The sequence below is a fragment of the Conger conger genome, chromosome 16 (assembly GCF_963514075.1).
Source record: "Conger conger chromosome 16, fConCon1.1, whole genome shotgun sequence".
Taxonomy (NCBI): domain Eukaryota; kingdom Metazoa; phylum Chordata; class Actinopteri; order Anguilliformes; family Congridae; genus Conger; species Conger conger.
This window is the reverse complement of record NC_083775.1, coordinates 28,854,880-28,926,968: the sequence shown is the minus strand read 5'-3', so window position 1 is coordinate 28,926,968 and position 72,089 is coordinate 28,854,880. Positions and strand designations below refer to the sequence as shown.

The 72,089-nt window shown below is 42.1% G+C and overlaps 2 protein-coding genes across 2 annotated transcripts in view; one reads left to right on the top strand and one right to left on the bottom strand.

Annotated features, from left to right (window-relative positions):
• The window catches only part of LOC133114890 (cleavage and polyadenylation specificity factor subunit 4-like), a 4,316-nt gene extending 3,023 nt beyond the window's left edge, over positions 1 to 1,293 (bottom strand). Inside the window, exons 1-2 of the mRNA XM_061224581.1 lie at positions 1,006 to 1,293; positions 439 to 489 (exon numbers count right to left, since the gene is read on the bottom strand). Coding sequence (XP_061080565.1) covers positions 439 to 489; positions 1,006 to 1,108 — 154 coding nt within the window. The 5' untranslated portion in view covers positions 1,109 to 1,293. The remainder of the gene's footprint in view (positions 1 to 438; positions 490 to 1,005) is intronic.
• A 25,187-nt stretch (positions 1,294 to 26,480) lies between these two features.
• On the top strand, positions 26,481 to 67,461 carry LOC133114827 (rhomboid-related protein 1-like). The gene is made up of 7 exons (XM_061224497.1): positions 26,481 to 26,571; positions 38,361 to 38,585; positions 39,995 to 40,143; positions 42,125 to 42,237; positions 60,106 to 60,206; positions 62,317 to 62,377; positions 63,800 to 67,461. Exons 1-7 carry the CDS (start codon positions 26,506 to 26,508, stop codon positions 64,069 to 64,071), a joined length of 987 nt encoding a protein of 328 aa, XP_061080481.1. The 5' UTR covers positions 26,481 to 26,505; the 3' UTR covers positions 64,072 to 67,461.
• The last annotated feature ends 4,628 nt before the right edge of the window (positions 67,462 to 72,089 follow it).

Below are 72,089 nucleotides of genomic sequence, written 5' to 3'. Positions count from 1 at the left end.
TTACTGCCAGAGCCATGTCGTCCCAGTAGGGTGACAGTGGCAAGGGAAAAACTCCCTGACTAACAGGAAGAAACCTTGAGCAGAACCGAGCTCAGAGGGGGAGTCCATCTGTTTCTGGCCAGCACTGGGCAAACTGTGAGTTTAACAGTAGTGTTTATATGTAATATATCAATACACTACATTAAATTAATAAATTCAATGAATAATTATACAAACAATAAATTATACAAATAATCATTGTGCAGGTGATAAATATAGATGACTATCCGGGAAGGTCCGGTTCTTCACACAACTGGACTTCACTGATCAAAAAATAATGAAATAAGAAATAAATGTAATTAACATAAATAGCATATTAGCAGTTAAATCACACACAAACTTAATCATAAAAAATGACAATAATTACATATTCAATACAGTAAAAACGTTAATACCTACCTTTTAAACACGCAGCTTTCAGGAAATACTCGCACACTGCCGCTCCTGATTCTAAAGAAAACCATTTAAGATTGTTAAGTAATATCCATATTGCGAAATGGCATCTGGCAAGATCAAGTGCAAATAAGCAAGCAACAAGAAGCAGCCTCTCAGTCTCAGAAAAGTGATTACACGAAGTAGCAGCTAGCAAGTAATAGCAGCAAGCACACATTTTTATTCGCCATCAACTAGCACCACAATTAATGTAAACGTAACGTTTGGCTAGATTACCTTGCTAGCTACGGTATAATATTGCTGTCACACAAAATAGGGTAAAACAACCACCGCGTTAGCATCTTGAAAGTTAGATCGGCAACTATTCCAACTTACATTAAGTTACATCAAATGCGACTAGCGGACACTGACTGCACCTGTTGCTGACGAGGTAGCTAGCTACATAACATTGAGCAAAGTTAAGACCAGCTAGAGCCAGTGTTGACGTTGATGTAGCTAAGGTTTGTGAATGTATTACATATTAGCTAACTTACCAACGTGTTATCCGATAAGAAGCTAGAGATTTATACTTACTGTCCATTCCAGGGAATGGCAGAGGCTGGGCTCCCAACTGCTGTTCTACAGCAATCTCCAGATCAAATTTAATATGATCCACTGTAGAGATCAATTCCTGCATTTTGGACCAGTAATGTCAGCTAACTAATCAGACAGAAATCAAAGGACATATGCGTAGCTATTAAATGTAAAGATATGAAGCTACGAAAACAACCAAAAACCAGCGAGTTTGCTTGCTACCTTCCGCTCAGTCCCTTGCAGAGCACTTCCGATTCGAACTCTGGCCTCTGAACTTCCACCTTCTACGAAGACGGAAAGCCCGCCCATATAGCTCTCGGGCCCAAAAAGATCAAAGCCGGCCATGTGGAATCACCACACTTGCCTACTATTGAGTATACAGTTACTGCTGCAGGAAAGTGACTTCCGGTAGGCATGATAGCGGTAAAATTCACAATAAAAGTAGGGTTTTAAGCTTTCTTTTAGGCAGAAAGATATTAATTCAGTGCAGACAGGTAGTCACTCACTCAGAGATGCTGTAGCATAGGCTGTTGTAACACACGTAACACACGTTACTTACAAGCAACTGTTATGCAGGTAGGCTGCAGCCTACATTGCAAAATGGATTTACAACACCCATTGTTTCTTCTCATCTACCTTATATGGACTTAATAACTAATAACATGTAAAAGACATTGATTGTGGCCTAATCACTATGGGGGCATATGTAACTTGTCTTTTACTTCTTTAGATAATGTTGAAGCACATTTCCACAATACAAAACAGAGACATTCCTATACTCACTCTTACTGGAAGGAAATATTAAAAAAATGTATCACACAGAATACATAGTAATCTTTTATAATGCGAAATTTTCTTCTGTTAAGGACACTTAGGTTTGAAACCAAGCAAACTTATGATCACGGTACATTATCATTGTGATTATAGAATTTAAATTGTGTTGCGAGTGTAAATGTTAATATTGTAATGTATTTTTTATTTTATTTAGACAGTTTATAATGTGTATTTCTATGGGACTTGCATTATAATGGGTAACAGCATTCACTTCTCTCAAAAAAAGTGAAATAGAAATGTTAGCGTCTGAGGTGGTCAAAAATACTGTAGATGCTTGAAAGCTACTGAGTACATATTATATCTTATTTCTTAACATTACATTACATTATTGGCATTTGGCAGATGCTCTTATCCAGAGCAACGTACAGTTGATTAGACTAAGCAGGAGACAATCCTCCCCTGGAGCAATGCAGAGTTAAGGGCCTTGCTCAAGGGCCCAACGGCTGTGCGGATCTTATTGTGGCTACACCGGGATTAGAACCACCAACCTTGCGTGTCCCAGTCATTTACCTTAACCACTGTGCTACAGGCCTCCCTATTAACCTAGAATCAAGGAAAATTTCATTCTATTAAGGAAAATGATGTTTCAGGAAGTCAAAGTAAAAGCATTCTTTCTGCCGATGAGGATTTATATTTTCCTGGATGTACTGAAGGCAATTACAGGATGACATGAATATTGCGGTTCAAGTAAGTTTTACATTTCAATTGGAGTTAGCTGGCTACGTAATTCACGTTATGCACAAGCAGGTGCTTTTCAAGCAATGCACTGCGTATTTCTGCTTGTTTTTGTAGCATTGAACACAAAAAATACACTGCGCATACACTCAGTGAGCACTTTATTCGGTATTTATTAGACTTATTTTTGAGACTTATTCAGTCTTCTGTTGCTGTAGCCTATCCACTTAGAGGTTTGACCTGTTGTGTGTTCAGATATGCTCTTCTGCATACCACTTTTATAATGTGATTGGTTATTTGCATTGCCGTCACCTTCCTGTCAGCTTTGACCAATCTAATCCTTTTCCGTTGACCTCTCTCATCAACAGAGAGGTCAACGGAAAAGGACTCCCGCTCACTGGATGATTTTTGTTTTTCGCACCATTTTACATAACCTCTAGAGTCTGTTGTGTGTGTAAATACCAGGAGATCAGAAGATACTCTGTCTGGCACCAACAATAATTCCATGGTCAAAGTCACTTAGATCACATTTCTTCCCCATTCTGATATTTGGTCTGAAAAACAGCAGAACTTTTTGACCATGTCTGCATGATTTTATGCTTTTAGTTGCTGCCACATGATTGGCTGATTCAATATTTGCATTAACAAGCTGGTGTACAGGTCTACCTAATAAAGTGCTCAGTGAGCGTATAATGGACAAGCAACAATAACAAAAAACAGGCAACTTGCCAACATCAGATTCAACAGCAATATTAAAAGAAACGTATCAACTACAAACAAAATAACTACATTCTTGGGACAGATCCACCAAGAAAAATAGCCTTTTGCCTTCGTCAGATCGATAGACCTCCTGACTTGTGGACTAGTCATTCCTTTGAGAGTCTTCCTGGCAGGCCCATTGTCTCAGAATATAGATGTGAGTCATACCACAGTGCAAGGTTTATTGATTACTACTTTAATCCACCATCTTAAAAACAGCCTCTTTCCATCAAAGACACCAACCATTCTTTGATCAGATTCACTCTGCTGCAATTTTTACCTTTTCGAAATAGAGGCTTATTTATAAAATATTTAAGGACTGAGGACAGGTGAAAGCATATTTCATAGACAACCTGAACACAGACGGATTTCTCCCTATGTCAATGAATTTAAGAGAATTTAATACAATTCTTTCATATTGAGTCATCGTACCCCCTGTTGGTGAAATACAGGTGAATCTACCCCAAGGCTGATGTTGGAAGTCAAGGTGAATTTATGAATTGTGTGAATTAAATAATAAAAAAAGAATGTTTTCTCTATCTGTATGTCAAGAGAATAAATTATGTGGCTGACTACTTTCTCTGTGTCCACTTTTTATTTTCTCTTTTCACTGGAATCCATAATATAGTGATGCATGGTTTATCTTTCTCCCCCAACTTTAGAATACATTTCTGCTTTCCAATTATTCTCTCTATATAGGACAACATATATATTTATTATTTAATAAAGAAGATTCAAATATCTATGTCTATGTATTTATGCAATTGCCTTTTTGAATTTATTTGATTGTTGCAAAGCTGATTCTTGGGATTTCTAAAGCATTTTCTATAAATATATGCTGTATGCTTGCCACTGGGGGTCATGCTTTGCACGCAATCCTCTTCCCAAACATTGGTATTCTGGATAAATCTTTACATCCGCTGATTGGCCTGCAGCCGTGCATTGAATTTGGGAACCGAATCTCAGTAAATCATAGTAAAATATGCTGTTTGGGAGGAGGAAACGGGGTGAATATGCAGTAAAGTGTGATTAAAACCATGGTAAATATACGGCTTTGGAACAATGCTCTATTCAAATATGCAGTGTGGAATGATAATAATGGTTCATATAATAGAAATAGAATAATGGTTAATCATGACAAATAACCCAATTGCGAACAGAATTATGATACCTACAAATCCTGTGTATGGAGTGTCATGGGATGTAAAGAGTATAGGATTATAATTTTGGTATGCAATAATTTCGGTTTTTTGTCTTGGTAAATCATGGTGAAACATGTGGGTATTGAATCATGGTTAGTGTACTGTTTGCAGTCCGGCTGCAGGATATGTCACCGGGGTCAGGCACACAGAGCCTAGATCTAGAGAGCCACAGCAGAGTAGCTTGCCTCCATATTTACCAGCAGAGGGTGATGGAGATCCTATGTGTAAAAATAATCTCAGAGATATTTTGAGGCTGGCATTCAAACTCTCAGCATTCATGAAGGAGGGCACCTGGATTGATGGATGTGCTGAAGCTCTTCGGGAGAAACCAAGCCAGGCAGGCAAAAGGAAGAAAGCTGGACATAAGGGTTACAGCTTTAGCCAAACCCACATTTTTGTTAATATCTTCTGTGTTCGATGATACAGTTCCTTGGCTGACTAACTAATCCCCCGGGATCATAACAGACAATGAAGCAATCCCTGCACTGTATTTACACAGCACAGCAACGAACATTTATCATAAAACATGTTAAAAACAAAAGGGTATAGAGGTGTCACTGTGGGCTTCTAATAGATGGAATACCTTACCTACACCATAAGATCATTAGAAATGCACAGGCAAATATTTTATTTAGTTTCTCTTTTTACCTGATATAGCTATAAATCCCCTCAAATTAAAGTGGACAGTCTGCACCAGGGCTGTCAAATCCTGTTCCTGTAGGTTTTCATTCCAGCCCTAACAAAGCACACCTCATTCAACAGCTAGAAATCTCACTGAGCTGCTAATTAGTAGAATTAGCTGTGCCAAATTAGGGTTGAAATGAAAACCAAGATGGGAGATCTCCAGGAACCGGATTAGGCAGCCCTAGTCTGCACTTTAACCTCATATTTATTGTTTATTTAATATCCAACACGGTGGGGTACAGTGCCAGCTCAACAGAAACTGTCCAAATCCTTATGCACTGCACTGTACGCACACTGTGCATTTGCACACGGTCTCCATAATCTTCAGTGAATGAGTTTCCTCTCTGTTTAAATCCACCACACATTTGATTTATTATGTTGTTTATGCGATCTGAGATGTTGTAGAGGCCAGAGAGCCTTATTCACTGTAGAGGACAGAAAACCTATGGGGGATGAAAACACCGTTGATGGCAGTATTAATACTTTCCCTGGTGTCTCCTGCAAACACATACCCCTCCTTAGCAGCAGCTGCCTTTGTTGGTATCTGTTATAGGTGATAAGTGTGTCAGGCTATGTGTCAGATAAGTATGTTGTGAGAGAAATTTACTGTGACAGTTGCCTAGGAGTCAGACACACGTTGCGCTGATGTAACTTGTTTTCCAAATGGTTGCTAAATTTTGGTTAACCTGTCTTGTGTCTTTCTCATTGGTTGGACTTTGAGTTTGTTACTTTGTTTTAAAACCTGCCTGCATTTTTAATTAATGTCTGGGTCTGGGGTTTCAGTTTGGGGTTTTTGTTGGCCATGTAGAGAGTTGGAGAGCGGACTGGTGGCAGTGCAGACTGCAGATACAGAACCAGTGGATGAGTTCACAGCTGAATTTGGAGGAGAAAAAATCCTGTTCAGATTTTCTACAGTCGGTGAGTTCGCAGCTGAAGTGTTTCTAGAACGGGAAGGGTTTGAGACTGTACAGCGAGTGAGTACACCGCTGATTGTCTACCATTTTTCAAGGAAGAGGAAGTTCAGCCATACACACTGAGCTTGAAACCAGGAGATAATCTTGGCCGACACAGGAAAAGCATATTTTGGGACATTTTCTTTTATGTATTAAAGAGATTATTCTTGGTTTCACCAACTGTGTTTGTGTTCTGTTCATTTATGTGTATGGGGGCTCGTCTATTGTTTTGGTATCCCCAGGTTTACTTACCTGAAGAGTAGCTGGCTAACAGCTTATTTCACCATCTACATGGGCCTGCTGGCCCAGGTCCCTAGATTTGAGTTATAAATAGAGTACAGATGTCACTGACAGTTTGCTATCCGGGCAAGAATTACATTTAATACTAGTTAAAATTTAACTTTTGGAGTCCCATCGAGACAGGTGTTACACTAACAAGTACCTACTCAATACAAAACAGTTATCAGCAAAACTGATAATAGATCCCATAGATGTGGAAATGGAGTATGGTTTCCTTTAGGAAATGATCCATGGAGTACTAGTCATGTCTGACTTTCTCTCGGCATGTCATCCCTTTTGTATCTGTGTCTTGAGATAATTATTTGTAGCCTCAGTTTGCTATAACAGATGCTTTTATCCAGCACCATCTACAGTACATCGGGAAAATTTAACATTTACACCCTGGAAAGTTCAATGTGTCAAAATCTAATGACATTTATACTGCATGTGTGTCCAGTGTGTGTCCATGGGTGTTTGTTTAAGCACCTATGTGTGTCAGGCACCCCAACAGGGTTTAGAATTACTGACTACAGCTACTGATTACAGCTTCTAACTGCAAATCTAACAGATTTACACAGAACAATAACAGTAAAATGAGCCTAGAATGTACATAGTATTTCCTCATCACTGGATTTTTACTAACCATTTCTGACTTAATTACATTAGTGTGTGCATATTATTTACAGCTTATACCTTTCTCAGGAGAGTTTGGGAACGAAGCCCTGTCAACATAAGTGTATTTGCGGGCTGATTAACATGCTGTGCACAGAACTGCAATGAGCAACGGGTCTCACAGACAGCTCACAAAATCTACGTAATAATAATCAAATTGTACCTGTGTGGATATTCTTCAACTTCCGAAAGTGCCGGGCTGACAGCCCATCCTAATGTTATGCAGTGTTAACACAAGTATCGGATGCATTGCAGTAAGTGTTTGTAACAAAAGGCTAATTTCCAATACATGTACCCAGGTGTACTAATAAAACACATCCACTTTACAGAGCAAAATATCAAGCAGTGTGCGAAACTAGGCTGCAGTGAAACAGCACAATGTGCGTATGGGCAGCATTTGTCCTGTGCTAATTCACTGTGAACCGTTCTTCCCTGCTGAGTACCAGAATTTCTCTCACCTTCGGGTCTTTATGCTGACAGCTGCGGGATTCTCATTACCGCCCGAGAGACTTAGAGCACTTAATGTCCTTTGTCAACTATCTATTAACCTTATTAAACAATCAATCATAGAGAATTAGCCTTTCCATAGACACACACTCTCCTCCCCAGTGCTTGGGGCTGGAGTATAAATGTTATGATTAGTAATTACTGATCATTGTGCTTTTGCTAGCTCAAGAGTCCTCTTCACGTGATCCCTCTTCTCTCTCTCGCCTTCCCTCTTTTCTCCCGTGGCGAAGGTGTGGACTGTGAGTATTCATGTTTGGTGAGGCCTGTCTTTGATTTAGCTAGTTGATAGCTTATTTAACATTTTCACCTTGCTATTTACGCAGCTTACTGCATGTCCTTGCTGTGTTCGATCAACAGGTCAGCCTGGCATTTGCTGGCTCTTAGACCATAGCAATGTTCAATCAACTGTAACCAGATTTGTACAAAGAGATGTCAGAAAGATTCTGTACTGGAAGGCATGGAAAATTAGGAAACGTACCAGGCCTGGACACCAAAAAGCCAGAAAGTGAGGTTTCAAAAATACCCGCCAGTCAGAAGTAAACCTGAGAGGAACCCAACAAACAAGGAGCCCATTCTGCACCCGCTGGTTGTGTGTTAGGTTGGTTAGGTTAACGGGTAATAGAGAGGCTTAAACTGAGCAAATAATCATAATGGCTGGGCAGATTGTAGCCTGGAGTATTTCATTTTATTTTGAATTTTATTTGTATAGAACTTTTTACAGAAGACTGTCAGAAAGACACTTTAGAGAGTAACAAAGTAACAGAAGGGTAAACACCATGCCAGTACTAGTTTTAGATTAGCCTGTACAAAAATAAAGTATGCGCAAACGTGTATATTTTTAGACATGTCAGAAGAGCAGGGCATTGCATGTAGACCTCCTGTTATGTTCCTGTGTTCTGTCCTGTGTTAGTTTATCATTGTTCATTTTCATTATTCCAATCTTGCATTCCTTACGTCCTGCTTTCTCTCCATTTCATGTTTGTACATAGCACTAATATACTAATCCCAACTAACATAGAATTTGTACAGTACTAATTATACTAACACACTAATATGTTTGTCAAACTAACAAACTAACATTCACTAGTTTTGGGTATTTGTAATTTAAATCACTTAACTAACTTACTAACGCATCTCCAGTTTAAATTCTGTTCTGTAACTCCGCCTCCCTATTCTATCACTGATTACTTGCTTAGTTTCAGCGAAGTATTCGCACCTGTCTCTCCTTTTCTCTGCATCTCCTGATTCTCTGCAATTGTCTACTCTCTAGACCGGAGCCGTTTGTATTACATGTGTGTCTTTGTGAATCCAGTCCGCATTTTCGTTTCCCCCCCGTTATTGTCCTATTACCCTTTCATGTGTCTCACCTGATGTTTATTTGTTAGACCGCCCTCACTCCCATGCCCTGCCTAGTTTGTCCCATTTCCCTGTGTATTTATACCTGTCCTTTTCAGTTGCACGCTGCTAGTTTGTCTTATCCTGTTTTTTGTTCCCGAGCCCTTTATTCCTTTCCCCAGTTCTAGCCCCCTTGTTCCTGAGTTCTTGCCCTTGTTTGTCTGGATTTCCGGTCTTGACCCCTGCCTGCTTCCCTGGATTATTCTTTGCTTGTTTTGGATATTGGTACCTCTGCCTTGTTGGACTGACCCCCTGGGTTTTGACCTTGGTTTGTTTTTTGACTCCACTCTGTCTGCCCCTTCACCTGCTAGTAAACTTGCCATTTTCCACACCGCTGTGTCTGCTTTTGGTTCCTCTGTTCCCCCCGGCATAACACCTCCACCAGGAGACATGGAACGGAGACTTGAGCAGTCTGTGAACCCGGGTGATAGTGATCTGTGAGGCTGAGCCAAAGGCACAGATGTCCCAGGGAAGAGAAGAGAAAAGGAGATAGATTAGCAACTAGATAAACAGTATGTTATGCATGGCACACATAGTATAGGCCTAAGCATGATATGGAAAGGGCCCAGTGTGCTATGCTATGGGAGCATGTCTATTAGATGAGAAGAAAGAGGTGTATAATATCCTGAGGGGCCTGGAATGATAGCACCTCCAGATAGCACAGAACAACTAGAGTGAAAGAATCAGCGGATTATAACATAAGAGAGGAACTCTGTACGAGACGGTTCTGCCACCCATAGGGCTTTTAGTTTGAACTTTCAGCTTGTGAATGGAGCACTCATGGTGGAGAGCAAAGTAGTTTACAAAGATGTTCCCGGGAGAAGACCACGTGATTCTTTAAGGTATTCGACAAATTAGTCTCAAAACATTTCTAAAAATGTTGTTAATTCTACATCAGAAGATCAATGAAGAGATGCAATGCTGGACTGATATGTTACCCTTTCTTAGACCTTGAAAGTTCCTCCGCAGTTGCATTCTGCTACATTTAGAACCGTTTCAAGGGAGATTTGGTGAACCAGATAGCGAGGAATTGCAGTAGTCCTCACGAGAGGTCATACTGTAAATTCATGAACAATTTTTTTTTCATCATCATTCAGGGAAAGATCTTCCTCAATTTAGATATATTCCTAAGGTGAAATAAGGACACGATTATAAAATTATTCATGTGGGCCTGGAAGAAGAGATATGAGTCAATTGTCACATTAAGGTTTTTAACAACCCAGTGTGCTATGACAGTAAAGCCATCTAAATTTAATGACAATTTTGAGAACTCATGTTTCAGAGACTGCGGGCCAACTGCCAATATCTATTTTAACCAAATTCAATATAAGAGCATTTCAGGTCATCAAAGCCTTTATATCTTTAATACAGGCCTCTATATTTTTTGGTAGCTGGATGTTTAACTGATTAACATGGAATGATTCCATGTTGAACTAAAGTTGCGTGTCATCTGTGTAACAGGGGCAGTATACTTTCAGCATTGAGTTTGGTATAGATGTAATCTACAATCTAATTTGTTCTGCATTTTTATTGTTCTTGATTAACATAATTATTTTTGCACTAGTGACAGTGTGATGGTATGCGAATGTTGTAGGTTTTGCACCGTTGTGTTCTCTGGATAAGTGTCCGCTAAATGAACATAAGTAATGCTTTTCTAATGTCGAAAATCATCTGTGATTGAACGAGTCTCATAGTCTCAGACCGAATCTGGACTGCGCCAGGGCTGACAGCGGCCAGTTGCTCCATCGGGTAATGTACATTTTGCGATTCCATTGCCCAGAGTCTCAGGTGGTTCTGTCGGTTAGAGGTCTGTGTATCATTCCCTAACACCATTCCAAATTAGGGTGGGAATTGAATATGTACTGCCTGACATTGGGTGCAAAATTTATTTTTAAAAAATCGTCTATGAGCTGATGTGGAAGAGTGTGAATGTGAGAAATGTCATACTTGGTTTAATTTGTTACTTGGAACGAAGCAGCATGGTGGATAAATTGAATTCCCTGAAATCCCAGCGAGGCTGCTGCAATCTGGGCCGATTTCAACTCCGCGAAGCCTCTGTGTCTCATTGTATTTCAGAGAACAGCTAGAAAATCCACACCATGGCTGGATTTCCACCGAATAAAGTACTAGTGAATCTGTGTGAAAATTCATTTTTTTCAGGGCCCCAGCTGCTGGTGCATCCTTGCCTTTCTAGTGGAGAATGCACTGCATCAAGCGTGGAAATTTTGCATCTCATATTTCTTTCTGCTAGAGAACAATGCCTAAATGCTAATGCATTTCAGAATCAAATCAATAATAGTAAAATATGAACTTCAGAGTTAGTCTCTGACTGGCTAACCCAATGCGTATGAAACTGTAAATGGCTTTCGCAATTATGCTGAATCGACATCAAGCTCTTTGCTTTCACGTATGCAAAATGGTAAGCTTTAAACCAAGTCACATTTACCATTTATGGAAAAGAAATGGAAAAATGACTGACAAAATGAACCAAATGGACATGTCTTAACACCTGACATGTGCACAGAGAGACACGAAAGTATGCAGAAGCGTACACCCCCTGCCCTGGCCCCTGAGGCATAAAAGGTGCCCTTTTGGCTGCACGTCTGTCTGAGTAGTAGTGTGTCTCAGTATCACTAGACTTGTGTTCGCTAGGATGGTTTTATTGCTATGTTTATTGTTGTTCCCACAGAAGTGTACATCATTCTTTCATGTTGTGTTGTATAACAATGGTTTTATAGACATAATCCATTGTCAGGTTAATCTACTAGGCCCAAGTCCTTATCTTTGTTGTATTCTTAGCACTTGAAACTGTACTTCCCTAAAGGGTCTTTCAACGCACTTTGTTGTACATTGTTCTGGATAAGAGCGCCTGCCAAATGTCTATAATGTAATGTAATGTAATGTAATGTAATGTAATGCAGTGTAATGTAATGTAATGTAAAGTAATGTAAAGTAATGTAATGTAATGTAATGTAATGTAAAGTAATGTAATGTAATGTAAAGTAATGTAATGTAATGTAAAGTAATGTAATGTAATGTAATGTAATGCAGTGATTTGTTTTAAGCAGCACACCACTGCTGGATGGCACATTTGGTTAAGGCCACAGATGAGTCTTGTGGGGCTTGATTACAGAGCATGTTGACCATGGCTGGTTCAGTAGCTCCATAGGGCAGATAATTTTAAATTACTACAAGGTGGGAATATATGCAGCTGTGTGATTGGCGCCAAATTCTAAAAAAAGAACCAGCTTACCACAGGGGCCTTTTTTATTTTGAGTATATACCCCCAAAAAGGTCTGTACACGACGCTGCGTAGCCCAATTACTAATAAGAACACAATGTTGGAAAATCAACATGGCTGGTAGCCACAACATGGCTAATAGTCATGGCTGTCCTCGTTAATAAAAGAAGCCAAGGAGAGCAGCTCACTGAACAGGTGTATCTTTGGAAAAAAATCATGAATGTCCTACCCAGGTCCAATCACAAATCTGATGGTTAGATTTTTAAATTAGTTTAAACTATGTTTTGTAGCGAGAAAATTATTCAGGCTAAGAATGAGCCAGTATAATGCTAGAATGACTCCAGGCAGTATGTCTTCTGTCTCAAACCCTCCTGTGGAGATTTTGATATGTTTTCTCATCTTGTTTTTCATTTTGGAAAGAATTTAACCTACACATGAAGAATAAATAACCCTTTCTCGAAAGTGTCAGACTTTTCATTCAGTTTTTCAACTTAGAAGCAGAGCTTATATTAAATATTAAATTCTGTTGCGCATTATTAAAGTCTGTTTATCTTGAAGTTCAAAGTTCGGCAAGCCTTTGCTTGCCAAAATACTTCAAAAACGATTATGCTCTGATGACTTTCCCATGTGGATCATTCGGCCGTGAGCTGCAAGTTCTGGGCAGCTTCACAGCACCAGATCCAGAATTGATTATCTTCTCTTAGGTGGAAAATTACCTCTCTTTGCAGTTCCTTTGTCCTGACACAATGACACAGTTAATAGTGATGATTGAAATCACCCCATTGTTAATTTATGTCCTTCCTGACAAACATTTTAAAAGGTTTGTATGGAGCATAATGTTTAAATTACTGTCTGTGGCTGGTAGTAAATTGCATACTCCCAAAGCCCTCTTTAATTGGTTTCTGATTGGTTTATATGCCACTACATCACACTCAACCATAATCTCTGCACAAAGTATCTCTTCCTGTTCAGGTGCATTGCATGCCATTTGTCCAGGTTACACCTGTCCCAGTGCCTCATAATGTGCATCCGTATTTCCTACACCTGGTTGTAGCCTTGCATTAAACCTACACATAACACGTAGCTTCACTAGCTAGCATGTGATACCTGCAGAACCCCCAAGCAGATCATGAAGGTTATTATCCTATTCATTGCTGCGACTGTAATTCCACAAATGTATCCTGCAGAACCTCAAGTCTCCCTTTACTGGCATCCTTGGCTCCAACATAGACCATAGGCAGAATATCCACCATCACTCTCGTCTATATGTATAAGACTCCTTCATGTCTGCGGTTACACCTCAAATAACAGAGCTGCCCACTGTGGCTAACTCCTTTCTCTTGGAGCATGTGGCTGCCTGGTTTCCCTGGGGGCCATCAGTCCTCTCACTCTCATAGGGTCATAGGCCAAATCCAATTCCTGTAAGGGCTGGTATCGGCTGGACCCCACAATCTCTGTGGAGATTCCATCCCTGTTTGGTATGCAAGCCGTTTTTCCTGCATATGACCTACCATCACCTCACTCTCCATACCTGTCCTGCAGTCTCCCCCCTGCCTACCTCATGAAGAGACGTGCTAATCAGCTCCTGGAGCTCTACCAATCCAGAACTGCAGTTCCAGCGCATTTATCATCACGATCAAGAATCTCGAGACGCTTAATGAGGCAACTGTTGTAAATGACTTCATCCTGGACATCCTCATTCTGAAATGCTCTCTTCTGGAACTCACACTGCCCTAGCCAAATATTTTTTTTATCCATAATATATTTTTAACAAACTCTGAGCTTGTTTACTTTACTGCCGAGGCAAATAAAACACATTGGCTGTGCAAACTGTACCAACGTGGCTCCGAACAGCCAGAGCCGGAAATAAACATGAAAGCCTTGCATAAAACTAATCAGGAATCCTTCTACTTAAAATACATGCAGCACCAAATTAAATTACACTGATGTTCACATAAGGATAATCAATATTGTCTTTATATTTCCAATTTAAGAAAGACCAATTAAGATGAATATTTCTCTAATCTATGATTTGCTCCTGGGAAAGCATCACAGAAAATCACAAAAACCACAAAAAACCTTGTCAGCTATTCCAACATGCCAAATTTGCTAGATTAATTGGCAAGCTACTGTAGCTGACTAGCCAAATGCAGAAAACACCACTGTCCACAAATAACAGCAGCAGCTTTCATTTTAAGAGTAAATGAGGCTTAAATTCATATACACGTATGTCTCAGCTAAAATATCCAAAGTAATGTTAATTTAGCATTACAAACACATAGAACACAGATTAATTAAAAAAACAGCAAACAGAATATCAGGGTGAACCCATTAGTCAGATCACAGTGATGGATGATTTTACATTGTAATAATTTGAAATGTGACAAATCTTTTATCTTTTAAAAATAAAGACTAAAAACAAAGACTTTAGACAAAGACTAATTTTCTTATCTTTCTATGCAATGGCTCATGCAGTGGGCATGGACAGGTATATTGGAGAATTACTGTATACTGGACTGTACAGTGCAAAAGTCTTGCACAGTAAATGTAAAAAAGAAATCCACAAAGCGAAGATGCTTTCAAAAATAATGAAATTAAAAGTTTCTATAAAAAAATTGAATATAAAGAGCAGTCAAGAGAAAAATAAATCGAATCAATATTTGTTGTAACCAACATTCTCCCTGAAAAACATTAATTCTCAGGTGCGCGGCCCTGCAGGGTTATCAGAAAATCGGCTGGTAGGTATGAATACATATTGGAGTTCTTCTGCAGTCTTTTGCTGCCTCGCTTGCCTCTGGCTCTCCAGGTAATCCCAGACAGCCTTGATCAAGTTTTTATATTAAAAGTGGTCTATTACTTTACACGGTACTTTATTTAATGAAATGCCCAAATAACGTAAGATTTTTTTGAAAAAAAGAATTTGCTTAAATTTGCTCTTTACTACTGACAAAAAGTAAACATCAAAGACAACATTTTTATCTTAAAAAATCTAGGGTGCCAAGACATTTGCACAGTACAGTATATGGCACAGGTGGGGGTACTACTGCTTCCGTTTAATTTTTTCACCGTAAATCACTGAATATTTATAGTGTTTTCATTTGTGCAAATGAAGGCCTTTCAATTCCCAGAGCAGTTGCACTAATGGATGTCTCATCAATTTTATTTTTTATTTTAGACAATTACTGTACACCCTCCATTACATTCACCCTCTACACTTCTATTAGCCTCCTGCTACACGTCCAGTTACACTCATTACACCCCTATTACACCCATATTATACACCACACCCTATATTAACCCCATATATTAACACCCTCTGTTATTTCCTATTTCGTTCCTACTTTCATTCCGCTTCCTTAGTGCAGATATAAGTAAGCTTTCAGTATCTAGGCTTGATTCTAGGCTTTTGATTGCCTTTGGAATTTGTTAAACTGTTCTTCTTCCTAACAGTTTATTTAGGTAAGGTTATTGTTTGGCCTGTGTGTCTGACAGTTTTTTTTTTTATCATAGCTTCCTTGACTGTCATTTGTACAAGAATCAAGACTAGATACTACTCTTATACCTGCACTAAGCACACGTTTGAATACACCTGACTAATCAGAAACAGTGGAGAAGCCAACTGTCCAATTGCCTCTGGTCCCTGAAAATGGGGGACTATATATAATGAAAACGGATGTAATTCCTACACGGATCTCCTGATATGGATGTAAATCACCTGAGATTAAAGGTGATGGGCTGCACCTCATATTCATTGTTTCAGTTCAAATGCAATGTGAAAAGAACAGAAATTGCCACTGCCCAAATACTTGATGTGATGTGCATGCATATGTGTATGCATGTGTGAGTGTGTGTGTGTGTGTATATATGTGTGTGTGTGGGTGCGTATGCATGCATGTGTGTGTGTTTGTGTGTATGTGTGTGTTTGTGTATATGTGTGTGTTTGGGTGTGTGTGCGTGTGTGTATGTGTGTGTGCATGCGTATGTGTGTATAGGTGTGTGGGCGCATGTGTATATGTGTATGTGTGTGTGTGTGTGGGGGGGGGGGTGCATGTGAAGGTGTGTGTGTGTTTGTGTGTATTTGCATGTGTGTATGTGTTTGTGTGTGCATGCATATGTGTGTATGCATTTGTGTGTGTGCATGCGTATGTGTTTGTGTGTGTGCATGCGTATGTGTGTATGTGTTTGTGTGTGTGTGTGGGGGTGCATGTGTAGGTGTGTGTGTGTGTTTGTGTGTATGTGTGTCTGTGTGTATATGTGCGTATGTGTGTATGTGTTTGTGTGTGTGCATGCGTATGTGTATGTGTTTGTGTGTGTGCATGTGTATGTGTGTATGTGTTTGTATGTGTGTGTGGGGGTGCACGTGTAGGTGTGTGTGTGTGTTTGTGTGTATGTGTGTCTCTGTGTGTGTGTGCGTATGTGTGTATGTGTGTATGTGTGTGTGTGTGTGTGTGTGCATGCGTATGTGTGTATTGGTGTGTGGGCGCGGGTGCATGTGCACGCGCATGTGTGCGGGTGTGTGCTTGCAAGCGTGCGGTTGACACACAAAGCCACAGAAAGATTAGTATCTCCTCTAATTGGGAGCCAGCGTGGAAGCTGCAGTCTGCCGTTCTCTCCCCCTTTCCCCCCCGAACCACGCTCTCCATCCGTCCCCGTGCGGAGAGGAGAGCTGCAGCCTGCGGGGCCACGCCCCCCTCCGCCTCCCATTGGCCGCGGACAGGCCGCCTCCCTCCCCCGCCTCATTGGCATGCAGGCAGCGCAGTGTGTGTGGAGGGCAGAGGAGATCGCGAGTGCTTCAGCAGCAGCCTCCTCGCACTGCCGCTGTTACCGCTACCACCGCCGCCGCTCCTCCGCAGTTCTGCTGCACTCCGAGAGAGAATGAGGGGACGCCTCTGACCCGCCAGCCCGCCGTCGGCCTCGCCCCGTCCCCGTCTCGCCCCGCGTGCCCGGCCGCCGAAGGGAGCCTCCGCTTTTTGTTTTTCGGCCGCGCACCCCCTCGCCTGACCCCCCCCCCCCCTCTCGGTGGACCCTCTGAAATCCCTGGCCGGTATATGGATAGGAGCTCTTTGTTTCAGCTCATACAGGAGCAGGTAAGCGGCGGCTGTTTGTTTCTATGGTTACCGTCTCGGCGCTCTGCCTTCCCGGAGTTAATTTGGGGCGTGAGAGCAGAGAGCGGCTGGGGGCAGGGCTGAGGGCGCGGAACGCTCAGCAGGTTGACTGAGGGGTTGGCGAACTCCGGTCGAGCCGAAGTTGGGAGATTGAGCGCTGTAGGGTGAAATATTGAAGCCCTCAGAGCTTAAGGATGCTCGCCTTGTACGCTGCCCCTGTCTCAGGAGCCGTGTGCCTCCGCGGTCACGCGTTGGACTTCCTGTTTGGCTGGCGATGATGCTCGAACGACCGTGGAGTTGGCTAACCAGTTGGACAAATGTCTCATTTGTCATCGCTCTACTACTACGTAGCTGTGGTGTGGTGTGGCTGTTTGTAGCGAGAGGGCCAGCAGTTTTATATGTATTCTTGTCGATTTTTTGCACTTCAGATTTGGTCATTATTTTCTGTTACTTCTCTCTGGCCCCATATCTATTGCTTTCAGGGCTGCAGAGCTGCTTTGAAGAGCGGTAACGGCGGCCCCTTGCTGGTTTGTGATTACAGCCCAGACTCCTGGTAATCCTTCAGTGGTGTAAACCTCTTTAGCTGCACACAGGCTTCCGAGACCAGACGCAGTTCTTCACTAAAGCTTCTGCCCTGAGGCTGAGGAACTGAGAATTAAACGCCCTCCTGGGAAACCTGAATATTTAGTGCCTTTGCTTCCTATTTACGGCTGGGACTGTGTTACTTAGTGCTGCCTGTGCTTAGACTGTCTGGCCTGACCCTGGAGTCACCCTGCCCCCCTCCAGGTCATTCCAAATGGCACCAATTGTCCGTCTTTATGGGACTTGTCATTAAAAAGAGACAGAGGCGGTAATGGCCTTGTGATAGATTGTGTGTGTGTGTGTGTGTGTGTATTTGTGTGTGTGCGTGTCCGTGTCCGTGTGTGTGCATATGAATGCATGCTTGTGTACATACGTGTGTGTGCATGTATGTGCATGTTTGTATGTTTGTGTGTGTGTACGTGTGTGCATATGTGCGTGCATTTGTGTGCGCATGTGTGTGTTTAGGGAGGGGGGGGGGAATCTGCCCGTTCATGAATATGCTTCCTCACACATAACAGAAAGAGCTCTAATTACCTTTCCATGCTGCTCTTTAACTTATGTTGAATAAAATAATAATGCACAATCACATGCATTATGCATTATTATCATAGGGAGATGTGGGTATCAAGAGAGATAAGCACATATAGAGAGCCAAAGGGATGAGAGTTAGCTTATACAGAAACAGAGAGATGTAAGTGTATACAGAGAGATGGAGAAATTTCTGCAGAACGCATACATTTGTTTTTCAGATATCATCAGTCTGCTCGAAACATTCCTATCACAGCGGCCAAACTGCTCTAGCACAATGATTAGCCAATTGATGGGTAGAAGGGACTATCTCTCGATAGACAGAAAGGAATTGATTACCTGCAATTCGACCCAAGAGTCATACAGGGGGGCTAGTGGAACCATCGAGAGGGAAACAGCATTATTTGCAAAAACAATCATTTATATAGAAGTTTATTTTCAATGAATTATTTCTAGATGTGATTTACCGAAATTATTTATTTTTCGAGTAGCTTAGTAAATCAGGAAAAACACAATGTAAGGATACAGTATACTATGGTTACCCTATACATGAAGACTGTATAAGTAAAAAAAAAAAAAAAACAAACAAACAAAACAAATTGGCCAGAGACTCTTGTCGATGTCACACGATGTCAGTACGTTCTGTCTGTTCTCTCTAGTGAAGCAAAGGGGAGATATATGCCGGAATGATATATACCCGGAATGACAGTTTGGTATATGACTGGTTTGGCTGGTAAGCCTCTTCACATCTGCCTAGCGACAAGGCACAGGCTCACCTTGCAAAGCGTCTGCCACCATACTGCAAAAAAAAACTTCTCAATATGATTGAGAAATATGGGAGTGGAGTGGAAGGTATGGAATGGAAGTCCTTCACTGAACCCGTTGCAGTCCGAGCTTATGTTGTCCCAAATGATAGCGCACACTAGCCACTCCGCGTGGCCCGGCTCTCTCCGCACTGGTGGGGTGACAGCGCTGGGGAGCGTCTGCAGGAATGTAGGGCTGAGTCATGTAGCGGTATTTCCCCTGTGTGAAACAGGAATATCTGTGATGGCACGCTGGGATCATTCCAATCGTTTATTATTTTCTTTCTATTTCTTAATTTTTCTTTAACTTGCTCCTGACCCCGAAATAGTTTGAGGTCAACCAACTTTAAGGACATTCCAACCCCTTGAATGTTCCATCTAGGAGCTATAAGTAGAAGTTAGGAACTCGTTGGAGCCAGAAAACATCAGCGCATCCTGTTTTTTTGGAAAGCCTGATGTATAAATGATAGACCTGTGGATCCACCTCTCCCCATCTGTAACCGACAAAGCTTCGAGCTGACGTTTGAAGGAGCAAGGACATTCCATTTGCCTAATTCAGTGACCAGCGAGCTTCAATATGTTACCTTTCATCTGTGCTAATGCTCTGATTACAGATTGAACAATTTAGGCAAGTAGTGTTAGCACCTGTTTAGTGTGGTAAATTGATCATTGAAGTTCAGCATTTTGAATCACAGTGAATGCAGTGCTTTTGATTGATAAAAAATTAATTGAAGAGAATGGGCATGTGTTTAGCGTTTTGTAACAGGGTAATTTTGAGAATAAAATTTCAGTGAAAACAAGTACAATGTGCATATAGGTGTGCAGAATGTGTGCTTTATTATTGATACACAAGCTTTGCGCTTTGACAACTGTGTCCATGTTGTGTGTTTGTGCACGAATGGCTGAGAACATTTTTAACTTAATGCTAAACTTTACTGACGTGGCTGTCCTGCCTCTCAATGAACTGATGCAAAAGGGACACTTCAGACACTGTCTCTATATGGAAGACAGGATTGGGCTGAATTCCATTTCAGCTGGCTCAGTTTTGGAAATGTATTTTTCAAAGAACTTATTAAAATTCATTTTTCTATTTTCTGCCTAAACTGCCTAAATTTAAATGGAATTGGACACAACTCTGGCTGTAGGCAGTGCCTTTTCAACTCGGTGGAATGCTGATAGACGATTTCATCCAGATATTTGGCTGACCCGTGCAAATTGTCAAGCTTCCAGAAAAAGGCAATTTTTAGACAAAGCTCAGAGTCATATTGGTGCCTCTTCAGTACAGGTGGCAGTTCCACGACTCTTTTCAAATCTTTGCAAATTCACTCTATGAAGTAGGTATACTATATCTGTCATTTATTTGGATGGCCAGGCTTCTTTGCGGCCTTGGTTTCTCAATTGATTTGCACATCGGATGCTGTCTTGCGCATTACATAACATTACAGGCATTTAGCAGACGCTCTCATCCAGAGCGATGTACAACAAAGTGCAGATCGAGCACAGGGACAAGTGTGATGAGGACCCTAGAGGACAGTACGGTTCCAAGTCCTAGCGTGACCATATAGGTGCAATTGGAACCCTTGAAGAACACATCAACTTATGAATTAGCATACCACGACCAGCAGCTAGAATTCCCAGAGTACAACAATAATCAGACAGACATCACCTTCAGAAACAGAAGTCTCCCAGCATACTGTAGATCAGAACTATTCAACTTCTGGTCCTGGGGGGCCGCAGTGTCTGCAGGTATTTACTCCAACCGTGCACTACATCACCTGATTTCTCTCATTATTTTACCTGCTTGGTTCAGGAAGAGAGGTAAAGAGTGAAATCAAGATGGTAGTGCATGACACTGCGGCCACACTGTGGACCCCAGGACCGGGAGTTGAGTAGCGTGGCTGGAGATGTTTCCGGTCCGTAGGCTAAGAATATCCCCTGATTTCACACGTATATCCCTATCTTCTTTAAGGGCCCTAGACTCTGGAAGGGGTGTGTTTGGAGGCAGGAGGACCCGTAAATTACCCTTAGTAATCAAATTATGATAATATTCCTTTAACAGATGCTGTTACATTATCAAGGCTTTGAGTTAGGTTCCTTATCATAATGGGTTTGAGATGTCATCGTGAAGGATAAGATTACGTGCTAGGGTTATGTTCCTTGTCAAAAAGGTCCCATCATGCTCAACACTGCACAGTATAACACCACCCCATACTCCGTACTCTGTACAGTTTATGTTTTGCAGGGTTGGCATGGTAACATTTCCAACTTATCACTGGTTCATGAGAGCTGACACTTGCTCATCAATGGCCTTGAAAGCGGGTTTTGGTGCAGTAGGAAGATCATTTCAAGCTCCTGTTTCACCTGTTTTAATGTCTCCTTAACTGACCTACTATTGAAAACTTGTCCGCAACACAAAGAAATATCTCGTAAAATAAAATAACGACCAGAGAGAGAGTTAGCTCCGTAGGATGGTTTATTGGCCTTTGTGAGAGTACCTCAGCAAATATATTAATCTTTGTGTGCAGGAGGGCACAGTGTTAAGCTCAGTTTATTCCTGGTACATTGCTGAACACTCACACATGGAGCCTTTTCACTTACACACACATTGGGGAAGTGTATGCCATGACAGTTATGCTGCATTGCCAAGGTTCATGCTGCAATGGATTAGCGCAGCATACTTAGCAATACTGCACAGTTGTTGTTAATGGCTACAATTCTGCGTGGGAAGGGGACCATCTGCACACACTAAACTGTTGTGGCAGAATCCATCTTGCAGTGCTATGCTCCTCCAGATACAGATTAATACAATCATTTCCTGGGATTCCGTAAGCCAGAAAGCTTAACTATTGTGTCTTTAGGTTTGAAAATACCGGCTAAAACCACTATTAATGTGAAAATCATCATGAATCAGTTGTTTGTTTGGTGTGGGCTATGATACAGTATATCCACATTGTCTCTGGGCTTCCAGAGTTTATCCGCTTTGTGTCTCCTTTGTGTTGAGTCTTCCACTATTGGCCCATTCACCTTGGCTGTCCTCAGAATGTATGGGTGAAGTAAGGGAAGGCTGCATATGCACAAGGCCACAAAATGGTGGCAAAACAGCAAGATATGTGGCGTAACCTGGAAGGTAGCCAATTCAGAAGTACTGTATGAATCCTTCCTTCTGCTTGGTCCTCCATGGCACTTTCTGAGGTTTGGGCCTTCTCTCTCAACTCTGTCTGCTCCAGCAGTGCCTCTCCCTCCTGGCTGCTTCAGCAGTGACTATCTGTCTGCTACAGCCGTGCCTATCTCTCCTGTCTGCCTCAGCAGCGTCTCTCTCCTGCCTGCTTCAGCAGTGCATCTCTCTCCTGTCTGCTTCAGCAGTGCCTATATCTCCTGTCTGCTTCAGCAGTGCATCTCTCTCCTGTCTGCTTCAGCAGTGCCTATATCTCCTGTCTGCTTCAGCCGTGCCTATCTCTCCTGTCTGCTTCAGCAGTGCCTCTATCTTCTGTATGCTTCAGCAGTGCATCTCTCTCCTGTCTGCTTCAGCCGTGCCTATCTCTCCTGTCTGCTTCAGCAGTGCCTATCTCTCCTGTCTGCTTCAGCAGTGCCTTTCTTTGACGTGGAGGTAGCCACGATGTATCCATGGCAACCAGTAGGGCTTGGCTAAGCAGCGTGCTGGCTGTGTCACGCTGTGCCCACTGTCTTCACTGTTCCATCTTTCCAGTTCATATGGTCATACAACACACATTTAACCATTGCCCCACCTGCTGCTGTCCTCCTTATGCATGGCTAGAGTACACTTCCTTATGTGGGTGTAGAGTATACCTCTTTATATGGGGTTAGGGTAGACCTCTTCGTATGGGGTTATAGTATACCTCTTTATATGGGTTAGACTATACCTCCTTATATGGAGTTAGAGTATACCCCTTTATACAGAGTGAGACCTCAGAATTATAAGGTTCTACCTTTTAATGACATTTGGCTAAAATGAGTTGCATCATAAAAATGTTGTTTATAGGGCAATTTGATAGGATTTTGATATTGTACTTTTAGGGTGCCTGTCACTTTGATCTATGAAGAACTGCCCTGCATTTCAGTTTTGCTGTGTTAGCATGTGAAAGCTTTGAAGCTCAATATCTCAAAACTACTCAGAACGCAGATAGAACCGTATAATTCCAAGGTCACAGGGGTTAGAGTACAGTTTCTTATACAGTCAGAGTGTGCCTCACCAATACAGAGTTAGAGCAACAGGATTAGAGTATAGTGCTATGCTTGTTGTTGCAATGTGATGTATTCTAATATCCCTTATGATAATATTTCAAGTGTGTATTTTCATGTGTCAGACAGGACAAATCATAGTGTATCATCCACTTGCAGAACGTATCTCTGGCACACACATAGCATCTGATTCATACTTTGTGCATCTGACTCACGTACACACTAGCTCCACAGTATGACCTCACAGGAGCCCCATTGTAAAGATTTACTCTATTTATCATTCATCCCGTATCAACGTCTCCAGGGAAGGTGCCTCAGGACTGCTATCACATTTAAATCTGTGCAATTATTGAATGAAAAAAGATCTGACCTTACCTGGGTTCAAAACTCATAGCCCAGTATGTATGTATAGAATGTTTAGAAATATCTGTAGAATATATTTATTTCCCATTGGTTATTTGTCATTTTGCTGTGTTGCAATCTCAAATAAGCAAGTGTTCACCCCTTTTTTATTAGCAACCAAAGGGCCAGGTGTACTCCATTTTCTGAGAGACATTAAATATGATAATGAGGTCCATCTGTGTTGATTTTGAGTACAGCTTTGTTCACTTGTATGACCGCAGAATAAATATTACCAACTGTGTAACGTCTCATAACTGAAACTGCCAATCAGATTAGCCATGCTGTCATGAAGACCAACTGAATGTCAATGTTGAGCTGAAGCAAAAAGCACTAGAAGGCTATACAAACATTGACAAAGCTTTTGACCTTCCTATGAGCACTGTTACATTTGAACAAAATGTAAAAATATGGCACAACCAAGATTAACCAAGATTAGGTTGTGGGAGGGAACAGGCCTACATTGTAATAAGAACTGTAGCCTACATCTCTATATTATATAGAATATATTTGTGTTATTAAATGTATTTTATGCATGAGGAAAGTTTAATCTTTTTTATTTTTTGGTGAAGCTGAATGTAAAGTTTTAAGGCGTGACCAGAGAAAAAGTGAAAAGTTCAAATAGGGTGAATGCTTCCTGAAGGCACTTTAGAGCTTTGCATCTACATTTGGAGCCAGGCACCGGCTTCTGGTTTCTGCTTGTTGTGGGTCTCTTGCTCTGTCCCTAAGTAAAGGGCTAAATCTGGCACACATTCACTGATGCCCTCTAAGTGGTCTGTCTATTCACATCCAGGCATCTGATGGCTCAATTAGCCAGTCCGCACCTGTAAACAGATCCCTCCAACATTCACCGTCAAGCACGGTGTGAGGCAGCTCGCGTTTCCCCAATCCTCTACCACAGCACTAAAGCGAACATGTGTCACGAATAAATAAACCAGCGTGGAAAGACCGTAAGTGGATTAGCCAGAAAGAGATCAAAGCGCGGTAATGCTTCTCCTCATTTTCATACAAAATAGCTTCCGGTCTTCGGCGCAAGCCCACACCGGCTGAGTGAACGAGGACGCCGCGGATGTTAGCTTCTCTAGCGCAGCACTGGGGAAAACGCCAGCGCGTTAGCCCTGCGTTAGTGCCGGGGAAGCAACTGTGATGGACCTGTGTCATCGCTAGCCAAGCGCTTCATTTCCCACAACCTCGTTATTTCTCCCGCGAGACTCTCGTCTTTCAGCGTTGATGTATTCCGCAGCTCCGTGTGAAGGAGATGCATGTTACCTTTCTGTCTTTCTATGTCTTTTAGCATCATTTGACAGAACTTTGAGTCAGTGTGTAAAAGAGAATGAGAGAATGGACCCACACTTGGTTGCCTCTTGCAAAATTGATCTTTTGTCAAATTATTCAACAGGTTCACATTGCACCGATGCAGTCGAGGTCAGGCCTTGAATGCTAATATGCTGTAACACCTTGACTAGATTTCACAGCGAGTCAATATGTTACAGTTAGAGGTTATGCTAGTCCAGTGATAATGGCTTTACAGTATGAAGGACACCTGCCTACAGTACTTCAGTGAAATGCCTGCAAAAGAAATAGACTTATTGAGGTTTATACACCCAGTATCCAGACCTGGGTCAAATACGTAATTGTTTTGGATTCAATGCTTTTTCTATGCTTTACTGTGTCTGGTGTATTGGAACCTATTAAATACTTTGAAAAAGTGCAAACCTCCCCTTCTGGTCCTCTTGGTTGGCTCAATATTTGTGTGCCTATTTATCAAGGTTGCCAATAATTCTGGACCTGACTGTATGTGCTTTAAAGGATAGAGACACAAGTAATGTGCCCTTATGTGCCATAGAGGACAGAGACACAGCTAAAATGTTCATATTACTACTCTGGGGGGCAGGTACAGAGGTAAGATGCTCATATGTGCTGTAGAGGATAGTGACATGCTCATCCGTTAAAATGTTCATATTACTGCTGTGGGTGACATGAATGATAACTAAATATCAGCCCACTGCTGCTACTGTATTCCAGTAGATACTTGGATTAAGAAGTAAGCAGACAGATAAATAACTAATGAGGAGACCTGGGGAGTTGGAGAAGAAGATTAAACTAGCATTAAGAAGCCGCTTGTTCTCAATTAAACAGATTTAAATGCATCTGTAGAGTGCCGCAGAAAACACAGAGCAGCTTTACTATACCACGGAGACGGATCTGCTTCTCTCTCTCTCTCTCTCTCTCTCTCTCTCACTCTCTGTCTCTTTCTCTCTCTCTCTCTCTCTCTCTCTCTCTCTCTCACAGTCTGTGCCTAATATTCTGTCAATACAGTATATACAATTTTGAATTTTTCAGAAGGTATTTCAGTCATTTATTATTAACTTGTATCCTTGTATTGGCTGTGATTCAACCAGCATTTGTCCTCAATTTTGAGTTCACTACGAATTCAAAGTTAAAGAAAAATGTTGATTCAATTGAGGCCATTGACTTAACCTCACTTATCTGTGGGACCATCTCTGGGACCATGTCTGTGCGCCTGCGTTCCGTCCTGTGTTACCGCCGGTGTGCTGAGGCTGCTGTGTTGCTGTGCTTTTTCGGCAGCTGGACCCAGAGCACACCGGTTTCATTCCAGTGGAGAACTTCACCAGCCTGGTGGAGCACCATGAGCTGCGGCTGGACCCCTCCAAGCTGGAGATGCTGTTCGCACTGGTCCACAGCAACGAGGAGGGGCAGGTGTGCTACCGGGAGCTCATCGAGCTGGTGAGATCCTACAGCGGGGCTGGCTGGGGTAGGGTGGAGGGGAGGGGAGGGTGAGGACAGGTCGGGGCAGGCTGGGGCGTGTAAGTGTGGGGCAGAGTTGGGCAGCCCAATGTCGGTGAGGCTGTGTTGGGGTGTCATATGCTAACCAGAGTGAGGCTACATTCAATAGAGGACCCACTTTTCTGCAGTGTTTTAATGCTTAAGTGCTGCTGAATGGAACATCCAGTTGCATACCTACCTGCTCAACTGCCTAACCACAAATAATAATGATTTGTGTCCCATAAATGCTAAATGTTTATATTTGCATTACATTTATTGGTATTTATTTCTTTCAATGTGCACATTCAAAACATTATTAAAATGTAATTGGCATGTAACCACCATAAGGTTTCTCATTAATAGCATCAGGGTTTTTTTGGCAGTATGTTTGTGAGACCTGGAGGCTGTGCCGTATATATGACTTTGATGGACTTTGTAACAATACATGTCTTCAATAACTTTTTGGGGAACGTCCATTGTCTGACAAGAAAATGTGAAACTAACCGGAATATTTCCCAACACCTTAAAATATTTTGTTTCTGCTTTCATGTCCTCCTTACAAAAATATCACATTTGATATGCCACTGAGATGCCGGATATAAAAGCTAAACATCTTCACCAGGTGGTCATACTCACAAATCAGACATACCTTTGAAGTCTAGCGGTAAAAATTGAAAAATGTTTTGAGTGAACTTCTTATTCAAGAGCAAACCTCCCTGAAGTGTTGCAGCTTTTGAATGTGCACCCTGGTCTCGGGTGAGGGAGCGGAAAGGGTCCTTGATCACAAAGGACTGCATCTGTAATGAAGGTGCCATGATAAAGACTGAGAGAAAGTCCTAGAATGTTTTTATGATTGACTCATTTTTCACAACAGAGTTCCAATTTGCGAAACTTCACGCAAAATGCTACACTGCTCATTTTGAGCCCAGAATCCAAAATTGGATGCAAAAATGAAACTTACTTTCAAATAAGATAGATCTATCATGCAAGTTCACTATTCACAGCATTGCAGTTATTTCCAGTATATTGAAATACAGTTATTTTACAGTCAAAGTGTAATCATTGGTTGATTTTAAAATACAATAATAATCATCAAATTATGCAGTCGGACACAATTCACGCTAATCAAAACAGATAATTAAGGTGTCAGTTGTCATATTTCGATTATTCAAGTTTCAGTGAACCTGTCCAAGATGTGTTTCTGCCTTTCACCCAGTGCATGCTAATTCATGTAAGTTCTTTACATTAAGAGTTTTACATTGAGGAAATTTGTAGTAAAAATAAGTCAAATACAGTGTAAAAACAATAATATTCTTAATTATAACTTAATTAGTATATACAGTACATGTTATGTGCATACAAATGAGGTAATAGATAAAACTTGACAAACTTTAGACAAAAGTGGGACATTCACATTAATCTTATAACCATTGACAGTTGCTTATGTACGCCTGTAGCGTAGTGGTTAAGGTACATGACAGGGACCCGCAAGGTTGGTCCCCATCCCGGTTTAGCCAAAATGAGATCCGCACAACTGTTGTGCCCTTGAGCACACGTTGTTCTAATCAACTGTAAGTCACTTTGAATTAAAAGTGCCAGCCGAATAACTTGTACTGTTATGTGTCTAGTATTTGCTTATGTGAAATGACAGTGTTCTGAAGATCATTATATTAATTTTATTCGGAGATAACCTTACCCAGGGCACCACACTGGCTGTTACATGGACCAAAGTGCAGAGAAGCAAATGCAGGAACCACTCCACTCTTTTCCTTTCCTTGCTCCTGACCCAGAAATGGATCATGGCCCTTAAATGTTCATTTTTGGAGCTATAAGTAGAAGTTAGAAACTCCCAATCTTTCCTTTGAGCAAAACATCTGTGCATCCTTTGCGGAAGTATTTTTGAGGAAAACCTGACTTATAAATGATCAACCTGTGGACCCACTTCTCACCATCTGCTACACGTCTAGCCTCTAACTGATGTGGCCTCAAACTGACATCTGAAGGAGCAAGGACATCCTTTTCCATAATTCACGTTTTCTCGACCTCCCCGTCTTCATTTATTTTTTTGAGGAGAAAAATAGGCGATTGGAATGAGCCCCAAGAATGAGCGACAATGGAAGGACCAAGGGCAACTGAAACACAATGACAAACGAGAAACAGGTGACAACAATAATTACAATCGATGAGTTCGTAATCAGTTCACGATAACGCCTGTGCTGCCCTCTGGTGACAAGCAGGGACCATGACCCTGTCTGCATTTTGAACGTCATAAACCTAAAGCTGAATATTTATTAAGTTCGTCTTTGGCTGGAAGCCTTGTTCAAGCCCCCGACAGCAGTGCCGCGGCTATGGTTTAAAAGTTTGACCTTGTGGTTAGGAGTGTGGTATATTAGTCCTCATTGCCACCTACTGTGCATAAGGTAATTGGCTTTTTTATTGTGCGGCGACAGGCAGTATGTAAAGCACAGACTGATGGCTTCATCCTTGCGCTGGGGGAAGTCCTGCAGTGACCCGCTCCAACTGCAGCCATTAGAAGGCCGGAGTTTTGCTACTGCACCACGGTCATTACGTTACATTGCATTGCACAGTCGTATATTATGTGGCTGGCGCTTTTATCCAAAGCGACTTGCAGTTGATTAGACTAAGTGGGAGACAATCCCCCCCCCCAGAGCAATGCAGTGTTAAGGGCCTTGCTCAAGGGGATTGAACCACCAACCAGTCATGTACCTTAACTCCTACGCTACAGGCTGTCAGAACATGCTCGCTCAACATCAGGGTCAGGAGGCAGACCTTTAAGCCTGCAAGTGGGTGTTTTGCATATAAGCAATGGTTTTTTCCCATGTTTATGGAGTTAAGGAGACGATTTTATATTACATCATTCTTTACAGTGCTATGTTTTGAAGTGTTTTGTGTAGGCAGATTCTGTTTAGGAATAAAGAATTATAACCAGAGTTATGAGTCACCCGCTCTCTTGACAGCGACATTTCCGCCGCTAGTTGTAGTAAACTATTTATAATTCAGTTTGGCAGCATAACTCAGATATGCCCTGCATTTCATTAATACAGGCAGCTATCTAAGATGATTTAAAAGCCCTATTTTTATGTGATTTATAAGTTTTGCACTGAATCTGTGTATGCTGGACTTGGTAGCCTGAATGGATAGAGATATACTGCCCTTGGTGAAATGAAATGCACTCTTCAAATTCTTCTGATAACACCACATCCATGTAATCACCAGGAGCCTAGTACTGTAGTCCAGGGAAGAGATTGTGTGTGTGTGTGTGTGTGTTTGTCTGTGACCATGTGCCTGTGTGTGTGACTGTGTGTCAGAGTCTACAGGGCAATGATGCACACAGTGGGTTTAACTGAGCTGTTAGCCCGCAGGATCTGAAAAGGGATTTGACATATTCTACTTTGTTACTCAAGCTTGATCCCAGCCAGAGAGTTCCACCAGCCTTGCCTTCTGGCGTGAATAATAAACGTCAGCCAGATTCATGCGCCGACATAGCCAGTGAAGTTTACGCTGTAATGTTTAATAACAGCACCACAGCGGAATAAAATAAACAGTGTTTGTGTACGATCAAAGCGGTTTTTGACAGCTAGTAGGCAGGCTGGGCTGTTTGCGATTTTTAAGGACACGCACACTGCAAGCCTGAGAGTGAACCAACGATACTCTGAAAAAGCCTGCGATTTATTTCATGAAGTAACTTGAATGAATCATGCCAAAGACATAAATTATTTAATGCTTGAGCGGAACTGAAGGCAGCTCTGTGGAACTAGAAACAATGGGCCAAAAGCAGTAAAGGCTCAATTTGGTTTATGCCTTAAATTTGGCAACAGTACGATAGTCATTTTTAACTGCATAACCTCTGCTAGCCCCTTTTCTGGAGCAACTTTCTGTGCAGCCATCTGTAGACGGATGAAGTCCGGATACAATAAACCTTTTTCCGCAATTCTGGCTCAAAATCAACCAAATTTTTCATCCTTCAGAAACAGATTTTGTTCATCAATAGGCCAACCAATGTGCAAAGAAAAAAATATGCTTGCCATATTTCAAACTCAGCACCCATTGAATCCAAACCAGCATCTATACTGTAACCCAAGCAAGCCTGTATAGAATGCTGTGACCAGCGCTAACACACACAGCTGACTAGCGCTAACACACACAGCTAACCAGTGCTAACACACACAGCTGACCAACGCTAACCCACACAGCTAACCAGCGCTAACACACTGAGCTGACCAGCGCTAACACACCGAGATGACCAGCGCTAACACACACAGCTAACCAGCACTAACACACACAGCTAACCAGTGCTAACACGCACAGCTGACCATTGCTAACCCACTCAGCTAACCAGTGCTAACACGCGCAGCTGACCAGCGCTAACCCACGCAGCTAACCAGCTCTAACACACACAGCTGACCAATGCTAACCCACACAGCTAAACAGCGCTAACACACACAGCTGACCAGCGCTAACCCACACAGCTAACCAGCGCTAATCCACACAGCTGACCAACACTAACACACACAGCTGACCAATGCTAACCCGCACATCTGCCCAGTGCTAACATACACAGATGATAGCGCTAACACACTGAGCTGACCAGGGCTGACATACACAGCTAACCAGCGCTAACACACACAGCTAACCAGCGCTAACCCACCGAGCTGACCAGGGCTCACCCACATGCATGACTGACCAGTGCCAGCTGATGGGGGGGTGGAGGTTGTCACAGTGCCAGTTAGCACAGTTAAAATCAATATTGCAGTGCACCACAGGGGTTGAATGAGGGTTATAATTATCCATCCATCCATCCATTATCTGAACCCGCTTATCCTGAACAGGGTCGCAGGGGGGCTGGAGCCTATCCCAGCATACATTGGGCGAAAGGCAGGAATACACCCTGGACAGGTCGCCAGTCCATCGCAGGGCACACTCACCATTCACTCACACACTCATACCTACGGGCAATTTAGTCTCTCCAATCAGCCTAACATGCATGTCTTTGGACTGTGGGAGGAAACCGGAGTACCCGGAGGAAACCCACACAGACACGGGGAGAACATGCAAACTCCACACAGAGAGGCCCCGGCCGACGGGGATTCGAACCCAGGACCTCCTTGCTGTGAGGCAGGGTTATAATTATGCAGTATTATTATTCTATTAATTAAATAAAAGATAATTAATCTGGGTGACAGGCACACTCTGTCCTGGACTGGATCCCCGTTCTTCATCCCCAGTATGCATGATAGCCTGTAGTTGTTCCTAAGAAAGTATTTCTTATGAAGATAGTAATGCAGCATCAGAATCCTAACTGCTTTAAAAGACCTTGTGGCTAACAGAGCACTGGTCAGCACTACTCAGTGAGGGTACAAACTTCATTACAGATATGCTAAATTTAATAGGCATGTGCAAAATGGGGCGGCATGGATGGCGCAGTGGGTAGCACTGCCGCCTCACAGCAAGGAGGTCCTGGGTTTGAATCCCCGTCGGCCGGGGCCTCTCTGTGTGGAGTTTGCATATTCTCCCTGTGTCTGCGTGGGTTTCCTCCCACAGTCCAAAGATATGCAGGTTAGGCTGATTGAAGAGTCTAAATTGCCCATAGGTATGAGTGTGTGAGTGAATGGTGTGTGTGCGCCCTGCGATGGACTGGCGACCTGTCCAGGGTGTATTCCTGCCTTTCGCCCAATGTATGCTGGGATAGGCTCCAGCCCCCCTGCGACCCTGTTCAGGATAAGCGGGTTAAGATAATGGATGGATGGATGGATGGATGGATGTGCAAAACGGGCGATTCTGATGTGCCTATGTGTGGACCCAGGCTCGTCCTTTCTTCTCCTGTCCTCCTGCGGGGAGTCCAGGCCCCCAGTGCGTCTGTAGACGGGATCCACAGCTTCTTTGGACCCCTGAGCAGCCAGTCATAAAAAAAGACAACCCTAGGCCAGCCCTATAGGGTTTCTGTGGCCTAAAACAAGAATGAATGGGCCCAACCGTACAATTAAAATGTGTTCCAAAGAAAGACCCAAGAAACCAGGTGAGGTGAGATGACTGTGTAATCAGCTGCTTTAATTGATCAACTAAGTGCCAAGTAGCAACAAAAACCAGCCGCCATCCCCCTCCCTGCCCCACACCCCCTAATGCTTCCTGCCTTAATTTGAAATTGACTGTATTTGTGTGGCTGCTTTGTTTGTTGGTTGCTTGCCAGTGTACAGATGAGCCAGGACAGTCAATGCTAAGTTTTCCTAATCCATTACTGGTAAATGGCATGAAGGGGAACACAGCTGGTTGGCAGGGAAACAGAACCTTTCCATAACAAAACTGCTTTGTCATCTTGGCTGCTTCGTCGGAGCTGTTGGTTTTGTGCGTAACTTCTTCTCCTCCGGCTATTAGCCCACACTATCATTTGATGCACATTTTCTCAGTTGGACATTTCTCCTGGAAATGTCAAGCAGTATGACAGTTTCTTGTTGACTTTTTATTAAAATAGTTTTTTCTGTCACTGGGAAATAGAGAATTACGCTCCCTTTTGGGAAACAAGTATTTTATAGTCCACCTCTGAAGTGCATTTGCGAGGCGGTTCATTACGAGGGCAAGTGCTAATTGAAACTCCTTCAGCGAGCGTTGAGTTGGTTTGAATGTCAACTCTGTTATTACAAGTAAGACTCAAGTAAGCCACTCGTGTTGTCATGCCTTTTAAAATATTGTCTTCACTTTGTACCCAGCCTTATCGCTTATGTAGGACACAGATAATTATGCGAAATAGATCCACCTTAATCATAAAGAACAATAATATATTTACTACCTTGCCCTTTTTTGCGGCATATGTTCGTTCCCTGGAGCCAGGTGCCGAATTCTGCTTTCTCTTTTTTCGCCTCCTCAACACGAGTAGTAGCATTCCCTGGACGTAATTCTCATGCTAAAATATGCAGGTCTTTAGCAGTCAGCCGCCGCGCATCTCATCACCGCCTCGCAGATACGCCAACGGGGGCCAGGTTATCGTCGCGCACCAGGCTGGACGCACTCATTGTTCAGCTCCACGCCGGAGTCGCCCAGTATGTGTCTCTGGACTGCCGCACTCTATTAATAAATGCGTCTCAAGTCGCGAGGAATTATAAGCCTTCGGAAGCGGCATTTTTCAGTGGAGGAAATGCTATGCCAAATTCATCAGGAATGGCGGACAATAGTCAGGTGCTGTAGTACGACGGTAGCGCGTTGGACTAGACTTGACAGGTAGCGCAATGGCTAAAAAGCATCACAAGCACGGAGCTGCAGGTTAATTTCAGTCTGCTTCCGTTTGCTCTCTACCAACAGGCTATGTTGCTATTATAGCTAATTGGCGCTATATAATAGCTAGACTCCTTACGTCAGGACAGGACAGGACAGGGAAGACGTAATGGTAAAACAAATATTATGAGAGATCTATCAGAAATAATAATGAAAAGGGTTGTGCAGGTTACAATCCAAGTTATTAAACTAGCTGGTAAAATAGACATAGATTAGTGCATTTGAAGAAATATACACTCAGTGAACACCTTATTAGGTAGACCTGTACACCAGCTTGTAAATGCAGATGTGGTCAAGAGGTTCAGCTGTTTTTCAGACCGAATGTCACAATAGGGAAGAAATGTGATCTAAGTGACTTTGACCGTGGAATGATTGTTTGTGCTAGACAGGGTGGTTTGAGTATCTCAGTATGAGTATCTCAGTAACGCAAATAGCCAGGCATTACAGCAGTGGTATGCAGAACATACCACTACTGAACACACAAAATGTGTTAAACCTCTAAGTGGAAAGGCTACGGCAACAGAAAACCAATACGTCTAGAAAATAAGTTTAATAAAACCTAATAAAGTACTCACTGAGTGTACAGTTCAGTTTTAAACAGTTTTATTTGTATAGTGCTTTTTACAGAGGCACTGCCAAAAGGATGCTTTACAGAGGAAACGGACAGGAAAATTGGGTGAATACCAGGCCTGAACTCCCAAAAAGCCGCAATCGAGATAAAAAAAAAAACTCCAGTGGGAAGAAAAACACTCAAACAGCGCAAGAAAAAACTTCCCAGCAGGAAGATATCTTGGTAGGAAATCGGCTACAGAGGGGGAGCCCATTCTCCCTGGTGTAATAAGACAGAATGTATGGTGAAATATATCTAATGAGAGATCTATCAGACATAATAATGAAGGGTTGGCCAGGTTACAACTGGCGGTATTAATATAAGTCCTCTTGTAAATACCTGAACGGCCGTACAATTTGGAGATGTGTCAAGGCTGAATTAGTGCAACCAGACAATAAAGCACAACAGGAATCCAACCTGGAGGTTACAAAGGCACGGACCATTTCTTTACCATCGTTCAGGGGCAATATCTGCCAAAATAGATGTTCTTTGAGTGAAAGAATGCTGTTCTTATAATGTGTGGGCCTGAAAGACAAGATCTTAATCAATAATAGTAAAGAATGTGGTACTGCCAAGGCAGGGACAGATGGAGATCAGACTTGGCAGTGTTTCTTCACCAGGTGGAGATGGGTTTTGAAATGCAGTGTTGCTGCACCAGGTGTAGTTGTTTTCTGACAGGCAGTGTTGCAGCACCAGGTGGAGATGAGTTCTGACAGGCAGTGTTGCAGCACCAGGTGTAGATGTGTTCTGACAGGCAGTGTTGCAGCACCAGGTGGAGATGGGTTCTGACAGGCAGTGCTGCAGCAGCAGGTGTTGATGGGTTCTGACAGGCAGTGCTGCAGTGAATGTGGTGTAAAGAACATTAGGATAGGCTTCCTGGTGATATCCATTAACAGCAGGCTTCTCTCTCTTCTAACTTGTGCTTCTGGGAGAGGAGCTGTCACATCACCTTTTCTCTTCTCCAGAAATTCACCCCGATCTTGGTGGCACTAACTTCGTCGACGCAATATCAGCGACACACACTGTAGCTTAAATTCAACACCGGCCACATGTTTTAAAAAGGTAGCTCTTTTTTTTTAGCAGCGAGGCCAAAGCACAACCTCTAAATCTGCAAGAGTAGGCCCCGTGGGAAAATCAAGAGCCACTAAAGATCGAAACATTACAATGCATAATTTATTAGCTTAGCAGATGCTATTATGCTGTGTAGTTTACAGTGCATATAGCTCACATTTGTACAGCATTGTGTTTACAGAAGTAATTAATGCCAAACATCTTGCTTGAGGCTGCAGCTGCATTAGCCCACCTGGGATATGGTGAGTGAGCCAGGATTCTTGGTCTGAGCTTTTTTTTTTTTTTTAGCTTGGCAGAAAATCACGCAAGACCACATTTCTCCACCTGAGATTGTGATCAACCGCCGGATACCTGATACCTCCCTGTTGTCAAATTTGGAAAAACGGCCTGTCCTAAGTGAATGAATTGCCCCCTGGGAAGATTCAGTGGACAGACGAGGAAGGAAAGGAGCTGTGCTGCTATGGGTGATGCAAAATGGAGGCACTGCAAAACCCTGACCTGTAATGGACCTCTGACCCTTGACCTGTCCAGATTGGACCCCAGGGAAGGCATTATTAGATCTTCCAGGAGGATGCAAAAAGCATTTTCAGCTGAGGAGGTATCACAGGGAATTCCAGGCAAGAAATGCATTGTTCTAGCTTTTTCATGTAAGTTATCACAAAAAACACCAAATCCTGAATTGACTGAGACTGGCTACTGAAGCAAGAAAGAGGGGAGTAATTCGGTTCAGGTGCAGTCCAGATTAATTCAAACAGAAGTCAAACAGAATTTGACTTCCTTCCTACCTTCAGATAAAGGTACTGATTTCCTGAAATTCAGCACCTGTCAACAACCTATTTTTTGCCTCTGTACCAGAAAGAAACACGTCCTCAATTTTCAGCTATTTAAACTGGATACACCATGCATTGTGGGTAAATTTAAACTGGCAGTGTAGTCCAGTGTTATTATCTCCATCCCTGAGATTCCCAGTAGCAGCCATTTTACCATGACATAATAAACAAGTCCAGGGCTCAACTCAGCAAGTGAGGATTCAGGAAGACTTATGGACAACATCCAGGGTATTTAGGATAAGGTCAGCTCACTAATTTCTTCAACTGTTTTTCTCTTCCCAGATGTGTTACAATTACTCTAATTGGGCTAAAATCAAGCAAAACTATGACATATTGTGGGATACATTGATACGTTGCAAGTGATGAAATTGAACCTTGATGGCTGGTCTATCAAGACTTGCTAAACGTGCTGAAATGTATTTAATTCTAATGCTCGTATAATTTGACGAAACTGAGGAGCACCAACGAGCTCTATTGATCTCCCTCTGCATTCCACGGCCCGCCCCCCACTACACTGCAGTAATTACACTCTCATTCCTGTCTGTGCTGTTTGGTGCAGCGGGGCATTAAAATGCAGATCTTACTCCCCAGATATTCATTCAGCCATGTTCACGATAGAGAGTGTAATTTCCTCGATTGGGCATTTTGTCAATATAATAGCTTTATTGTGTTTGTTTTTTATTTTTTCCTGGAAAATTAGCTCGGTGTGAGGAGCTGATTTATTTCTTTCCCGGCTCGAATAGAACGCAGACAATAGAACACCGACTTTATTTTCCCCAGTGGAGACGGGCAGAAGCATGTAGATTCATTTCAATGGGGTTTCTGCGGTACTCGTAATTAATAGATAAGGAATATATTTAGAGAGAAAACAGATCCCTTCTGAAAGGGAGGACAGCTTCAGTGCAAAAAGCCATCAGTGTTGCATAGGGCTTGTCACATAGAATTGAGATTTCCAATATCAGTGAATATTTTAGTATCTTTTTTATTGCAAAGACACACTTGTGAGTGTAACTATCTGAATGTGTGGTGCTGAGATTCTTTTAGTGATTATTATTGTTATTAAACAGTGCTTAATAAGGAGCACTCTTCTTTACTGTAGCTATCTCCTTAACTACAGCGCTATCCATGTTTTATAACACTTTTCTAATTCTACTTCTCCAACACCCTACACAAACGCTTTTTTAAGAGGTTGTGCACATCGATCAATAAATAGTGGTTCACTTTTAACTCAAATAAAATAAACACCCATAAAATGACTATTATTCTTTGACTGTTTTTGTGTTGTATTTTCTTCTTTTTATTTCTGTTTTTATTACTTAAAAGACACTTCAAAACAAAACTAAGGCGAAAAACAAAACAGAAATAAAAAATCTTTATTTCCACTGTATGCTGCTACTGTTACTATTACTACTATTACATTACATTACATTACATTACATTACAAGGCATTTAGCAGACACTCTTATCCAGAGCGACGTACAACGAAGTGCAGATCAAACACAAGTACAAGTGTGAACTAGCACTGTCCATCCATTTTCTTTAAACTGGTTATTACTGGTCAAAGTCAGAGGAGGACTGGAACCTATGTCAGCATGCAGGAATGCACCATGGACAGGTTGCCAATCCATCACAAGGCCCACATACCATTGACTCACACATTCATACTTACGGGCAATTTACAATCTCCATTTAGCCTACTGAATGTCTTTGGACTGTGGGAGGGAGCCAGAGTACCTGGCAGTGACCCATGTGGGTATGAGGAGAACATACAAACTACATAGAAAGGCTCTGGGTCTGGATTCAAACTTGGTACCTTCTTGCTGTGAGGCAACAATGTTATGCACTGAACCACTCGGCTGCCCCTACTACTGCTACCACCACTACTGCTACTACTACTATAATAATAATAATAATAATAATAATAATAATAATAATGGTAACTCTCTCCTCAGATGAGCAGTAAACGTTCCAGTAGTTTCCGGCGGGCCATAGCCAGCGGGCGTCGGACCTTGCAGAGGGACATCCTGCTGGATGAAGCAGGCCTGGGTGTGTACAAGCGCTTTGTTCGCTACGTGGCCTATGAGATCCTGCCCTGCGAGTCCCACCGCCGCTGGTACTTCCACCAGAACCACCTGTGTCCGCCGCCCGTCTTCATGGCTGTGATCACCATCATTCAGGTGAGCCTGTGTGCATGACCATCACTGTCATTCAGGTGAGCCTGTGTGTATGACCGCCAACAGCGTCATACATCACAATAAAACAGTCATAATTAAAATAAAAAAACAATAACTTTTTGACAATTAAAGTGTCAATCCGTAATGTTTTCATATCAAAAAAGAGCATATTAGCTTCTCATAATGGAATTTTGGTTGCCATAGTGACATTCCTAGCCTGTCTTAAAATGTGATGATGCGTAACGAGCTACAAGCTGAAGAGCAAATGTCTAAAATCCAAAACACGTCTTTAAAATGAGGTTTTATACGTTACTCAATATTATTGTGTCAGACAACATTGTTAGTTGTCTCTTGGCTTCTTTCACCAAATATGCTACATTAATAAAACCTGATGTGCTCCTCTTAAATAGCTTTGTTTCAAATGGATCTCTGGTATTCTGAGTCTGAAAATGAACTTGTGACTCCCAATAGCCACAGATGTTGCTAAATCCACCAAAACTGAGACATCTATTGGTCATCGGTTCCTCTTCCCCACAAGCCTCCATTTGCATGTCGAGGGGTATCGGTTAGCGTCTTAATCAAACAGGACAGAAGTCTTTCTGCTTTCTTCTTTTGCTCCCAGGAAGATTCCCACCCACTGAGTCAAGAGACTTATACGAAATCAATGTTTCAGAAAGGGGAGCATGAAACAAATAACCCTGGAGCACTCATGGCGCATTAAAAATAACTTTGGCAGAACAATCCCTCTGGCTCCACTAATTACGAGACTCCAGCGAGACTCTCTGAGCAATTACTGAGGGAGAATGAGTGAGTGTGAAGATAATGGCGGTGACTCTGCCAAATGAAGGCTGTCTGGGAGGATCACCCCGCTCCGGACAAGCATGGACCTGCATCAGGGGACGAAAATACCTCACTGGGTCAAACACGGATTCTGGATTCAAATACTTTTTCTGTACTTTGCTGAGCTTGTCTGGTGTTTTGCAACTGATTAGATACTCTCAAAAAGTACAAACCACTTTCTGGTGGTTCTCTTGGTTTTGCTCAATTCCACCAGGCAAAATCAGTCAAGCACAGAAAAGTATTTGAGTCAATAAAAATGAAAAATTTGACTCCCCACCCACCAGCCTGGCCAATATTCGGCCATCGCATTGACTTTTGAAAGAAATGCGTTTGTCTATTTCTTCAAATGTATGTGAAACTCAAGACAAGTGTTCCGATCGCTGAACTTGAACATAGACTGCTGAGCTGTCAATATGAAGAAGAAAAGAAAACTAAAGCTTGCATTTATTTGTAAGTCAAACCTAAAGACGAATGTGGACTGACTCCAGGCCATTGTATAGTCATAGCCCTCATGCAGTGCAGAGTTCTGTGGTTATGGTCCTGTGGTTATGGTCCTGTGTCTCTTTTCCCAGATCATCGTGTTCATGTGCTATGGCGTCATGCTGAATAAATGGGTGCTACAGACCTACCAGCCAGAGTTCATGAAGAGCCCCCTAGTGTACCACCCTGGTCATCGCGCCCAGGTGTGGCGCTTCCTCAGCTACATGTTCATGCACGTGGGGTAAGAGAACATCCACAAACACGGCCCTGCCCTCAAACTCGACCTCACTCTCACTCTGCATGTAGTTCACAAGAGTATAATGTCTCATGTTTGTCCAGGGGGTATTTCATGACATTACATTACATGTCATTTGGCTGACACTTTTATCCAAAGTGACTTACAGTTGATTTTGGCTAAGGAGGAGACAATCCTCCCCTGGAGCAATGCAGGGTTAAGGCTCAAGGGCCCAACGGCTGTGTGGATCTTATTGTGGCTACACCGGGGATCGAACCACCGAGTCATGTAGCTTCACCACTACACTACAGGCCGCCCTGTATTTCCAGTTAGTTTAATAAGTTCAAGCTTTCTTCAAGAAGTCAATCTCATTTAATTCAGGACATGTAAGGTTAATATCTAACCAAAGCTGCTTGTTTAGTTGACCAAACACGCACATCAGAACTTTAAAGGATAATAATCACTGATTGGGGAAAAGAGGTAGATAAAGAACCCTTAGGAACCCTTCAGCAAAACACTTCTCTGAAGTTTGAGAAAACTATGACTGCAACCTGTCAGGATATAGAAGACTTATAATATAAAACTATGAAATAGGCTAAATCAATAATCACATTGTATCATAATGAGCAAATATGTTCCATTACAACTGCAAGGATTTGAACTTACTGTTGGTCTACTCCATCTATATGGACAAAAATCTATAGACTCGGATTACAGAGTTCAAATATATTCATACTACCGAACAATCATAGTGAAAGTCCTCTCTTGGGGACGTGTATCAACTGTAAATGACTTTTAAATGGATTCATGCACACATTGCCCCCGGCACATTTATAGGATTATTCCATCACAAGAATCCACATATCCGCTTATATTATTTAGACAGCGTTAACTGTGAACGCTATGTCAATTCGGTTTCTATCAAAGTCACTTCAATTTTATCGGAACCGAGATGTGATTTCATTAGTCAAGATGGCCCCATTTTTAACCCCCTGCCACAATGATTCGGGAGTTTGTCGGAGTTTGTTGTATCGGTGGTTTAAGATCCCAGATGTGCTACCGCATAAACAAACATGGCTATACATCATCGCTTTCAGCTGGAAAGCCATAGTTATTCCACAGCATTTATCATAGTCAATTGGCTGAATCGTTAGTTACACAATTTATTAAATCCTGCTTTTTTAGATACTCCCTAGTACCTTTCATATATAATATGTAACTTAAACTGCTTTACATTTAGCACTAATATCAAAGCAAAGACAAAGAATTACAGACAAGATATTGCAGACCAAAAATAGAGAAGAAAATAATAAAAAGTCACTGGAGAAAATAATCAAAAACAGTCCTAAAAACAGTGATGCTCGATATAGTAGCTCAAATTGTCTAACATTTATTTCATTATTTACATCTCAAAATAAGAAAAAAATGAAAGAAAACAAACAGAAAAACAGTAGTACTTTGCCTTAAAAAGAAAGCAAACTGTGTGAAATGTTTGTGTACTGTGTAGCGCGTGCACATTGTTTTGTGAAATGTTTGTGTACTGTGTAACGCGTGCACATTGTTTTGTGAAATGTTTGTGTACTGTGTAACGCGTGCACATTGTTTTGTGAAATGTTTGTGTACTGTGTGACGCGTGCACATTGTTTTGTGAAATGTTTGTGTACTGTGTAACGCGTGCACATTGTTTAGTGAAATGTTTGTGTACTGTGTAACGTGTGCACATTGTTTAGTGAAATGTTTGTGTACTGTGTAACGCGTGCACATTGTTTTGTGAAATGTTTGTGTACTGTGTGATGCGTGCACATTGTTTTGTGAAATGTTTGTGTACTGTGTAACGCGTGCACATTGTTTAGTGAAATGTTTGTGTACTGTGTAATGCGTGCACATTGTTTTGTGAAATGTTTGTGTACTGTGTGACGCGTGCACATTGTTTTGTGAAATGTTTGTGTACTGTGTAACGCGTGCACATTGTTTTGCGCTCCCCCAGGCTGGAGCAGCTGGGCTTCAATGCTTTGCTGCAGCTGATGATCGGGGTTCCTCTGGAGATGGTGCACGGGATCATGCGCATCAGTCTGCTCTACATGGCCGGGGTGGTGGCGGGTGAGTCCTGCCCCTGGGCCGCCTCAGGAGCCTCGCGTGTGGTGCTGCTGCTGGTCCAGTGGCCAAGGGGTCCTGTTTGGGGAGTAGGGGGTGACATGACAAATGGCCGCCATCTTGGATTTTCAGGTGGCTACCGGGCTTTTCTGAAAAAGTAGGTCCTAGGCATTATTTATGCCAAATTTGGTGCTTGTATCACAAGGTGAAAGATTCTTCTGGAATATTGACTTAATCTGCAGCACTAACAGGGGTTATGGTTGGTGGTGGCAGCCATTCATGAATGAATGAGAGTGCACATAAATACACATTGAGTTGCAGTATGTTATTCAATTATTTTTTATTAAACCTTTATTTGAGTGGGAAGGCACATTGAGCTTAAAACCTCTTTTACAAGTTAGACCTAGCCAAGACAGGGCCAACGCAATATAAAACAGCATACAAAAACAGCAACAATAGTACATAGCCAACATGTTAAGATACATAAACTAAAACAGTCAAATATATAGTCGGAATGAACAGACACCTAGGTCGCTTTACAGGTGGTGCAGAGGCATAAACCTTGTAAAACAGAGGCAAGTGTTGGCTGCCATGTTACAGTACATATGAAAGGGACACATAAGTGAATGCAGTGTCTTGGGGAATCAGGGTCTGGCTGACTTTCAAACACAACCCTCTGGATGCCGAATCTGTTGGGAAGTGTTGGTCTTAGCCTACTCAATGAAGGAAAAATACTTTGGATACATGTTTAAATTTATTTGGATAAAATATTTCTGGAAGTTTCTGATGACTTTACTGCTTTGCAAGTATAATGGAATTTGGGCTATGAGGCTGCACTACCCAGAACAGTTGATATCAATTAATGAAAATGTTAAATATTTTAAAATTTGTTGAATTCATTACAGCAGTGAATTCATGAGAGTGAAGAGCTTACATCCCTTGACAGAAAAAGTACAGGAAAGAAGTACGTGTATGACATAAAAATTGGTATTTATGTTTATATTTGTGAACATATGCTATAAAAGAAATCTGTTCATATTTACAGCCTCTGGAAATGTTTCCTGCTTTGGACTTGCTTGAAGTCTATTTTATTTGCTTTAGTCCACAAACTCCCAAATGGCCCTATGACGGCCATTGTAAAACAGGTCATCAGAAACATCTATAAATATCTAAAATAGCCTTCATTGGCACAGCCATTGGCACAAACAGAAACACACAGTAAAGCTGAAATAATAAATTCCAAGAAAGTGAACTTTAACTTTTTTAACAGAGAAGTCAGCCAACAGCTTTCTGTATCAGCTTGCCCCGCGTTTAGAGATTTTATATTCCTTTTGGTTTTCATTGACCTGCATTTGATTTTATCTGTTGGCTTGTCCTCAAGTCAAGCTATCATTCGATGAGATTACAGGGAACAAGGTTCAATTTCTTCTTGTGTCTAACTTCCCTCTACTTCTGATGTGAGATCTTGCCAATAATTACATTTCCCTTCAAGAATAATGTCCAATTTTCAGGCAATTATTTGATGTTAATCTTACAAGCAAAAGGCAAACAAATAATTTTCTATAGGCTTTTTTTCAGTCATTATTTTTTTAATCCACCAACCAAACATGCTTACACACAGCATGGGACTAATTTAACATTATATTGTAGTAATTATTTATTTCTTTAAAATATACTCAGTAACACTGTGCAAAACATAAATACAGGTTCCCTGAGAGAGATGGAACAACCGACGTAGAGAGATGAACTTAAGAATATATAGCACATTTTTAAAACTTTCAATTTCCCCAGCTTGTCCTGTTCTGGCTTCATGATTTTGGTTCTGGTCTCTCTTGGTTCTGATTAATTGGACATATTTTTGGAAGGTAATTATCTAAATAAGAGCTCTTTGTATCAATCATCCTCCCTGCCATTAATACGGAGCCATTCAAAAAGTGATTCACTCACCACGACAAAGCACAAACCAACCTTCTGTGGGCTTATACTGCATCCTTTAAACTGACATTCCCAGGAAGTCAAACGTCACTGGCACTAGATGTGGAACTTTGTTTATTATTGCTGTTATTTGACAGTTTTTAGAAGCTGTATAACCTTGTGATGCCTTTAAACCCATCTTTAAAGAGGACTAGTTAAACAGGTGACATTACATCAGCACATCCTACAAGAGTTTTACTGGGCATGAACTACTGTTCTGTCAGAGCCAAGGCTAAAGGCGTTAGCGGAGCTATTCGCGTGAGAATGGGAAAGAGAGATGGATGAGAGACAGAGGTCTGTATTCATAAAGGATCTCAGTACAGGAGTGCTGATCTACATCTATACATGGTCTACTGTATATCTTGAGCTTAAAGGCAAAACTGATCCTTGATCTGAGCTTCTTCTCTGAGGTGTTTTATGAATGTGGGCCAGCATGATCTCTTCCCTGGTTAAAATTCCAGCTAACAGCCTAAGATAGAATCTAGCAGGAGCCAGCTTCTGCTCCAGCTGAATACCAATCAATCTGGAATTTGGCGATGGTCTGTTGACTGTATTAAGCTGGCCCTCCACATGGACGCGGTCTTGCCAGCACTATTGCTCTCTCAACCGTCCTGTTGCCAGCTCAACCATCACCAAACCAGCTTGAAACCAGCTGGACCAGCTTAAAACCGGGCTGGAACCGAACTAGAATTTCCGTCAAGTCTCAGCTCTTCGCTTAGTCCTGTGTGGAGGATTGTTGCACTCCTCAGGGGAATATCTGAGCTCCCACACGAGTGTGCCATACTCCTGTGCATTTCTAAACCAATGTGCTGGCTATGGGCCTTCTTCACGGTCTAGTAGCAGGATATTCATCTTCCTCTACCTCACTTGCACATAGTTGGTGGCAGGGACTCAAATCTTGCCTCGGGCATTGATTTCTCTACCATATTAATGTGCTGCAGGTAAGATTTGAGTGCATCGCCCTTTCCTGATGTCAATTTGTGGCTTGTTAGAGGAGGGAGAGCTGCAGGGATATATTGGCCGGATGGTGGCCAGAGTCCTGCATATTTCAACAATTTGAAATGTGATTCCTTTTCACATGTTTTTCAAAATTCTAAGTCAGTGTTCTCGAACTCTGTTGCTTTCAATTACCAGTAGTGATGCTTACATCAGCATGAGAATCTTCAGGTAAGAACATTACATATTTGTCATCTTACACCTTAAAGGGCTTAGAGCAGGGGTGCCCAATCATGGAGGGCAGAGAGTATCACTAGACCAGCCGATTTCACTAGTTAACACACCTTCAACCAGAGAGAAGGGAATTAATTAGTGAAATCAGCTGGTGTAGTGATAGGTTGGAATGAAAACCTTCATACGCTCTGCCCTCCATGGCATGATTGGGCACCTCTGGTTTAGAGAGATTTCACAGTAGTCAGCTGAATGAGCTTCTGGGAAGCCAGAAATGTTCACGATTCGTGATCATGAGCTTTGCCAGCAATTGATGCCAGGAAAGACACACCTACCTTGGAGTTTCCCCACTCCACCTGTCCGGAAATAGGCATGGGATATTCAATCCTTTGGAACACTAAGGGAACTCTTCTTTATGGAGTCAGGTATGGGTGGACCTGCCTTGGGCCCTCTCTGGTCTGCTGTTGTTATAAATTCGATTGGGGAATAGAGAGTAAGACAACACAGAATTATCAACCAGGAACACACCAAAAGGGTGCTTTTAATAGAAGGTATATACACTCAGTACTCTGCACTATTAATGTTTACACATACCAATGCCCTGTGCTGTTAATAATTACAGACCAATGCCCTGTGCAATTAATACATAAACAACCAATATCCTGCCCTATGAATATACTGTAAATACAGCATATTTAGTACCCTATACTATCTATAGATACATGTTTGTTATTAATACACACCCAATGCCTGATGCTATTAATAAACAAACTAATTTCATGGCTGGTTATTACGCACATACCCAAAGCCCTCTTCTATTACAGTGTTCACACCAACTATTAATTTATACCAGATAGTGTAAATGCTCTGTGCTATTACTACTGAACTGTTAAAGTAAACATAGCCAATGTTGAGTCAGGAGTACCAGATGTGTTTCATTGTCTCCCAGTGTCAGAGAGGAGCTTCATAATGAATTGCCGTAGCACTTGTATATGGTGTAATGTTTTTGTATTCAGGTGAAAAGCCGGTCTTTTTGGAACACGCAATGCTTGCAAGAGTGAGATTGTATGCGAACAGAAAGGTTTATAGCCCCCGAATCAATACATTATTCAATGAGACGTGGCTTTCCCTTCATTGTGAAAGAATCTTTTCTTAACAACTGTACAATCGCTCAGCCTGCACGTATTACTGTTGTGGGATCGTGCCGGGAGCGCACACATTATGACAAACTGCTATGGAAATAGTCTCTAAGAGCATTGAGGGATGGTTGCCTTTTCAGATTTTGAACAGCAGCACTAAATTTAGAACCACAGAATTTAAATAGTTGGGGGATGTTTTCTGTCTTCTGAAGTCTTTCAGCTAGACTCAAAGTATTGTTGTTGTTTTTGGTAGCAATTATCTGCTTTTACCTTGCAAGCCGAGAAACGTATCATCCGAAAAGCACAAAATGAAATCACTTTTAATGGTATACCGTAAGGCCTAGGTGTTTGGTACTGTAGGAGGTCCACAATCACACTCTGAAACATCTCCACCACCCCCCACAGGTTGCACTCTTTATAAAACCTTTCTTTAAATATCACCCTTTAAACCCTTTAGCTTTTGATGGGGGTCTCCAGGATGCCTTTGAACCTGGGTGGGGGTCCTTGGTTTAACTGTGTCAAACCCCCAGGATCTGGAGACCTCTATCAGTAAGGTTGGGAAGACTGTAATATCATCCTGTGGCCCAAACCTGAACATAATCATAATGAAGTCATGGATCCAGGACTCTCATAGAGCTATTCTGGGACTTCCAGTGTTTTTTGTTTTTTTTGTTTTCGCGTTTTAAGAGGGGTGGCACGGATGGTGCAGTGGGTAACAGTGCCGCCTCACAGCAAGGAGGTCCTGGGTTTGAATCCCGGTGGGCCGGGGCCTCTGTGTGGAGTTTGCATGTTCTCCCTGTGTTCGCGTGGGTTTCCTCCCACAATCCAAAGACATGCAGGTTAGGCTGATTGGAGAGTCTAAATTGCCCGTGGGTATGAGTGTGTGAGTGAATGGTGTGTGTGCCCTGTGATGGACTGGCAACCTGTCGGGTGTATTCCTGTTGTTCAGGGTAAGATAATGGATGTCCCATCCGTTTTAAGAGGTTCCAGAACATTCTGCTTGAGTTGTGAAGTCGAGTAAATTTAAGAGGTTCTAACGGCAAATTCACCTGCACTAATCAGAGCACCTTGTTGACCCAAAAAAGTGAGCTCGCATGAATACACATGCATACACCCATCCACCCACAAACAACAAACTGCCAACTGCACCTGTCGAATGCACTAAGAGCAAATCAAGAAGGAAATAGAATTTTATCTTGAGAGAGTTATTTAAATTCCATATCGTGGATGTGTTCTTGCAGTCTCTACTGTGTGATGGTGGGATTGAGTCTCTGGAGACCTGAGATCAGGAAACACAAGTCACCGTCATATGAGGGTTATTTTTATATTTGCCTTTTTCCCCCTGGGCTTTTACATTTATACAAACTGCATTTTTACCGATTGAACAGTATTTTTAATGTTATATTTTTAGTTGTTCTGAAATATCCCTACCTATATTTGCAGGGCGTAAAGCTGAGGTATAGCACAGCATATTTCAGGCTTGCAGTCATTAATCTTACTGCTGTCCTCCCCTATGCTGAAGGGTCACATCCAGACACTCTCTTACCACATGCGGTACCTTACCTCTTTGCCTCCGACTTATGCTATATTATGAATAAATCATTACATTACATTTGATTTGGCTGACGCTTTTATCCAAAGCGACTAGCAGTTGATTAGACAAAGCAGGAGACAATCCCCCCTGGAGCAATGTGGGGTTAGGGGCCTTGCTCAAGGCTGTGCGGATCGTATCGTGGCTACACCAGGGATCGAACCACCGACCTTGCAATAGTGTACCTTAACCACTACGCTACAGGCTGCCCCACTCCATCGATTAATTTTGTTCTCTACCTGCATTGACTGTGATTGGTGCTAGCTCAGATACATGTTATTTAAGTTGTCAAACTTAAGATTTAAAGATTTAAGTTCTTTGAATACCATGACCAAACTAGTGTACAGATTTGCTCTGTAGGGGTTTGGTGTTGAACAGGAGGTTCTCTTCTCTCCAGAGGGTCATTTCAAGGCCTGCGAGCCGGGCTGGTTCTAGGCACAGGCGACAAACACTGACGCCTACAGCTCCATCTGTTTGGGGCAGTGGGGGTGCCAAACCAAGGGAAAAAACAGAAAATCCATCCATGACAGTCAACAGCCGGCCGCCCACCCACCCCAGCACGCAATCGCGTTCAAGGAATTGGAAAAGATTAAGCCAGCGCCCAGGAGAAAAGTAATTGTGCTCATTGCGATTATCAATTTTCTCCCCGGTTATACACTGATAATGCTGAAAAGCATGTAATTGCATTGAATGTAGAAGCAGGTAGTGTGCAATGTGTTTGTATTCAGGATGCCTGCCGGGGGAGGCTGTTTAAGTGAGTCTGCTGTAGACCGGGGATGTCGGGCTAACTAACTTATTTTTTAACACCGCTTCGGTGTGTGGCAGATTAGCGCCGTTATTTGTACTTTCTTTCTAATTGCATTCTGCCCTTGTTTACCGTTTCACTGTGAATATCCCTCCGGTCCACCCTCATGTATAACTAAAGACTGTTAAAACTTCTTTTTTTGGGGGGGAGGAGGGGGTTCTCTTCTCCTTTTCCCCTGCACATCGCCCCCACGCTTTCCTGTCCATCCTCCTGCCAGAGCCTTCACGGGCCTGCGGAGCGGCCCTTTATCTCACAGCTGGGGTAAAGAGTCGCGGCGGCTACAGGAAATCAATAACGCTGTGGTGTGGAGAGTTACCGGTCCTGCAAGGGAGATGCAGCGCTGGCTGCCTCGGGAGGGGAATTCTCAGTGAATTATTGTAAGAGACTCGAGTATTGAATTCTGTGGAATAAGGAGAGACTGAAAACAAGAGGGGGGTTGTCAGTTGTGCTCGATATGTTATACGGACATTATCCATTCTCAGCGCTCTTATAAAAAAGGAAGAAGCAACAAATGTAGGCTAGCGGCGCGTGGATGTTTTATCAGCGAATAACATGGAATATGCATTTCCGTGCAAATTAGGCATCTGTGCGTTAATCTCGTGGTGTTAATGTTTGTACTTTGTTTCAGACTTAGCAGTATCTGCTAGGTCACTGATAGTGAGTGAAAATTTGGCTAAAAGGGCTCCAAATGGATTTAATCTTCTAACCAGTGACATGCGTCAGGATTGGCGCTGTGTACACCACCCCGCCATGGCCGCCATGGATGAGACCCTAAACTGGGGGGGGGGGAAGCCTAGTCTGACTGTGCCTGGATAGCACAGAGCTCTAGTGTAACTGTGCCTGGATTGCACAGAGCTCTAGTCTAACTGTGCCTGTAGCACTGAGCTCTAGTGTAACTGTGCCTGGATTTCACAGAGCTCTAGTGTAACTGTGCCTGGATTTCACAGAGCTCTAGTGTAACTGTGCCTGGATTTCACAGAGCTCTAGTGTAACTGTGCCTGGATTTCACAGAGCTCTAGTGTAACTGTGCCTGTAGCACAGAGCTCTAGTGTAACTGTGCCTGTAGCACAGAGCTCTAGTGTAACTGTGCCTGCGGCACAGAGCTCTAGTCTAACTGTGCCTGTAGCACAGAGCTCTAGTCTAACTGTGCCTGGATAGCACAGAGCTCTAGTCTAACTGTGCCTGGATAGCACAGAGCTCTAGTGTAACTGTGCCTGTAGCACAGAGCTCTAGTCTAACTGTGCCTGGATAGCACAGAGCTCTAGTCTAACTGTGCCTGGATAGCACAGAGCTCAAGTGTATCTCTGCCTGGATTCAGTTCTCGTCTGACTGTGGCTGTATGTACAGTGAGTGAATCTTCTCACTGCAGTTCAGACTACACTACCTCTTCAGGAATCTGCACAACAGGACATCCTGTGCAAATGGGTTTTCAATGACTTGCAAGTCGGCTCATGCTTACGTGTGTTCGGCAGCATGAGTGTGCGAGTAGATATATCTGATGCAGCTGTTTCATGCCAAACTGCGTATGTGTCTATGCATGCATGGCTGTGCATTTGTGTGCGAGTGCTTTCTAAAATTGCTGTGGTTGCATCTGAGAAAAAGTCGGAAGAAATCACAAACAGGGAATCAGCAGTTCTCTCTTTATCACTCACACACACACACAGATAAGCACACACTTTTCCCCAGATTAGCTGTCTGTTTCTTTCTCCCTCCCTGCAATTATATCTGATCTCACCACTATTTAAATTCTGCACACCAGCAGAGAACCAACAACAATCTTTTCCTAGGCCGGCCACCATCAATGGAGTAGATATGAACTCAGGACTCCCAGGCAAACATCAGAACCAGTGAAAATATAATTATTCATTATTAATGGAATTTCAGTTTAATAAGCTGGTGTGGTATCTGTACTGTGGTCTGTCCTGGAATCTATACTGGGGTCTGTATTGGTGTCTGTACTAGGGTCTATACTGGGGTCTGTTTTGGTGTCTGTACTAGGATCTATTAAGGGGACAGTACTGGTGTCTGTATTGGTGTCTGTACTGGGATCTATTTTGCTTTCTCTGTGGTGGCTGGTGGTTGTACCGAAAGCATCTTATTGATTTTTTTCAACTGACTGCATTGCACCCAGGAAACATAAATATTATCACATTTCCTCTCAGTCGGGAAGCAGAGCATTATTTTATATAGACAGCTCCTGCCAGAAGCAAGGTTGGGCCTGAGATTTAGGTGTTCCTGCAAGCAGATCACCTCTGTGCTGTTCTGTGGCCACCAGACCTGGGTCAAATATGTTACCGTTTTGGATTCAAATACTTTTCTGCACTTGACTGATCTTGCCCGTTGCAACTGTGCCAGCAAAGAGGATCAGAAAACAGAGTTTGCAGTTACTGAGCTCCAGACTAGCTCAGGAAAAGGTAGAAAATAATTACGTATTTGACCCAGGTCTGGTGGCCACCACCTTGATTGAAGATAATTAATGCTTCATAATCACCACCAGATCCCACAGCCACCTGTGATGGATAGAGCTGTGCATAAAAATGATTATCATATGGTAGTAATTAATTGTATGGAAACACATGAGCCGCAGCAGGTGTGTGGTGTGTTGAGTATCAGCAGCGCCCCCTGCTGGAGGTGACCGCAGTAAGTGCCGGTTGCTCCCTCTCGCCTTCGCTCCTGAAACGGGGACTTCTCATTATCATCCCGCCATCTGTCCGCTCTCTCCTGCCTCGCCTCCCTCCGGAACACACCGGTCACACAGCGTCTGCCAGGGCGATGGAAGCAGGCGATGCGGGACTCACAGTGCAACAGTCTGCGGAACGTGTTGCTGCTAATTCCAGTTCAGTTAAGCAAGGAAGTTCAACTCTTTATCGCTTTGATTCAATTACGGTGTTTAGCGTTAATGCACAGCCAATCGTGTGAAGTCAATTACTTTAGATTAGATTTATATTGGAGTCTTCTCCCCCCGCCCCCCCCCCCCCCTTCCGAAACGGAAAATTGGTATACCTGGCCGTGGGCAGTATACAGTCGTGCCTACTGTGTTTCTGCTGTGTTTCTCTCATGGTCCATGACAACAGGTTTACGGAAAACTAGGGGACAGATATTTAGCAAAATGACCAAAGCCTTCCCTTTTCTCTGCTCATTGTCATGTGCTGTTATGGAGTTTTCTGGCACTTACATTTAGCTTCAGATGTGTTTAAATTATTGTGCTTAAAGGAACAAAAATTAATACAATTCAATTGAACCAAATTGCGGGCATTTGCTTTTCTGAGCAGTTTACTCGTAAGTGTACACAGTTTATGTTTTGTTAAACACCAAACTTCAAGCAAGCAAAACTACACAATGTTTTGCATTTAGAGTTTTCACAGAATAGTCTGAGATTATTTCATTGAAAATAAATCTTCTTCATTCTCTCCTGCGGTGCTGCAGGGGGGTGTTAAATATTAACTAGTTGACATTGTGCCCTCTCAATACTATTAGTTGCAAGAAGCCTCCTTTTTGAAACACCTCAGCATCAGCATCTACCCCATTAATTCAATTAAAATATAACCAAGCTGCAAGACATCTTTCTCATTCCCCGGGTCACCGAAAGGTCTGAATTCCTCCTCCTGCCAATGGGTGGAAAAAGATATATGAGGTACTGATTGCGCCAGGCTATCACAGGAAAATAAATTGTACTGGGGGAAAAAAATCAAAGGGAGTTCATTGCTGCTCTAAATCTCCACAGATACTGTATGTGGCACGGAGATGGAACTGCAGGGTAATTTCTCCTTAAAGTCGCACCCAGATGCAGTCAGGTTTCTTCAGTGGTAGGCCGGGTGAGAGATTGTGTGCAGGCAGGCCACTGCTGAAATGACACTGCTGTATTACTGTGCCTTTGCTGCAGGCAGTACGGCAGATGGACTGTGACCTTTGCCCTTTACCATGAGGTCATTTTTTTTGTGGGGGTGGGGTGGGGGATCTGAACCCTAAAGGCCTATGATATGAAGATGGCCATGAAGGTCATAGTTGTCCTCAGGTCCTTTTCCATGGTGGTCGTAGTAGTCCTCCACGCAGCCTAAAATGGCTGCCGAGGGTGAGGTCACACCCACTGCTTTCTTTAACCCAATCAGGGCCCCTTTTCAGTGCCCCTTACTGTCACCCTGCCAAAGTCTTCCCTAAGGGGAAGGCAGGGGAGCGCATCCTAGTAAACACTGGCTCAACAACAGGAAAATAAGATGTGCTCTTCAAAAAATGGAGACAACTCTGCAGCTATAAGAGAGGCCTGTGAATACAACTGGGCATTAGTATTATGCAAAAGGGAAAAAAATCTGAAATAAATATGTACAAAAAAACAATCTGTATCCCTGCTCTCAGCCGTCACGCATTGCCCAGTTTAATCTGTGGGGACAAACTACTGGAACGCTGTTTTAAAAACAGTCAGATAAAGCATATTTTCCCTGAAACAAGCCAGCCCAAGAGACTGCTGACAAAAGCACATAACTGTGCAAGAAAAGCAGTTTTTCTGGATCATTCCATGAAATTACATTACCCTGTACGTTTCATGGACAGACCTTGGACAGTTCTATAGTCCAATCGGTCTAAACCAGGGGTGCACAACTCCGGTCCTCGAGGCCGGATCTGCGTACTGGCTTTTGTTCCAACCAATTGCCATGTTTTGAACTGACAGCTCTATAAATTACACTGGTTCAAGCCTGTACACAGTAAAACCATTAGGAGTCACTTGCAGTCTGCAGCTGTAGCCGGTACTCATACACATGTCAGATAAGACGATTGAGTCAGTGAAATAATTAAGGCCAGAAGTTGGCACAAAATCCCGAAATGGATCGGCCCTTGGTGTGCCCCCCTGCTCTAAACCATTCGCAGCTTATGATGACAGAAGGTGCGTGAGACAGACTGGAAATACTGGAGCCACAGCTTATGATGACAGAAGGTGCGTGAGACAGACTGGAAATACTGGAGCCACAATAAAAGATTCTGAGAATTTCAGTTTCAAGTGAAAGAAGATTAAATTATTTGATGTTTGAGAATTTAATTATGCTTCCCAGGACAATAGCAAATTACCATGCAATCATCAATTACCAGTTTCCAAACCATTTTTGTGTTGTGGAAAAAACATTGTATTTGTCATTAATTCTATATTCTTCAAATATTATCCAAATATAGTATGCACTTTATCATATATTCAAAGTATATGCATCCATATGTATTATAAGTAATACATATGCCTTCTCCATATGTATTATGACTAATATGTTATATTTTCTGTACATTTTCAGTGTAATTTTACATGGTCTAGAATCAGCAATCAGCCAGTCTGTTACTGTATGTTGTTCTGGGAGAGGCTTGGCACAAGTGGGTGTGTTGAGTGCACGCTTGGATCCCAAGCTATGGTGAGTTCCATAATATGTTTTGGACAAAGATTCTTTTCTTGTTTTGGCTCTGTACTCCACAATTTTAGGTTAAGAGTGCATTCTCAGCGTTTATTTAAGGGTATTTTTATACTGGTGCCCTGAAATGGGGGTGCTATATATAAAAAGTACTGTCATTTCTACATCGTGACACTAAAATATATAAAAAATACCATTTAGCTTTAACCATGTGAATTGTTTTATCACAAATCTGAAATTTAGAAGTACAGTGCCAAGCATTATGGAGCTTACGGTATGTCTAGCCAAGGCTTAATTGGGAATCAAACTGATATTGTCAAGTACATCTGTCTGCGTGGGCAGTTTATTTTGCGTCTGTCTGGTGAAATAATGTGTGTTTGTGAGAGCAGAGCAACATTGTCTTCATCATTCTCTACATATTGGTACAGCAGGTTGTAGTTAACATGCTTAATTTGCCTTCACTTGACTTAAAGGTCCACAGCTTCACTTAGCACTATGCTTCATGCTAGCCCGCGGAAATGCGCATCCTATTCTCAATTATTAGATATATTCTGAATGCGATTACCCATATCTTACAGTAAGTCGAATGTTAAGAGTCCAATTTATTTCGGAGGTATATCAGCTACTTCTATAAAAAGAGTGTGAATAATTATGTAGATAATGTCTGAAGGCAGGAGGACTGTTAAGGGTTGGACTGTTAAAGGCCATCTCAAAAAAATGTATGCAAAGGTTAATGAAAACTTCCTGAAAAATAATGCTGCGCTTTGAGGGTTTTTTCCAATCAACATCTTGCATTCAGCTGATGAAAGATTTTTCTTATTAATCAAAATAAGTAAATGATTGTATAACTCATACCTGACATGGTGCAGTACTATGCATTGACCAATCCAATGCAAATAAATTAGTTCAGACATTTAACTGTACAGCAATTATACTAGGATCCACAATGGTGATGAAAACAAAACTGAATCTACACCTGATGTATTTGGTGGGATTACTATGTAGACTGTTTTTCTTTGTTCTTGATAATAATAAAGTGGAAGGCAGACAGGGTGGCTCATTTCACAAAATAGATTCTATAGATTCCATAACAGTTATAGTGTGTGATTCTATGTCCTTTCTCAATTGAATAAATAATGAATGCAAAGAGATCAATATGGTACCCCCATGACAAGCTCAGTAGGAAATTTGCACCAAAGGGGATAACTGGCAGCTCTGGCAATGTCATGTAAAATAGAGTTCATGTAATGTTTTATACATCACCTCATTAACTGCAGCCCCACTACCTTTTTCAATAAAGGATCTACTGCTAATTACGGCCATTCCTCACAGACACTGTGCTCGATAAATTGATGTGGCAATATATTTTATGGTCCATGTATTGGCATGGTGATTGCTGTATCAATGTGCCTATAATTTTTAAAACTAATTTCTACAAACCATCTGTACTGTATTTGCGTGTACCCATAAACTGTTGTTTTCACTTCACTTCAAGTGATGTTCAGTGGCATTTAAAAAAGGGTTTAAAATAAACAACCTCAATAAAGTTTTAATTTTTTTTCTAATTCACATTCCCAAATTTCTTGTGCATTTTATTGGCCCTCTGTATTTGGATATGTGTTGCATTGTGACCCCTGTATCGGGATATGTGCTGCATTGTGCCCCCTGTATCAGGATATGCATTTTATCACCAGTCCCCTGAGAATGCCCAGTCCTAAAATGTATTCCGGGTTTATCAGAGTGCCCAGTGTCTGCATCAGCTCCACACACTGAGCCCCTCAGTCTAGCCTCAGAAACCAGCCCCACCCCACATATGAAAAACCACATACAAGCACACAAGGCAGCCATCATAATAAAACACTGGTAGTGGCCTTTTATAGAATGACACTCATTCAGCCATGACAGAGAACATTTGTTCCTACATTTGTTGACATGATGAGTGCTTAATGTAGTTTCTCACCAGTTGCTGCTGAAATGGCTTCTTTGGGCCACAGATTGGCAGAAGGAACCCCAGGAAAACCCCGGGGAGACGCTGAGAACACCAGCTGCTAACTCGCCCGCCTTTTCCCCTCAAACCCAGGTTTCAGCCTGGCGGAGAGAAAATGGAGCGTACTGAGGCCTCTTTTATCAAAACTCGCAGTCTCAGTCTACCTGTGACTGGCGTGTCCTTCTTCTCTGATGCTGTCATCATCAGTGCGATTTTCTTTCTGCGAGCCAACGTAAACATTCGTTCTTCTCATCTCAGCCCGACAGTCCCCCCCCTCTCCTTTTCCACTGTTCTTTCCACCACAAGCCCAGCAGTTCCCGGGTCAGTGTTGTCATGGAAACGGTTTGGCGGAGCGAGGGTTTAGCGGTTTTCATTAAGCAAATATACAGCGAAGAACAGATACAGGCCTTCAACTGATGCCGTCTGCTCGAGGCACCGCGCGGCACATTAAATAAAGCCACGTTTCACCCGAATCTCTCTCTCTCCCCTATACATTATTTAACAAGCAGAAATGCAATCCCCCATATATTACCTTTGAAAATGAGGCTCTCAGAAGGAGCGCTTATAAAGACATATAAAACGGGGCCTTTTTTTTTCATCCCCGGAGAGACTGCCAGGATTAAATTGCTGAATAAATTCTCGCCTCCTCTGCCAAACGATTATCCGCATTTTCGGCGCTCAGCGGAGCACCCCGAGACATGACCAGGATGAGCCCGTGAACCGAGAGAGCGTCTAGCGCTCGCGCTGTCCTAGACCAGGCCGAGACCAGCCTTTTCCCCATAAACACCAGCGCTGAAATAGAGACTTTGGACTCCAGTCGCTTATTTTTACTTCTTTGTCAACTCTAGGAACCGATGGATGGAGGAGTCGAGAAAATTTAAATGAGGCAAATAGAATGTCCATTACATTACATTACATTATTGCCATTTGGCAGATGCTCTTATCCTGAGCAACAGTGCAAAGTGCATACCCATTATCAGCAACAAGTGCACTGAAAGCAAGTCCAATTTCAAGTGCTAACTGTACAACAAAGATAAGGACTAGGGCCTATTTGAATTATCTGACAATAGATTATATCTAAAACTGTTTTTATACACCACAACACAATAGAATGATATACACTTACGTAGGAACAATAAGTTTACATAGCCAAACGGAACTAGCAAAAATACCATCCTAGCAAACAAGTTATGACACTGTTGAGAACTGAAAAACAACAATCAATCAAATGTTGGTTTGAAGCCACATCAGTTACAGATGTGGCAGATGGGCAGAAGTGGATCGATAATTCATATTTCACGCATTGCAAAAAAATTATTCAGCAAAGGATGCGCCTGTGTTTGCTCAAGAATCCTAGCTCCTTCAAGGAACATTTAAGGGGTTGGAACATTTAAAAGATGGCGGTCCCTGATTTATTTTTGTCAGTCAAGGAACAAGGAGAAAAGGAAAGATAAAATAAGCTATTGGAATGAGCCTGTTCGCTCCTATATATTGTCCACTCTGTCTGCTTTAACCCCAGTTTGAGAATATCTTATATTAAGGCATTTAAAAACCTACAGGATCATTTCACCCTACCTCATTCAACCCTAATTCGGCACACCTGATCCTACAAATAGCAGCTCAACAGGATCTCTAGAATGAGGTGTGCTTTGTTAGGGTTGAAGTGAAAACCTAGAGGACTGTAGTAGATCAAATCTAAAGCTTTTCTAAATGCTTCCAAATTCATTTTTATCACACTTTGTAATAAAACTGTGGACCATGTCTTTATTTATTTATTGTAGCTTGTTACTCTATTGTGCTTGAGATCAGGGTGCAAAACAATCATGTTGCTTTTGCTGGATGATTGGGAATATAAATTCATTGAAGAGTGTAAAGTGTGCCACTTTAATGTGTTTGTGGCCGCTGGAGGAAGACTCACAGATGACATGTTTCCCAGCAGGCAACATGACTTGTTAAGAAAGTACTCTAGTTTCCTGGGACATATGACTGATCCATACTTCATGCAGAGGGGTGTGTACACTCAAGCTCTCTAGTTCTTCAAAGCCAAATGGCCATGTAAATATATTTTAAGGGCAGGACTGTGATTAAGAATGCCACTCATCTCATTTAATCACTCATCCCATTAAAAATCATTCTGGCAGAGTCAGAGGACTTTGGAGTCAGAGAACATATGCACTGAAGAGAGAAGTCTCCAAAACCCTCTTGAATAAAACTGGCTCAGTTTGAAGGAATGTTGAAGGAATCTACATGTTGAATCATGATACCAACCATAATGTGGTTTAGGCTACATAATGAGATTAGCTGGCCAGTGTTAGCACCCTCCCATCTTAGACTATGGAATCTCACCTTCCAGTCCTAGAAAATGTCCCCCTTCTTGCTCACACAGACATAATTGCTGGACACAGAGGTAAGCAAGCCAGTTTTAACAGTGTCTTACTTGCCGATAGTCCAAGAGCGATGAAGAAACATGCTTTCTGAGTACAGACTAACAACAAAAAACTAAGACAAAACAAACCCAACAAATGAAGGCTTTTTCATATCCACTACAGTCCAGCTCCTGAGCATTTCAGTTTGGTTCTTGTAGTTAATGTCATCTCTCCCACAGACTCATTCTCTCTCAGCAGGCAGGTTCCTAGTCCCACAACATTAGCATACCTTTAAGCCCTGGGCTGGTTTGCCAACACAACGAGTAGGCTCCAGGCCTGCCACACAGTCTTTGGCCGTGTCTGAAACAGCTTACTTGCCTATTATTGTATACAAATTATGTGCAACTTGTATACTCAAAAGTAGGCAAGTAAGCAGTTTCTGAAACAGAAACGAACACATCAACAGTGTTGTTTAATGACTGCGATTTCCTTGCGCTATGGAAATGAGAAGCGCCTTTAGTCTGTGCCAATTTAATTCCACAACCGAAGGGTCTTGAAAAGCAAACACCTTTAAATATTAGAAAAAACCCTGTGAACATAACACCCAACACTGAAATCTGAATGGAGAGTGACGTGAGATTTTTTTTCTATTGCTTCACAGTTGTCATGAGGCTGCTTGACAGATGTCTGAGAAACCTGCTGTGTTTTATTAATGTCATATTTATACGATCAATAAAAGCTTAAAAATCAAATATTCCCAGAATGAGATGATCTCAATCACTGTCTGGTTTTATGGGGATAAGAAAGCTTGTATCCTCTTGTCAGGCAAACACGTTCTGTGTGGAATATTATGATTTATTAGGGCTTAGTAAATTATATGCTCTGGTGTCTGTTTGTTATGCACAAAATATTACCTGAGCAGACAGCAGCTTTCATCTGCCAGAAAATCTACTTATGCTGTTGAATATCTATTCATGCTGTTGTGGCATTCAGATATAAATGGATTTGAATCTCTAGCCTCCAGGTTATACCCCACCAGGAAACAGAATGTTTTGGTAATAGGTCAACTTTAGTACAGCCACCACTCTTCACTGTCTCTGAGAGTGCTGTAGCTGTCAGCTCTACTTCCCTTGAGGCACCAGCGTAACTACGGAAACAATGACGAGGTGCAGCAGTCACACTGAAGGTGTCAGTGCCAGCTAAGTTAAACGAATGACATTGTAGGTGAGAGGGTTTTTTTTTTTGCACTACGCTCAGGTGCTAGTCCTAATCTCTCACCGAGGAAGAGCTCCTCATGTTTAGTCAGGTTGCATACCAGATACCCACATTACCGCTGCTGCAATGTACCCTGTAATTTCTGTTATACATACTCGTATACTGGCACTAATTTCACCCAGTGAAATAGATGTTCATAGTGGGTACAGTGTGCTTAATGACCTCATCTCTCTCTTTCTCCAGGGTCACTGACAGTGTCCATCACAGACATGAGGGCTCCAGTGGTCGGAGGGTCCGGGGGTGTCTACGCCCTGTGCTCAGCACATCTGGCAAACGTTGTCATGGTAACCGGCACAGTCACGGCCTCCATTGTTATCCATCCGTATTAACGAGGAGGAAACGTCAGGGGAGAGTTCTCACAGCGTCTCACAGTGAGAAGCACACTCGGGTCAAATACGTCATTGTTCTGGATTCAAATACTTTTCTGTGCTGGATTGATCTTGCCTGGTGGAACTGAGCCAGTCTAGAGGACCAGAAGGCAGGGTTTGAACTTTTTGAGTATTTGATTGATTCCAATACACCAATCGGTAAAGCTTGGAAAAGTATGTGAATCCATTACATTACATTGACAGCATTTGGACGCTCTTATCCAGAGCGACGTACAGTTGATTAGACTAAGCAGGAGACAATCCTCTCCTGGAGCAATGCAGGGTTAAGGGCCTTGCTCAAGGGCCCAACGGCTGTGCGGATCTTATTGTGGCTACACCGGGGATCGAACAACTGATCTTGCGTGTCCCAGTCATGTACTTTAACCACTACACTACAGGCCGCCCCAATCCACAAAACAATGACGTATTTGATCCAGTTCTGGTGCGAGGCTGCTCCTCTATTCTAGGCTAATGCTCTCATCTGTCCAAGTCAACCAGTCTGAATGGACATCCTCATTTCGGCGTTAAAATATGATGATATCCACGCAGCCCTGAACACACGCTGCTGCTCATATGAAGTGTAAGCTCAGAGTGTGAAGGGAACAGCATAATTTGCAGCTGTCCCTAAGCATGAATTGAATGTAATGTTGTGACATATGGTTGGTTGAGTTCAGATGCTTTGCTTAATCATTGTAACATATGCTTATGTGTAATGCAATACTTCAGCATAATTTCCAAATTAATCAGTGTAGAGGCTACTATTAGTTTTAGCTTAAAAACAACATGTGACAAATGGTTTTCTGTGTATGTTTTGAGTTTTGAGAATGTCTTGAGAGAAGTTCAAGGTTTTTAAAAGGGACATTTGGCCTCATGCAAGAACATTCTTATCATTAATTTCTCTTACTTTGAGTGTGCCACATCAGATTCAACAAATGCACCTTCAGACAACTATCCAAATTGAAGATGTCTGTTATAATACAGTATATAAGGTACTGTAGATGGCTTCCGTTGGATTGGCTAATGGGATTAGCAAAAACAAGCGATGTCTACCACGTAGTCTGTACCTGATTGGGTAGACTACGGGTCATTGGTTTTTAGGTAAACATAATAATATGGCGGACCGTTGATAAAGGCAATTTTAGGCAATCTTATTCCTCCTAAAGTCCGCTAAAATACTTTTCAGGAAACATTTGAAGTGAGAAATAAGCGAAGCAGTTGCTGAATCTTGATTCATATATAACTGGGTGTTGTAGATCCTCTAAAATACACTGATGCTGACATGCAATGGAAGCCTCTCCATAGGAAATGAACGGACAGGTTGGGTCAACTCGTAAATGTTGTTCCTACCAAAGAAAAAATTCTGAATAAGAGAAAATTGGAGAATGCGCTAAGTTCTCTTAAATGACTCCAACAAGTGATTTAAGAACAAATCTGTTCATATGAGTGGTTCTTAAATGAGGCCCAATGTTCTTAAACAGGACAAATTTGTTTATAAAGTTAGCATGTGTATGTGTGTGTGAGTCTGAAGGCCTGTGTGCAGGAGGTTGTGTGTACGGAGAAGGTGTTCAGCATTTCTTAATTGGCTGGCCCTCACCCCCCACCTCGCATCTTCATCGACACTCCTCCTGAAATACCTCTGGAGCAAAACACAGAGACGGCATTTTTCTTTAGGCATATGCTGGGGTCCTCTTGGTTTATAGGGAATCATGGGAAGGAAATGTCCTATGGATTTAGTGTAGATGCACATATGAAGACAAGGCACACACATACTACTCCTGTCACACTGTTTGTTATGTGAAGTGGGAAATTGTGAGATTTTGTGTTCTCCCTGGGTGAAGTGCCTGCTTCTGCTTTTTGCTTCTGGGGGGGGGGGGGGGGATGAATAAAATTTGTTTTAGGGCTCCCAGAGGCTCAAGGGTAGCCCTGGGTGTAAATAGCCCACAGGAATAGCAAGAACTGCATCAGCGCTGCCTTTTTATACTGAAAACATATGCATCATTAATGAGGACATTCTGTGTTGCCGCAGAACTGGGCTGGGATGCGATGTCCATACAAGCTGCTTCGAATGATCCTGGCTCTGGTTTGCAGTAAGTAACCCAGTACCAATTTATCCCAAGTTACTGTGGTTATAATGTACTTAATCCCAGATCTTCAGCTATTTCATTTCACATGAAACTTTATGAGTTTAGCTGCAGGAGACATATTTTTCAAATGTTAAGTACAAGTACTTTGATGGTAGCACTCAGAACTGGACTTCAATTAATTACAAAATTCAAAGCAGAACAGAGTGCAATGTGGTAAGCTTGAACCCAAATGTATGCATTTTTTCAGAAGTTGTTTGTTCATTTCTCGGTATGAAGTGCTTCTGTGAAACTGTACTGGCTCTCTGGTGGCACAATGGGGCACTTTGATTAATGTGGAGAGGGCCCCCAGTGGTGTGCCTGAGCTCAGCAGTGTACCTCAGGGTGCCTGTGTTCTGTACTGAGTGTACCTATGTTCTGTGTGGAGTGTTACTGTGTTCTGTGCGGAGTGTTACTGTGTTCTGTGCGGAGCGTTACTGTGTTCTGTACTGAGGGTACCTATGTTCTGTGCAGAGCGTTACTGTGTTCTGTATTGAGCTAGCTGTGTTCTGTACTGAGTGTACCTGTGTTCTGTATTGAGGGTACCTATGTTCTGTGCAGAGCGTTACTGTGTTCTGTATTGAGTGTACCTGTGTTCTGTGCGGAGCGTTACTGTGTTCTGTATTGAGCTAGCTGCGTTCTGTACTGAGTGTACCTGTGTTCTGTATTGAGCTAGCTGTGTTCTGTACTGAGTGTACCTGTGTTCTGTATTGAGCTAACTGTATTCTGTATGGAGCTGTGTTCTGCGTGGAGTGTTACTGTGTTCTGTACTGAGTGTACCTGTGTTCTGTGCGGAGTGTTACTATGTTCTGTGCGGAGCGTTACTGTGTTCTGTACTGAGTGTACCTATGTTCTGTGCAGAGCGTTACTGTGTTCTGTATTGAGCTAGCTGTGTTCTGTACTGAGTGTACCTGTGTTCTGTATTGAGCTAGCTGTGTTCTGTACTGAGTATACCTGTGTTCTGTATTGAGCTAGCTGTATTCTGTATGGAGCTGTGTTCTGTGTGGAGTGTTACTGTGTTCTGTACTGGGCTAGCTCTGAGCATATTGAGCTTGACTGTGTTCTGTATTGAGCTAGCTCTGAGCATATTGAGCATGACTGTGTTCTGTATTGAGCTAGCTCTTAGCATATTGAGCATGACTGTGTTCTGTATTGAGCTAGCTCTTAGCATATTGAGCATGACTGTGTTCTGTATTGAGCTACCTGTGCACTGTGCTGAGTGTACATGTGTTCTGTATTGAGCTAGCTGTATTCTGTATGGAGCTGTGTTCTGTGTGGAGTGTTACTGTGTTCTGTACTGGGCTAGCTCTGAGCATATTGAGCATGACTGTGTTCTGTATTGAGCTAGCTGTGCACTGTGCTGAACGCAGCGTGTTCTGTCTCCCACAGTGAGCTCTGAGGTGGGTCGGGCTGTGTGGCTGCGGTTCTCTCCACCCCTGCCCTCCTCCGGGCCCCAGCCCAGCTTCATGGCTCACCTGTCGGGGGCAGTGGTGGGCATCAGCATGGGTCTGCTGATCCTGCGCAACTATGAGGAGAACCTGCAAGGACAATGCTCCTGGTGGGTCATCATCTTCGCCTTCATCACCTTCCTCCTCTTCGCCATCTTCTGGAACATCTTCGCCTACGAGCTGCTGGGCGTGCAGATCCCACCCGCTCCCTGAGAAAGGGCCAGTCCTTTTCCTTTACCCATAATTCAGTTTAACCCATTTCACTCTGGAAAACAGTCGTGTCACCTCACGGGTCTAACCTTCAGGATACAACCTTTCTGCGTCTACAAAGCGGTTCAACTCTCATGTGTTCTCATACTCCAAACGATGGGACATGGCCCCAAATCTCCCAACACGTGACACTCCAATATCCAAAATGCGATGGGTTTCGAAGGGCAAGAAAAATCTGCATTTCGATAGCCACGGATCAGAGGAATAGATATGTCTGCAGAAATTATATTAAGCATGTGAACAGGAAAATTACAAATATAAAAATACAGTGTAGATTAATGTGTGGTGCAGCTGTAATGGTGAAAGATCCACTACATGGTGTCCTCTCCAGTATCCCACAATGCATTAGCAGACTATGAACTGCTGAGGGCTGCACATTCCACTCTGACATTGCTCCTGTTAAAAAAAGACAAAAAAAGAGTTAACCTCTCTGGATTGCGGGGAACCCTCTGTCATCTGGTTCCTAGAGATGCAGACTCCTGTAACAGAATGTACTTAAAATGGTGCATATTTTTATATTGTGTCTATTCATATGTGGGCAGATGTAACGTGTCCATGATTTATCCACGATTATTTATTTGTTGTTTCGTGGAAGGGAAAATGCTTGAAATTGTAAAATATGAATTCATTTCGGAGACTGAATCCCGTTGTTATTCATTTTGTGTTTGATCTTCTGAAAATGTGAAATGAAATGAAATCCCTTGTACAGTATATAGAAAGAAAAAAAAAGAGACAAAAAGCTTGCATGGCCAACTGACTGTCCTTTTGATCTTTGTTAAAACATTTTCTATTCGGGAATGAATAATAAAATCAACGGGGTCAGATCTCAGAACTCTGGAGTACTCAAGAGACAAATAGAAAAAAACTGGCATAAAAAAAGCGAGAATAGCTTAATGAGGAAATTAAGTGCCAAAGTCTGAACTAAGTCTGAAGACAAACTCAATTCTGGGCTGTCTCGTTCGTTAAAGAAGGGCTCTGATTGTTTTAGTTCCTTCATTAGCCACTTCTCCTCGGCTGAATATTCATGCCTGTGAGGAAGACAGTATTAATGATGGTCACCATCCAGGGATTCCATAGGCTTTAGTCAGGAGTGAAGGAATCTCGGAAATCTCAGAAGCTAAAGCTTGATATCAGGAATTTCACAAACACCGAATAACTGCCACCTGCGTCTGATAACTTGCTCTATTCTTAGCATAAGTAATCAAAAGGGTGCTCCTGTGAACTAAGTACATTAAGCAAGTGCTGGGTTATCAAAATGCATTGATTGATGAAGAGGTGTTCAGTTCTAAGGTGATTGTATTGCCCAAGGGAGGACAGTGTCTAAAGAAATAATTGTTTGTGGCACAGTGGTAAACGATTCTCTATGATAGCACACATATCTAATATCCTGTCTGTGGTATGCAGAACCAATGTAAACCTGCCAATGCCAGCTGGCTTTACTTCAGCCACTCTGTCATAAAAATAAGACAAATAAAGAGAGAACACGTACAAGACTCAATGGCTCTGCACAGTGGCAATGCTCCCGGGGCAAAGGTATAAAAGACACCTGGAATGTTTGGCTTTTAGCCTCAGTAGCTGGCATGTCATGCGGTGAGTTTTGTTAACGCCGGAACAAAGCATGTCTCGTAAAGCTTGAGTGTGAAGTGTGGGGTGAGTTTCTGGGGCCAGCACAACACTGGAGCATGAACTGGCAAATCACTGCTCCTAAAAAGAATGACCTAAAAGAATGGCCGTTGAGTAGAATCCAGCAACGCATAGAATAGAATAACATGTGTTCATTACATTTTAATGCTTTAACTGATTACTTAAATCGACAATTACATTTACATTTACATTTTAGTCATTTGGCAGACGCTTTTAATCCAAAGCGACTTACAAGTGCATTTGACACATAGCTGCTCAGAGAGAAGGCAATGGAGGTATAGGGCAATTATTTGATAATATATTTTTGCAATATACTTGCATATGTCTCTTGTACACGTATGTGACTCCTTATTGGGCAAGGTGCGGTCAGTAAAGGTATTAGCATGTTAGCATGGAATGTGAGAGCTGAGCCACCCACAGGACATTGTTTGACCCCCAAGTTTGTCGGTAAACGGAAGTGCTGTCTCAGTCCTGTCCCCTGGTCTGGAGGACCACAGACTGGGCTTTTAGTCTAGTGGTGCTGAGAGTGAAGCCCAGGTTTCTTGTTTGAAGACGGAAACCTGCAAACAGATGAAGCCCCAATCTATGCGTGTGCACACAAACCCATTTTGCCCACTGTTGGTAACAGGCCACTATTTACAAAGTGGATTACAGCAGGAAGGGCTCAGCTAGAACGCACATGAGGGATTAGTAGCGTTTACAACACAGTCTTTTAACACAGTTTTCTCTCAATTTTCAGTTGAGAGATCCTAATCGCGTGCTACAAACACACAATGCAAAAAGATTTTTGCGAGTGGGAATCATTAATGTACGCTAACAGAAATCACATGCAGCCTATTCAAAAATCACAATAATGAACCCTCCTAACTGGCTTAAATTCTACTGCAGTCTTTGGGAAGAAAAGTCATTTTCTTGGTTGCTGTTATTCTTTCCATGAAGCCTTGTGTCTTCTCTAAAAAGTATCGCTCATTTATTCTCAAGCCCTTGTGCCATCTTGCTCACATCTAATAAAAAACAGTGCTGTGGATAGTTTGATTCCCTGCTGAATGGAGACATCATATCTGAACTCCTTCCCAGATGCATCCTGATTAAGCCTACAGTAGCTCAGCAGATAAAAGGTGTCTCATTCGGCTGTCAGGCTGTAATAATGTTTACATCTTCAGGCCAATGGTAAGCTACTGACATACTTCAGGATGAATTTATTATATTTAAATGGCCTTAAAGTAACCATATCGCTATCAGATATGGGAAATGACTTAAGGCAACTGTCAGTTGTACTGCTGTGTGAGTAAATGAAAATGTACAGATTATCTTGGAGCATAATGGAGGGGGGCCTGCAGGTTGTTTTGGTACTTTTTTCATGTATGTGCATTCCAACTGTGGCACAAAGAACAAAGAAAAGGGGGGTTTCAAATTCACGTGAATTTGGTTTCCACATTTATTACAATATCATTCCTTGAATATCTTATTTTTTCTTAAGTTCTTAAGAAACTGAAACAAATATGTAATGTATATATGTAAATATAAATAATTTATAAGTACAGTCATGATTTCATGTCGTAATGTAGTCCAAACATTAAATGTCCCATTTGAACTGTTTTATATTGTATAAAACTTTCTTTTCTTTTGTACCGTTCATTATATTCATTTCGGAATCATGTGAATAAAAAAAAGCTGGCAAATGTCTTATTGGGGCGTAAAGATGAAATGTTTTTGCTCGTAGTCTCAATCATGGCGAGCTACTGTTTTTTGGAAACAGTTCATTAAGTTTAATTGTTCTGTATTGAGGTTTTCATACAAAGGGCATTGCTGCCTTTTAGAATGCAGGGGTTAGCACTTAGTCGAGAGGGGCGCACTGTGCTTCAAGCTCATTTGGTCTAGCGCATTAAAGTCTGACTGTAAACAGCTAACATATACACTGATGTGAATGTTTGTTACTTAAAGGAAAATGATCTCATTTAAAGACAAGTGTATCATCTATACAGAATATGCATTTCAAATTCGTCCTGGAGAAGGAAGGTAACAACAGTTAAGAGTTAGGGGAGGCAAGTTTATTCCAACCTAACAACACAGGGTCGACCAAAAACACACAGCAGACTGTCCCAACGACGCTTCACCATTTGCCATTTTACATCGCAACAAAAGGGAAGGAAAATATCAGCCCGCAGCCGTCAAACAGCATGAGGTAAACGACTCCCTAGGAAAACCCCTGAAACACAATGTGGAGAATTAGGTCACTTTCAGTAAGGAATACAAACTTTGGCAAAACTGTGTGGCATGGTCTATAGAGCAGCCAGGTCTCAGCCCACGCACAAGCCCCCCAGTGCGCCCAGGGGTTAGACTCCCTGCTGTGGCACTTCCTGTGCCGAGATCTCTCCCCGTAACACTCTGCTTTCTGAGTAAAGGGGAAAAATATGCAAAATTCTGGCCCTATTGATAAAGAAAACTGTTCTGTCTTCGTAAGTCACGTGATACTATTTCAGTGTAAATGTTTACACGGATATACACTCAGTGAGCACTTTATTAGGTATTTATTAGACTTATTTTTTAGACTTATTGGTCTACTGCTGCTGAAACCTATCCACTTAGAGGTTTGACACATTGTGTGTTCAGAGATGCTCTTCTGCATACCACTGTTGTAATGCGTGGTTATTTGCGTTACTGTAGTCTGGACCTTCTCCTCTGAAACAGCTGAACCTCTTAACCACGTCTGCAAGCTTTTATGCATTTAGTTGCTGCCACATGATTGGCTGATTAAATGTATATATAATATATTACATATTTGTTAATTTGCATTAACAAGCTGGTGTACAGGTCTACCTAATAAAGTGGTGACTGGGTGTACGTCCCTCTGTGCTGTAACAGTACTAATGCCAGATAAACAGGGTTGTGAGTGAGTTTTTGGGGGGCATATGCTGAACACAGGGGGAGCTGTTGTGCGGGGGGGGGGGGGGGGGGGGGGCTGGGGGGAGATTGGGGACGATAGAGATGAGATTCTGATCACAAAGAGCACCTGTCCTTTCCAAAAAAAATAAAAGTTAGCATTTATTGCTTCAGGGCAGGGGAGCAGGCTTCAGCATATGTTAGTGTCCATCTGTGCTCATGCCTGCTGATGAACCCTGCTGAGAGCAGTGATCAGATCAAAGAGTTTTCTACAAAATCTCTGAAAATCTCCTCTTAGTTCACCCTAACATCAATGAAATATGGTACCGATACATATGTGCAGTTACTTGTATTTTCTTCCGGTGAAGCCAAATTCCATAAGCTGGAAAGTAAAACCGTGTCAACAACCACTGTAGGCCCTGTAGTGTAGTGGTTAAGGTACATGACTGGGACCTGCTTATTGTAGCCACAATAAGATCCACACAGCCGTTAGGCCCTTAACCCTGCAGGGAGGGAATGTATCCTGCTTTGTCTAAATCAACTGTAATTGTCACTTTGGACAAAATGACAAATTCAGCCAAATGACATGTCATGTAATGTTGGAAACATTACATTCATTCAATAATGTTCCTGCGAAACAAGATGACAGCAATGTACCCAAAATGCTACAGTACCTGGTTAGAATAGGTAGAGAGCTGACAAATTCAAGCTACATAACCAACAGCGCCTGTTAGATTCAGGTCTGACAAAACTAAATTAAAGGGCTTATCATGTTTTGTGACTAATGTTTTCAAAGTTTATAAAATACATGAAGAAATCATTTACAAAAAACAACCTGTGAGTACTGCACTTAACATTGATTTACCCTTCCTAGAAATAAGATTTGTGATGTGATGTCACTATGGGACATAGAAAAGGGCTGACCTTTCCTGCTGGAAGTCCTCCACAGCTGTGGAGCGCTTTGTGATTAAAAAAACACTGGGAATTCAAATTGGCTGTCCTTCAGTGGATGTTTACTGTGATCACAGCTGACTCTTGATGTTGAAGCCTATTGAAACCACAAAACATCCATAGACTTATGGATATGCATGGATATGCATATAGTTACACATCCAGTTGTCAGCATGCATAGATACAGCACCTTCCAAAATGATTGGCATAAAATGACACCACAGTACCAAATTGATAATCAGACTTATTGTACGATCAAAAATACAATAATGAAATATATAAATTTTATTCCTCATAAAGAGAGGTGGCAAAATTACTGGCAGCCCTGTTTCAGTACTTTGTGCACCCTCCTATCACCAGGATACCACGACTGATTTGTCTATGACATTCAATTGAGTGTCTACAAAGCAAACGCAAGTTTGTATGATTGTACATTGCAGTTTGCCCAAGATTATGTTTGTCCATGTATTGTGTATGATATTGCATTTCCCAACTCTAAATCAGTTCAGAAACTGAACTTTAACACATCAGCGTTTCTTCTGAGAAATGATGACATTTTCAATAAAACTCATAATTCTATATCTGGAGCCCCCTGGTGGCTGAAATAGTTCATATGTGGTCATAAATTGATTACAGAAATTATGGACAAACAATTGAACAGACAATACTGTTTACTCAAATAAAAATGATTTGCATTGGTAAACCGCACAGCTGGTGAATGGCAATCAAACAGCAGTGGTAATAGTCATTAATTCTTATAATATTCAATAGAGTAGGCATATCACACGTTCGGTGAGGTTGTGCCCAGGTGTAAAAACCATATGGAAATGAACGGATCTGAATGGAACACCTGTGGTTCTAACCCAGAATGAAATACAATCTATTTGATTTACATCACAGCAAATAAAACATTCAGAATGAGAGGGGGAGGAGGGATAGTGTGTCTCTGCGTTACAAATCAGTCTTAAAAAACTTATGATGTCTCTCCATTTCCATTTTTGCAAATTTACTGTAACAGCGTTAAATAATTTTGAATTCATTAAGTTTTATTTCGTGTTTACCTGTCCCACTTCCAAGCTCACTCCTGGCTCCTTCACCCAGCCCATGGTCCTCCTCCCTTCTCCTCCTCCAAGCCCCATGTCTGTTCCTGGTTAAGACCCTCATCTGTGATTTACTTTTTACGTTTTGTACGTCGCTTTGGATAAAAGCATCTGCTAAATGAAATGTAATGTTAATTTGATGATTTGTAAGGAATGTTTATTTCAATTCGAAAAACATACCTTACAGATCTAACATACAGTATATATGTGAAATGTACTTTTTTTTTTACTTTAAGCAGAAATCACAAATCAAAAAACCTGAAATTCTCATTGGCATTTGTGGAATGCATTCTGAAAGTTTGATTTGGTCTAAATAGCTCCTTGCCCATTAAATAATTTTGGTTTTTCCTATAAAAAAAATTCTAATAAGGAATATGACTTCTTTCCTGTGGGGATGTTTAGCCCTGTTCATGTAGATTATTTGTAGAGACACTGGTTCCATGGTCAGCTAGTCTGCAGGCTGTTGCTTCAGCGCCAGTCTAATAGGACTGAACAGCAATGGCTGGGTGGTGGAATCTGTATGGATGTGTTGTTGAGGTGAGGAGCGACTGTAAAATCTGTGGCTCACTCTCGTTCACCAAAGACTGCTGAGGACAGTCGTTCAAGATACCTTGGCACTGAATTATGATGCTGTAAACCCATCACCGTTCATCAGTCCATGACTTACTGCATCAGGGCCCATGGGCACCCTCATGTGTCCATTTCTCCTTTACACAGGATCTGAACTCCTGGTCATCACAGAGACCCCGTTCGGCTAAAGCCTGCTGTCGTCATCCTGCTGACATGCTAACATGCCTCTGCTTTCAGTACAGAATGATGCAAACATCAAATAAATTCTGCAGCTTTAAACATTGCTCCAACACTCTAGCCCTCTCACTTTATGGATGCATGAATAACATAAAAAATATAAATAAAGAAACATCCTGAGATCTCAGCACTCTAGTGAAATGGCAATGCCCACTCAAATTTACCAAGCCTATAAAAGAAAATCTTCACAAATCTTCACACCTGGTTGGTATTATTTTCCAGCTTTGCAGTCTTCTTTTTTACCTAGCATCTGCGTTAAATGTTTTGGATGTGCGCTTGCCTCGATTATATTCACAAATAAGAAACTATAACGCCAACAGCACACAGGGGTATGCCCACTCAACAGGAGGTGTGGCTCCAGCTCTCCACAATAATACACTCACTAAGCACTTTATTAGATAGACCTATAGACCAGCTTCTTTTTAATGCAAATATTTAATCAGCAAATCATGTGACAGAAACTAAAGGTATAAAAGCATGCAGTCATGGTCAAGAGGTTCAGCTATTTTTCTGACCAAATTGGGAAGAAATGTGATCTTAAATGCATTACAAACATTAATATAGAATCTAATCAAG

Bases quoted from the DNA above. Each gene is read 5' to 3' on its own strand.
- LOC133114827 (XM_061224497.1), top strand. From the start codon at position 26,506: ATGCTGTTCGCACTGGTCCACAGCAACGAGGAGGGGCAGGTGTGCTAC. The intron at 26,572-38,360 runs GTGAGATCCTAC...CTCTCTCCTCAG, and splicing joins ACCGGGAGCTCATCGAGCTG to ATGAGCAGTAAACGTTCCAG. The intron at 62,378-63,799 runs GTAAGTAACCCA...TGTCTCCCACAG, and splicing joins GATCCTGGCTCTGGTTTGCA to TGAGCTCTGAGGTGGGTCGG.